This window comes from Ixodes scapularis, unplaced genomic scaffold (assembly GCF_016920785.2).
Source record: "Ixodes scapularis isolate PalLabHiFi unplaced genomic scaffold, ASM1692078v2 PGA_scaffold10__122_contigs__length_95168666, whole genome shotgun sequence".
In the NCBI taxonomy this organism is placed as follows: domain Eukaryota; kingdom Metazoa; phylum Arthropoda; class Arachnida; order Ixodida; family Ixodidae; genus Ixodes; species Ixodes scapularis.
The window spans coordinates 41,075,984-41,148,072 of NW_024609836.1; the positions used below are offsets into that span (position 1 = coordinate 41,075,984).

The 72,089-nt window shown below is 47.0% G+C and overlaps 2 protein-coding genes across 2 annotated transcripts; one reads left to right on the forward strand and one right to left on the reverse strand.

Annotated features, from left to right (window-relative positions):
- Positions 1–5,550: 5,550 nt before the first annotated feature.
- On the reverse strand, positions 5,551–8,515 carry LOC115325846. The gene is made up of 2 exons (XM_042288538.1): positions 8,427–8,515; positions 5,551–6,009 (listed from the first exon to the last, which is right to left on the reverse strand). Exons 1-2 carry the CDS (start codon positions 8,433–8,435, stop codon positions 5,551–5,553), a joined length of 468 nt encoding a protein of 155 aa, XP_042144472.1. The 5' UTR covers positions 8,436–8,515.
- Positions 8,516–30,199: 21,684 nt separating this feature from the next.
- On the forward strand, positions 30,200–32,800 carry LOC120842473. Its single transcript, XM_040213605.1, has one exon. The coding sequence runs from the start codon at positions 30,200–30,202 to the stop codon at positions 32,798–32,800; it is 2,601 nt and encodes an 866-aa protein (XP_040069539.1).
- Positions 32,801–72,089: the final 39,289 nt, after the last annotated feature.

The window sequence follows — 72,089 nt, forward strand, 5'->3', positions numbered from 1 at the left end:
GGTATGCAGACATTCGATGGTAAAAGGTTCTGTGAAGAAGCAGCTAGTCTATCTGCAGCCTCGTTGCCTGCGATGCCCACATGGCTCGGGATCCAGCAAAACTCAATGTCCTTCCCACCAGCAAGTCCCTGTTGAGCTCTGGCCCGTACAAGTTGAGTCAACTTATTCGTAGTTGGTGTGATAGAACATACTGCAGTAAGAACACTTTGAGAGTCTACAAAAAGAATGGCTTTCATCACTTTGTTCCTGATTATATAGTCAAGTGCTGCCAGAACACCATATAGTTCGGCAGTAAAAATGCTGGCGACATTGTGAAGTCGAGTAACATGGGTAAACGAATTTGAATAAACAGCTGAGCCGACATACATTAAGGACTTGGCACCGTCAGTATAAAACTGGCAGTAATGTCTGTATTTTTCTTGCAGAGCTAAGAATTCCTGTTGTAGAATGAGTGGAAAAACATTATGTTTATTAAATTTTGTAAAATACCAATTGCAAGCTATTTGTTTCATATCCCACGGGGCAGTATGATATGCACATTCTAGGAAATGGACACCCTCACGTGGCAGGTTAAGGGAGATACGGAGACTCTCAAAACGAAGGCTCAAGGGTCGAATAACAGTTGGTTTATGCTCGAAAGTACGATAAAACTTAGACTCTCGAATACTATTGTGGGCTGGATGGCTGGGTTCTGATAACACCTTGTAGGCATAAACCAAACTTAGATACTGCCGCCTTTTTTCCAATGACATTTCATTGGAGTCAGCATACAAGCTTAAAATAGGAGATGTTCTGAAAGCACCCGTCGCAAGGCGCAACCCAAGGTGATGCACAGGGTCAAGCATTTTTAAGGCAGACGGCCGAGCAGACGCGAACACAACAGACCCATAATCAAGGCGCGATCGTACAAGAGAGAAGTACAAACGAAGTAGACACCTCCTATCAGAACCCCAAGACTTGTGTGAGAGGACTTTAAGAATGTTCAATGTCTGCATACATTTCTGCTTTAGCCGTTTGAGATGGGAGACAAAACTAAGCTTACTGTCAAATATCAATCCCAGAAACTTATGCTCAGTTCTAACTTCGATGGTATTTCCATTTAACATGAGAGAGGGCTCTAACCAGAGACCCCGCCGTAAAGAAAATGGAACACAAATAGTTTTTTCTGGAGAAAACTTAAAACCATTCTCGTTAGCCCATTTAGTCATTTTATTTATGGCTAGTTGTAGCTGCCTTTCACAACTAGACATATTACATGATGCTACAGAAATTTGAATGTCATCTACGTATAATGAATATGATACTGAGGAAGGTATGACACGACAAAGAGAGTTAATTTTTATGGCGAAGAGGGTGACACTCAGTACTCCACCCTGAGGAACACCATTCTCCTGGAGAAAGCTGTTGGATACTGTCGTGCCTAACCGTACACGGAAGAAACGTCCACTAAGATAGTTTTTTATACAATGAAGTAATCTGCCGCGTACTCCATACATGAACAAGTCACGTAGGATGCCATGCCTCCAAGTGGTATCGTAAGCCTTTTCCAAATCAAAAAAGACAGATACGCAATGCTGCCTATTCACAAACGCCTCTCGTACAACAGTCTCCAGCCGGACTAAATGGTCTATGGTGGAACGTCCTGATCGACACCCACATTGATTTACATTCAAAATATTGTGTTGCTCCAGGAAATAAACAAGACGCTTATTAATCATCCTTTCAAACGTTTTACCCAAGCAAGTAGTCAGTGCAATCGGTCTGTAACTTGTAGGAAGTGAAGGATCTTTTCCAGGCTTTAGTAACGGAATTATTTCTGCCTGCTTCCAATCGGCGGGGAAGTGTGCATTGTTCCATAGTTCATTGAAATATGTCAGGAGGGCTGAGAGTGACTCCTCCGATAAATGGCGGATCATCTCATAATGTATTCGATCAGGACCGGGGGATGAATGCTTCCGGATTTTGAGAGCCATTTGAAGCTCAACCATTGTAAACGGCTGATTATACGGTGCAGAGGCTCCTCCTGCCAAGCTGACTTTCGTTTTTTCCGCATCTGTTTTAAACTTCAGAAACGCTGGAGAATAATGAGATGAGTTTGAAACGGCTGCAAAATGAGCACCCAACACATTTGCCTGGTCATGTAAAGAGCTTACAGAGGGAAAAAGAGGTACTGTAAAGCATCAGTATTTGCCTTCAACCTTGTGCAGTCGGTCCCACACTTCCTTTGCTGGGACATAACAGCTTATAGAGGACAGATAGCCTCTCCAGGACTTCCTCTTGGCCTGTTTCCTGGTCCAACGAGCTTGGGCCCTATTTCGCTGAAACTCTATCAAATTCATGAATGTTGGATATCTGCGAAATATACCCCATGCCTTGTCCTGTTTTTTCTTAGTATTGGAACAATCATCATTCCACCATGGTTTACACTTTTTGGGGATGCTAGAGGAGGTTTGAGGGATCGAGCGAAAAGCGGCATTAGTGATCTGTTGTGTAATGTATGTGGTGGCTTCATCGTGTGTTAAGGACAAGAACATGGAAGGCTTAAGCTCTGCATTTAGGTTGAATAGACTCCAGTCTGCCTTGTCAAGTTTCCGAGGGGTACGTTTCATAAGGCTTGGAACTGAAACAAGACTCTCCAGAATGATTGGAAAGTGGTCACTTCCAAAAGGATTATCCAAGACTTTCCATGTAAATGAAGAAAACACTGAAGGGGATGAGATGGAAAGATCGATAGATGTAAATGAATTGTGAGCTGCACTGAAAAAGGTTGGTTTTCTCTTATTCATGAGGCACAGCCCAGATGTTAATAAAAACCGCTCAAGGACTCCACCACGTGAGTCTTGGCGGGCGCTACCCCACAAGGGGTGGTGAGCATTAAAATCTCCCAAAAGCAAAAAAGGGTGAGGAAGCTGTGCAACAAGTCTTTGGAGATCATGAAGATGCAGTGGAATGTTTGGTGGAATATAAATAGATACAACAGTGATGAGGCGATCCAAAAGAAGGCGCACAGCCACTGCCTCAAGGGGTGTGCAAAGAGGAACCTGCGAGCATGCGACTCCACTTTGAACAGCCACAGCTACTCCACCTGATGCATTTGATGAAGGGCGATCTTTTCTAAAAAGCTGATGGCGACGTAACACTGAATTATGATGATCATTAAGATGTGTCTCTTGTAAGGAGAGAGCTATAGGACGCAATTCGTCCATGAAAAAATTGACATCATCAATATTTCGTAAAAGACCGCGGCAGTTCCACTGCATAAAAGTAAATTTAGACATTATTCTAAAACACAGTTAAAAGAAAGTAAAAGTAGTAAAGGACAAGTAAAAGTAAAACCTTGACTTTGCCGCGCAGGGCAAAAAAGAATGTCCTACGTCACTTTGGAGGGGTTACTGGTTTTTTGCTCTTATGCTTAGATTTAGCTGTCTGCCAGTCCATGTCGTCTTGATCAGACGCTGGCGCAGACACCTCACTGCTGTCATCCATTGCCTCCGCCTCTTGGGACGGGGCTTTGGGTAAAGCTTTGAGTTGGCTCGGAGCGCGGGGCTGCAGGCCCCGGCCACGACCTGATCCAGCAGAAGAGGCAGCAGGTGTGTCGGGCAGTGCACTGCCCGACTCCACCCGTTCCTGTCCCTTTTTCGATGTAGGAGCGACAGAAGAGACATGCCGCTCCTTGGAAGAGGATGCTCTCTCCGACGAGTGCGGACGAGAGCGTCGACTTCCTTCCCTGGAAGGGGACCGCGGAGTGCGGACGGGCACGACAGCTGCAGCTGCCGGCCTATCCTGAGAAGGGGGGGTAGCTTGTGCACACTCTCCGCCAGAACGGAGAGGCTGCTGCCCTGAAGGTGCAGGGCAGTTAGCACTCTTGCTGGAATGGTCGGGAGACCGACCTGCTGAAAGTGCATGCCCAGGGAGCTGAATCTTCAGCTTGGGCGTGGGGGACTGCAGTGGCTTCCCATTGTCTGGAAAAGACGTCTGGGTTGCCACTGCAACTTTCAGTGGTGCAGGCCCCCGCTGCACCACCTCCGCGAAGCCGCCTTTTTGCAAAAACGCAAAGCGACGGCGTGCCTCTGGATACGAGAGGTTTTCTTTTACTTTCAAGGTAAGAATGGCTTTTTCATCTTTCCAAGTTTTACAAGAGCGGGAATACGCAGGATGGGGATTGTTGCAATTGACACAGTTGGCGTCGTTAGAGCATGTATCTGCTTGATGGTTAGCCTGACCGCACTTCGCACAAGTGGCTTTTCCTCGGCAGTTCTGGGATCCATGACCAAATCTCTGGCAGTTAAAACACCTGCGAGGATTTGGCACGTAGGGCCGGACTCTACAGTGAAGGTACCCAGCCTTCACAGCCTCTGGCAATGTAGTGGATTCAAAGGTAAGAACTATGTGCCTTGTTTTCCGTTCTTGGCCGTCGCGGCGCAAGGAGATACGCCTTGCCGCTACAACGCCTTGGTCGGAAAGTCCCTCAACTATTTCACTGTCTGAGGAGTCAAGGAGGTCATCCTCAGAAATGACCCCCTGGATGGTGTTTAGGGTGCGGTAAGGTGTAACTGTGATTTTCTGGTCAGATATGGAACTTAAAGCAACAAGGGCAGCACTCTGCTGCCTTGATTCGATTTCAACAAGCAGGTCGCCAGAGGGCAATTTCTTGGCCTTGAATTTCTTTCCGACAGTAGATTCAAGTATCTTGGCTACAAGGAAGGGAGAAAACTTTGATAGTGGTTTTTCAGTTTCAGAGTGCAGAACCAAGAACTTTGGGAACCTAGCAGGAGTAGATGGTGTGTTGACTGTGGTTGGAACTTCGGTGCGGCCCCTTTTCGGGGGCCGATCGAGGAAGGTTTTTGCACGAGAACCCATGACATGGGGAGGAACATTCAGTGCCCGGGTGCACCGCCCACCACGGAGCCCAACAAGGGGGTAGGTAATGTGCCATAGCAAGAAAGGCTTGGCTGACACAATTACACTACCAGTGCTGCCCGGGCACTATACCCTAGTGTGGTTGCAGGGAAAGGACCTGTTTCCACTCAAGGTTGGCCCTTGCCGCCTAAGAAGGTGAAAAAGGAAGGAAGAGAGTGTAGAAGAAAAAAGAAAGAGGTGGGAGGAAAAGTGAAAGAAGGAAGAAGAGGGTAGAAGAGGCGACTGACTGAATCATCCTGGTCGGGCCAAGCCAGGACACCCGTCTACGAGAAGCAGAGGTCGAAGCGGTGTATTGCCTCACCCGGGGGGCCCCGAAGGGTCCAAACATACCCCGGGCTCAGCTCAACCACCAGGGTCCCCTTTTCCCCGGACACGGGTTAAGCCACGCACAGCCAGGCGTGGGTGGGTAAACCCACATAGCTCGGGGTTCGCGGTGGCGCCACTCACCAAGCACCTACCAAGGCAGGTGCCCCCTGCGTGCGGGTATGGTGGCCCACGTGGCTGGGGTCCGTGGTGACGCTACTCACCAAGCACCTAGCACCTAAGGTGCAGGTGCCCCCTGCGGGGCTCGGGGTACGTGGAGACGCCACTCTCCAAACACCTGCTTTCACAGGTGCCCCCTGCGGGGTACTAATAAGATAAAACAGAGTTTGAGTGTTCCATATAAGTTTGCTGAGCACTGTACCAAGGGAATTTTAAAAGTTGTTTCCATCCCGTACAGAGGGTTTCAAGTATTGCCTCAATTTGGGTGCACGGAGCCCGAAGAGCATGCCAGTCTTGACTACCGTACAGGCGTGTATGGCAGTTAGAAAGAATTGCCCCCCAATACATTTTCCACACATCTTGCAAGTACAGCTTGTGATTCATCTTGAAGTCTAGAAATGCGAACTCGGATACCATTTTGCCGAACCCCCACTCAACAGCTTGTCGCACAGTGCTCATGCCACCGTTGAAGAACACTTGCTGTTGAGTGAGGGTGGCATCTGCGTACAACCTCACGAGAAGCCGCAGTATTGGGTATGCAGGGTCGCCATAGATACCGCACAAGCTTTTCCAACTTCTCGTAGAGGCCAGTCTCGCATAAAATGCCTGCAAAAACCAGAGAAACAAGCACTTTACTTTTGATCGGTTTTAAAAACAAAAGTTGCATGGTATTGATTTGTCAGTGTGCTCATTTGGCACACTCCATTTTGCAATGCAGTGTGAATACTGCATTACAATTTTTTGTACTCTGTAGAACAGCACACTCTTTCAGATCCCAGAAGTAAATATTGTTGCAGCAAACCTCGAAGAAACAATGGGCTGCAGAAATCAGAAGAGATAGTTTAATCGGAACATGTTACTGCAGCTTAAAGGGGCAGTCAAGTGGTTTTTGAGTTCGTGTTTTGATAATGACAGCTGAATTTAGACGCCTTAAGTATCCCTAAAAACCAAAAAGTATAGTCATACGGTGATTATTTCTTTAATAAAAATGTAATTGAAGGCCGCCAAACCTCGGATCCATCTGAAAACGAAACCACTCTCATTGGTCGTCGCACGCTTATCAAAAGGATCTCGGGCCAATGGCGTTGGACGACGTTCCGTCGCGCAGTGATCCCGAGGTAGCCGCATCGGCCGAACCTCTTTGTCATTCGAGCTTCGATCATGGCGGAGTTCTCTACGCTCGAGGACCTGACGCCGTTAGAGGTTGAAGTTCTTCGGCGGACAGCCGACCTGGGGATGATTTCCTATGACGCCACTCCGACGTGCGATGTGGACGATAGCAGCGCTTCGGAGTCATGTTCGGGTTCCGAGGACGACGAAACGCAGACCTTTTCGGGCGTTCTTCGATTTGCGGTTGGGGCAAGTCGTAACCAAACCAACGTTTGACATCGCAGCGTTACCTCTGGTGCGTGATGTCAAACGATGTCGCCACGTTGACTTTCGCCTCGGGAGAACGGGGGGAAGGCTGGTTCAGACATGTGCAACGAGCGCGTACCTACGACTGCGTCCGTTGCAACCGGAGCGACTGGAACGACCGCACTGCGCCGCGCGTACACACACCTGTAACCACTACAACAAGCGCAGCGGGTCGTCAGCACGGCGACCGCTTCTGTACGCCGCCGTCAGCTGTGTCAGCGGCCCCTCTAAAAAAGGGGACGCACTGCTACTCAATGCCGTAACAGAATATAGACATACAGTTTTCTAGTCTAAAGCTTTATTATTTTTTCTTGATAGGCTTGCAGGGTACAGCGAATGAAAAAAATAAAATAAAAAGATGCAGCGCCGTTTTGGACGATCACGACTCTAATACACGACATTGCAATAGTACAAATATCGCCACATGCCTTTTCTACGATTATAAAAGACAATGTAATCTTAGCAGCGATATAGCAACGTAGAAATATGATTTCGTGATCAGATAGACGTTGCGAGCGTTCAGGATTGCTAATACTAATCACTTTTCTCCGGTGATGAAAACGCGTGAAAATTCGTATCCTTTATACGGTATACGCGCCAGTAATACCTTGAACTTGAGCACACGCATGAAATGCGCCAAATCAGAAATCCAAGCGATGTTCGAGGACACAAATGTTTAGAAAGCACCACTGGTCGAAGTAAACAAACACGACGGCACGGGCGTTTCTGCCATCTTGAGAGTGCCGCCACGACATCGCCGCACGAGTAGGTGGATGTTCCCTTCTAGTACGTGCTGGGTTATCATAGCAAAACACGACGAAAATTCACAGTCAAGGATAGCGCTTTTACGCGGAACGATGAGCTTTCACGAGGCCGTCCATTCCGACGATCACCACCGACGCCACGTTTGCGGATAGAAGGAGCCTGCCCGCCCGTGACCGGCACGACCGGCCTGCAACGCGCGGAGATGCGTGCGCTTCCGCGCATCCCGAGGGAACGGGAAATTCACCCCCCGTGGAGGAAGGAAAATAGAAAACGTAGTCCCTTGTTTGTGAAACGATAATTGCGCTATCGCGTATTCTAAACTAGAAATATTTAACGTCTTGTGAAATTATCATGCACAACATATTTAAATGAACTGAAAATTGTTTTTTTAGCGAAACTTTAAAAAGACCGCCAAAATTTTCAAACATACGATAATTTCATTGGTCCTCGCAAGTACAGAAAAGAGTCTGCACGTCTTTTATTCCTGCGTGATTAATAGGCGTTTCTGCCTTCTAAAACTGAAGATACTCATTCACTGACACTTCCTTAACGCCATCGCACCAAAAAGTAGCTTCTCCAAAAACCGCTTGAGTGTCCCTTTAACAAAAAGTGAAAAACAAAACAGCATCTCAAGGCTTGTTATTTCAAGCACAGCGACTGGACTAAGTCATTTGAGAGACTTGCATTAATAACTGTATTGAACACATGATTTCCTCTGTGATTTGACGCTATATCTCTGTTGCAAGACTGATTATACAGTGTTGCTAGAGTTGAAATGCTGATTAATGGTAAGAGTCAATATCAAACATGGAAGCATGCAGGTCCAGAACAGCTGCACCCACCAGCATCATGCCTGTGTCCCGGATAGGGACAGTCAAGTTGGCAGATGATGCAGTTTGCACACATTATGGACTGGTACTTCAATGCGTCCAGCCTCCTGTGCCCCGAAAAGTAGATCCGCTGGTTGGTGGAAGGGCAGCACATGGGCCTGGCTGTCCCGTTCACGAAACGCCAGCAGTTGGGCAGGGGGCACCTCGGGCATGAACGGCCTGCAATAATGGTGCAGTCTTAACGAGACCTTCATGGTGGCTCAAACATGATCTGCTTTGATCAAGTGTCTTGCTTTTATATTTCATATACAGGTATACTTAAGTATTAAAAACGTTATCAAGAAAACCACGCACATTTTCACTATTCACAGCTTCCAAGGTAGGCAGTTCCATTCGTCAATACATTTAACAAAGAAGTTTCTAAAAGAACCCGCGTTGAAGGGTGTACGGCTTAATAAATTTGTTGTTTCGTTCTATCGTCGGTTACAGGTCAAAAACGAAGTGGAAGTTCCTCCCACCTCGTTCCACATTAGCAGAGAGAATGGTGGAGAAGAGGTCGGCTCCTCTTTGGCAATTGCTCTGCTAAAGTGGAAAGGGGTGGGAGGAGCTTCCATTTCGTTCTTGACCTGTCACCGACTACAGTTGTGTTGCCGAAGTGTGCATATGGAGCATATTTATTAACATCAATAGAATAACGACCATATAGTAAGATCTTTTCAATTTACTTTCTCCCATGCACAGGAAGTTTTTTTGTTTTTTTTGTATAAAAGTGTTTCATGAAATAAAATCAATAACTAAATACAGATCTCTCTTTAAGCTGTAAATTTTTCTAAATTAGTTCTGTTCAACAGTTCTGGGTAACATATTTGACCTCCTTAACTGGAAATAACAACAGTAGGCAAGAATTTGCTTGGGGGCGGAGGGGGGGGGGGGCTGAGATGTTTATATGACTTGTTGTTTAAAGAGGGGAGGGGAATCAAAATGCATGTGCATAGTACATGGTTGACCAGATATGGGGGGGGGGGCGGCTTAAAGCTCCTTCTGGCTAGGTTAGCAAACACCAGTAATGACAAGCATATTTATGTGATGCTGCGAGCTTTGATTATTGCGGGGCGTTTTACGAAACGCTGGCCAAATCACTCCAGCAAAGGGTATTTATCGCTCAGAGAAAATGTTATCATATTGGTCGCTATCAAAGTGTTTTTTTAGGAATATGAATAAAGATTAATAAACTGTGTCGTAATTATGTTCTTAATTACTTTTGGGTAACTATCTTTAATCAGAAAACATTGGTACCTTTAGGTATAAAAACATTAAGCCAGTGCACCTTACAAAAATATAAGGCACGCACGGCATCTCAGCATCCCCACACCCCCCCCCCCCCCCAAAAAAAGAGAAATTTGGACGCATTCTTAGGTTTCGGTTTTCTATCTGAACGCATCTTTGCGCCGGTGGTCCTGTTCCTCGTGGGAAAATTACTCAACTACCGCGCGTAATTTGGCCACGTGCAGTACGCTTTCTTCTACGAGCGAGGCGAGGCGATTGGGCAACGAGATGTTTAGGTGGCGCCACCTCATGGGTGCCCTCCTGTGACGGAGCTGCTAGGATGCGAGCAGACGACGCGCAATGTCAAAGCACGGAGTGGCTAGTTAGTTTGCATCTATGCCGAATAAAAACTGTATTTTTATTAAAAGAACAGGTACAACGTTTTTGTGAGTGATCTTTCTTATGAATAACAGCACCACGAAGTTGCTTTTTATATTTAAAAATAAACTTCTAAATAGTAAAAAACAAGAGAGAATTTTCACATTACAGCTTTTACGCCGTGCGTCAGTGGTATTCACAGCCTCTCTGGTATTTCTTTTTTTTTTTTTCGGATCTAAGGAGGCTGCTGCAAAAAAAGGTTTTGCATTCACCAGAGTTAATGACGTGCTGTCTTAGCTGTGCACGCGGGCACAGTTGTGTTGCAGCCCCGCACATTTGTTTTAGCTACATTGAACTTGCCAATACCGACGCTTCTATTCAAGTGTAAATCGACAGTTTCTGACGAGAAAATGCTCGTCAGCCACTGACGCTCAGCTCCTCCCGCATCGAATACGTGGCAAATAAGTTTGTCACATCGCGACTTCTGCTTCAAAGAAAAGCATACATTTTCATAAATTCTGGAATTGTCGAACATGGTGTGGCAAATTAAGATGATTTATTAATTTTCTCTATACAATTGTTACTAAGAATTGTTTACAAATTTAAAATTACTCATTGAGAAGCGCACCTCGCATTATGCGCATTTGGGCCCGCAAAATTAAACATACAAACAATAGTAACTTAAAGGTGTTCTTTCTCTTTTTTAACGCTGATATGTCACCGACTTACCAAATTTAAGACTTCGATCGCGATGGGGTCTCACATGTTTCGCATCGACCGGGTTAATAACCAGGGATTTAATTGAAACGACTCCGGAAGCCAGTCACCGCTTCTTCCTGCAATTATTTCGAGGAAATATTTGTTTACTGGTATACTAAATTTGAAATGAAATCAACTTGGAACTAACAAGAGACCATCGCTAACAGAAAACACTGAAGCCAACAGGATACACGGAATCGCTTTCAATGAAGTGTTTATTTCCGTGAGAGGATGCAAGAGGTTCTCGAAGTTCGCTTTCCAATTTCAATTTGATCAGATATTACTTTCTCAGTTTTATTTTGTCCGAAATATAATAAAATGTAGACCCTATTCGCCATGGTAGATCTTGTAATGGGGTAAAGCGCTGGATATTATATTTTCATCATCCAGCTTTTCTTACTGTGGTAGAGAACAGCACACCACCATCCCAGTGCTTCAACACCTCAGCGCCAAAAGTGTTTGTTAGCAGGACCATGCGTTTCACGATTTCAAGCTCTGGTAAAATGTCCTACTACAAATCACTTCAGCAAATGAACACAACCCGTGAAACAGGCTTCGCCGCGCGTTACCCATAAAGCGATCTGATGAGCTGAGGGATCCAAAATCTGCGTGGGTTGTCCCAGTTTACCCTTCTGGTGACGTCGCAAACGATGATAATGATAGCTAGAGAAGCGCCCCCTGTAGCTCGCGCACGCCGCCAATAGTCGCGCACTTTGACCACAGGGAAGAGGACTGCTGGCGCGAAGACGCGTTTTGATAGGACACCGAAAGTTAAAAACATACCCAATTTTTTTTTTTTTGGACTGCCGTAAAATGCTGCGTGCGTTTTTCTCAAGTTTAGTGGTTTAAAAATGCCGCTCTGTTAACGAGAGGACTTACTCTTGCGAAGCATACCAAGTCGCCCAAGCTCAGCCAGCTGTGGGTGGTCAGGTCGTCCAGCAAGTGCCCAAAGGTGCCATCTCTGTGCGTGGGCACCTCACCGACAATGCTCGACATTGCCGACGAATGACGGCCGAAGATAGGCTTCAAATCCCACCAGCAGCTTGGGTAGGCAAGTCGGCGTAGGCACATAAGGAGGGCCTCCTCCTCGCTAACAACCCCCTGGCTGCTGCACACCACCTCTGGCATCAGTAGGGCATCATTGAGGAGTCTAAAATCGTCCTTCTTAAGGCGGAACATTCGCCGAAAAGTCAGGTCGTTTATTTTGGCGAGATTCAGGAGCCCCCCACTAGACCTGTATGTGTACGGTTCTGGCTCCCGGAATTGGAGGAAAATGCCCTCCAAATCGCTCCACGACATGTTAAAGGAAGAAGCTGTTCAACCAGCACACGAAAAAGAATTAGTTGTTTATACAGCAGGAGAACATGCCCGAACATGGCGACATTGTCACCCCCTCTAGATAAGCAATTTAGCCAGTGCAGTACGACTGCTAGCCCATGGGGTCTTTCATGTGCACCACGCAGTAGTGATACACGACCGCACGCCGGTACGGTCCTTGTCCAGAACTAATCGGGAATGGGTGGCGATTGAACTAGACTTGTGCATATCTAAAATACTCTACTCAAGATACTGTATTTTAAATACAGTATCTTGAGTAGAGTATGAGTAGAGAATACAGTATCTTGGTATCTTGCAAATACTTTTGCTCGAGAGTATTTGATACTCTATCTTAATTACATTTCTGAGTATCTTGTACTCATTATTTTAAATAAATTTTTGACATTCCGCCATTTTCCGAGTTTTTCGGTGTGAAGTGGCGTGGGCATCGCACGAGAAAACGTGAACATTCTTTCGAGCAACCAAGTCCTGTTGCTAGCTTTTATCAGCTACGGTGACTTTAAAACATGGCTTTTTTCCGATTGTGACTCAAATTTCAGCCCAAAGTTCGTACAATATAGGTTTTCCCCTCACGTTCCCAAATGCGCCTTTTGTTTCCTAGAGTTTCCCCCTAAAAATCCTCAAACAAAAAGGGTGGTTTTATGGAAGTTAGGATTGCCACACTGAGGCGCAACGCAGACCGGGAAACAACCTACGACAACAGTGCAGACTTGAGTGTCAAGAAAAAAAACATGTAGACAGAAAAAAACTGTTGTGGTTGTTGTACTATCGGGGAAAAATGAAATGCGAACAGAGAAACGCGTGGCTCGCGGTACAGGCTGCGCCGCCTGGAAGTGAGCCTAGGGGTGAGGGTGCGTGTCTTACTCCGATGTGTTCACGCCCCTCGCTCGGCGCTCCCCAAGCTTCGGCAGTGCATCTCTTAGTACGCTGAAAGCTATCACCGCTATCTTTGCTGGCTCAGCGGTGCAAAGATAGCGGTGACAGCTTTCAGTGGGGAAGGGGGTGAAAACATTGGAGTAGACCATGCCGACCATGCACCCTCGCCCCTAGGCTCACTTCCAGGCGGCGCAGCCTGTACCGCGAGCCACGCGCTCCTCTGTTCGCATTTCATTTTTCCTCGATAGTACATTTGACCCTCCTATGGCGAAACGTCTAGGCTTTCTTTTGTTTATTTTCTTTCTGTCTTCAGTCCATCAGTTATTGCTCTCACGACCACTGTATGTAAGCGAACATTGATAAGCAGAGAGCAGGAGAGAGAGATTTTGGGGGTTTATGGCGCAATAGCTACGAGGCCATCTGCGCCAAACTAATTGAAGGTTTGCACTATAAAACAGGTTTTACAAAACGGCTAACCAAAAAGCTATAATCGGTATAAAAGGCCAATACTACCAAGAAATTCTATTACTCGTTCAAAAGAGACCAGAGGATTCTCTCCCAGGAGAGCAGGATGAAATGGGATATGATGTTGAAAAATTTCAGGGAAATGAATGCGGCGCTTGGGCTGAAGGCCGGGACACTGCCACAAGATATGCAAAACAGTGAGCCTGTCACCACACTGATCACACACAGGTGGATCTTCTCCCGAAAGCAGATACCTATGAGTTATAAATGAGTGTCCAATTCTCAGGCGGCACGTTTCATGAAGTCGGCTCTTGCATGAAGAACTTTCCCAGACTCCCAATGCAGGTTTGGTAACATGAAGCTTGTTATCGCACTCCATGTCCCATTCCAATTGCCAAGAATGAAGAATTGAGGACTTCACTAAGGGTTTAATATCCTGATAGGGTAGGCAGGAGAGCGATTGTGGAAGGTTCCCGGCAGACCCTGCAATTTTGTCGGCTTCTTCATTGCCATGAATGCCAGTGTGACTGGGTACCCAACAAAATTTTATATTTTGACCCCCATGCAAAGCAGAGTTAAGTTTATATCGAATTTGTTGTACAAGCATATTTTTAGTATCTTTAAGAGAGCAAACTGCAAGAATCACACTTTGAGAGTCAACAAACAGGACTGCCCTCAGTATTTTACTATTGATAATATACTCAATCGCCATTGATACCGGGTAGAGCTCCGCAGTAAAAATGCTGGCGATACAATCAAGTCGTTGAACCCTGGAGCTTTCAGAATATATGGCGCAACCGACGAAAGATGAAGTCTTGGCACCATCTGTATAAACATGAAGATAACCATCATACTTATTTTGCAGTTCTCCAAACTCTTGCTTAATTACAGCATGGGAAATGCCGTGCTTGTTGAACTTTGCGAGAGACTAGTCGGATTCAACTCGCTGTGTTTTCCAAGGTGGAATACCGTTCACTTTCCGAACGAGGCTGACCTGGTCCAGAGAAAGATGCAGCGAGGAGCAAAGATGTTCAATGCGGAAGCTCAACGGTGTTACAATGCTTGATTTATTTTCAAAAAGGCGAAAGAACCTTGACCTTGTGAGTGAAGAGTAAGTCGGATGCTGAGGATCGGCCAGAATCTTGTAAGCATATGTTAGACTAAGATATGTATGTCGTTTGTTCAGGGACAGCTCATTGGATTCTGCATACAAACTAAAGACGGGGGATGTCCGGAAAGCTCCTGTTGCCAGTCGCAAGCCGAGATGATGAACCGAGTCCAACATCTTAAGGGCAGAGGGCCGAGCCGATCCATACACTACTGCACCATAGTCAAGACAAGATCGTACAAGGGCATAGTATAGCTGCAGGATAAGTTTTCTAAAAGACCCCCAAGACTTGTGAGATAGAACTTTCAGAAGGTTTGTTGACTGAAGGCATTTTTGCTTCAGCGCTTTAAGGTGGGAAATAAAATTAAGCTTTCTATCAAATATTACACCAAGAAATTCGTGCTCCTGTCTAACAGGTATAGGAGTTCCATTCAATTCCAGGGAAGGATCCAAAGACAGCCCGCGTCGCAGAGAAAAAGGGACACAGACTGTTTTTGAAGCAGAGAACTTGAACCCATTTTCGTCGGCCCACTTGGACAATTTGTTTATGGCTAACTGCAACTGGCGCTCACAACTAGAAAGGTTACAGGACGATGATGAAATCTGTATATTATCAGCATAAAGAGAATACGAAATAGATGGTGGCAACAGTCGTGCGAGTGAATTCATTGTCAGCAAAAACAAAGTCACACTTAAAACACCCCCTTGAGGGACTCCATTTCCTTGAACAAAGGAGTCAGATAGGGCTGAGCCGAGACAAACTTGGAAAGTCCTGTCTGTCAGATATTCCTTTATGCTTCGCAGAATACGGCCCCGGATATTACAGGCATACAGGTTTCGGAGAATAACATACCTCCACGCTGTGTCATATGCCCTTTCTAAGTCGAAAAAAACCGCAACACAGTGCTGCCTGTTTACAAATGCCTCACGTATCACAGTCTCCAGGCGAACTAAGTGGTCAAGGGTAGATCGATCTTGGCGAAATCCACATTGATTGTTATCAAAGACCCTCTGGCTTTCTAACATGTAGACCAGTCGCCTGTTTATAAGCCTTTCATATGTTTTCCCAAGGCAGCTTGTGAGTGCAATTGGGCGATAGCTTGATGGTTGTGAGGGGTCTTTGTTAGGCTTTAGGAGGGGGATGATATGTGCGTGTTTCCAAGCCTGAGGGAAACATGCCTTTTCCCACAAAAGATTAAAAAACAGGAGAAGGTTTTCAAAGGATTCTAGAGAAAGGCGGCACAGCATTTCATAATGAATTCCATTGGGACCAGGGGCAGAGAGCTTTCTCACATTAAGAGCCATCTCAAGCTCGCATCGCGTAAATGGTTGGTTATACGATGCCGAGTTTCCTCCTGACATGACAAGCTTTTGTCGTTCCGCACGAACTTTCAACTGTCCGAAGGAAACACTCTAGTTGGCCGAACTAGATGAATTATAAAAATGTTCCCCGAGTATGTTACCAATATCTTTTAGAGACGAAGAAGGAGCATTAAACGTTAGAATGGCAAAGCACCTGTAATCCCCATTTACTTTCCTGTATCTGTCCCAGGCCTCCTTGGCTGGGACAAAGCTGGTTAAAGAAGAGAGATACTTCATCCACGACTTCCGCTTTGCCTGCTTCCTAGTCCAACGAGCCTTGGCTTTTCGTCGCTTGAACTCAACAAGGTTGCTTGAAGTGGGGTATCTGCGAAATCTGCCTCACGCCCTATTTGGTCCGCCCGGGTTGTGGCACACTCCTTATTCCACCAAGGTTTACGTTTTTTGGGTATATTACCAGATGTTTGGGGAATGGACTGTAGAGCAGCCTTTAGTATCTGCTCAGTAACGTAAAGTGTAGCGTTCTCAGGGGACATAGACGAAAGAAGCAAAGGATCTAAAGTGGAGTGAAGATTAAAAAGCGTCCAGTCAGCCTTGTCTAACTTCCACCTAGGCACCCTCTTTAAAAGATTAGGCAATGGAATGGTGCTTTCTAAAATAACTGGATAGTGATCACTTCCAAAGGGGTTATGAAGAACCTTCGAAGAGAAGCAAGGAAGTAATGAAGGTGAAGCAATAGAAAGATCGATGGATGTAAATGAGTTGTGTGCCGCACTAAAAAACGTTGGCTCTCTCCCATTAAGAAGGCATAACCCCAAAGACAATAAAAGACGTTCAATCACACCACCACGGGAGTCTTGACGGGTACTACCCCACATAGGATGATGAGCGTTAAAATCACCCAAAATTAAAAATGGTTGTGGGAGCTGTCCTATAAGTCCCTGAAGCTCTTGAAGGTTTAAAGGAGCATTAGGTGGCAAGTATAAGGAAACAATTGTTACAAGGCGGTCTAGAAGGAGACGTACTGCAACAGCCTCCAGAGGTGTGCGGAGTGGAACTTCAGAGCAAGCGACTGCACTCTGCACAACTACTGCAACACCACCAGAAGGAGTGGAAGCGGGACGGTCTTTCCTGAAAACCTGATGGCGCCTTAAAATGTTAAAAGAATTAGAGTGAAGATGGGTTTCTTGCAAGGCAAGAGCGATGGGTCGAAGCTCATCCATGAAATGATTGACATCATCAATATTTCTTAAAATACCGTGACAGTTCCATTGCATAAAATGCAACTTTGTCATCTATTAAAAAGTGTGTAAACATAAGGAGATAAAACCTAGTAAAATAAATAAAACTATGGAGAGCCAACTCGAGCTAAGTGGAAGATGTGATCACAATAAAAGAGCTATCGGGGCTATCACTTGGGCGCTACTACAGCTTGCTTCTTTTGAGATTTACGAGGTGTTTCCCATTCCATACCATCCTGGTCGGACCCAGGAGTAGACTGACTGTCAGCATGAGTTGGTATCTCCATGTCCTGGGAAGTGTCCGATGGATGGAGTATGACGGAGCTGGTCCGCGCGGGGGAAAACCCCGGCCACGACCGGATGGAGGAGTGGCGGACGAACTGGGCGAGGGGTCACCCAAGTTCGTCTTGACACCTCCTTTCACAGGAGCTGCATGGGTACCATGCTGCTCCTTCAGTAGGGGGGACCCTCTCCACCGAGCAGGAGCGAGAAGCTCGCTCCTCCCTAGGAGGGGACCTAGGAGAGGGGGAAGGCGCAGCTGCTGCCGGCCTGTCCTTGGATGGAGGGGCAGCACGCGTGCCACCACCAGGGGCTGGGGGAAGCTGCTGCTGCCCCTGTCGAGGAGCTGGGGCCCTGAGGCCGGCCGCCAAGATCTCGGGAAAGACCTGGATGGCCCTTGACTCCGAGTGTGGTGCAGGGCCCCTGCACACCACGTCGGCAAAACTCCCTTTTGACACAAAGGAGAATCGTTTTTTCGCTCCCGAACACGAAATGTTCTCCTTCACTTTAATGGTAAGGACGTCTTTTTCTTGCTTCCACGAGGGACATGTACGATAGTAAGCGGGGTGTGGTCCACCGCAATTAACACAGTGGGCCACAGCCTCCTCTCAAATGTCAGAAACATGGCCCTGACTGCCACACTTTGCACATGTCTCCTTCCCTCGGCAGCTGCGTGCTCCGTGACCAAAACGTTGGCAACGGAAGCACCGCTGGGGGTTGGGGACGTAAGGGCGAATGCGGCAGTTCAGGTATCCTGCCTTGACGGTCTCTGGGAGTGTGTGCTTTTCAAAAGTAAGAATAACATGTTTAGAAGGAACCTGTTCACCATTTTTCCGAAACATTATGCGTTTAACAGCGACAACGCCGGAACTTTTGAGTCCCTCGAGAAGTTCTTCTTCGCTTGTGTCCAGAAAGTCGTCTTCAGAGAGGACTCCACGAATGGTGTTAAGTGTGCGGTGAGGACTCACCAACACCTTTACGTCAACAATGGTGGTCAGGTTGAGGAGTGCTTCGCTTTGCTTTTTTGTGTTTACCTCCACAAGGTGGTCTCCAGAGTACAGTTTTTTTGCCTTGTAGGAAAACCCTACAAGGTGCTGTAGAACTTTGGCTACAATGAAGGGTGACATCTTTGCAACTGTCTTGTGTTCATCAAGAGAGTGAACAAAAAACTTTGTGAAGGATTCTACCTCGGGATCTTTGTCAATGGTTTTGTGTTCAAGGCAATGCCTTTTAAGGGCATGCCCTGAACGGGGTTTAGAGGGGTGGGGCGCCATAGAAGGGCAAAGAATGTTCGGAACCCGCGGTGCACAGCCCACCACCGAGCCCAACAAGGGGTTAGGTAACGCACCATAACAAGATGAGCTTGGCTGGAGACGTTACACTAACAGTGCTGCCGGGAAACTATACCCAAGTGTGGGTCAAGACAGGTCTATTGCAACCCAAGGTTAGCCCTTGCCGCCAAAGAGGGGTGAAAAAGGAGTAAGAGAAATGAGAGAGAAGTAAAAGAAACAGGAAAGGTAAAGGTGAAAGATTGGAGGGGATAGTAGAAGAAAAGGCAACTAGACTGAATCATCCTGGCCGGGCCTTACCAGGACTCCCGTCTACGAGAAGCGGGGGCCGAAGTGGTGTATTGCCTCACCCGGGGGCCCCGAAGGGTCCAAACCTACCCCGGGCTCGGCTCAACTACCAGGATGCGCTTTTCCTCGGACACGGGAAAGCCACGCACAGCCAGACGTGGGTGGGTTTTAGCCACTTTTTACTCAGGGTCTGTGGTGTCGCCAATGTGGCTGGGGTCCGTGGTGACGCTACTCACCAAGCACCTAGCACCTAAGGTGCAGGCACCCCCTGCGGGGCTCGGGGTCCGTGGAGACGCCACTCTCCAAACATCTGCTTTCACAGGTGCTCCCTGCGGGGTCAAATATACTTCTGCTATACTTATTTTTCAATTTGCAAAGCATCGGTTGCTGCGGGGTGCCACACAACACTTGCAAACTCGGCGAGAAAAAATTAGACTGCAAAATAAGCGAATACACAGTGAACTTGAAAATTCCTTGATCAAACGAGAAATCAAGCCCAGTCATTGAGTGACTGAATATTAAACAATAGCTTTAAATCATTGGCGAAAAGCAACAACCCAAAACCTTTTACGCACATTTCGATGTCACTAATAAAAATAAGGAACAATGGTGGGTCAAGGTTAGACCGCTGAAGGGGTGTAGGCCCGTTTGTCATGTGCGCATTCGTTATAGGCCAACTGGTAATAGGCCCGTTCGTCACAGCGGAACATTTGTCATAGGGGAATTTGTCTCTAGGAACGTTGTCACTGTGCGAACCGGATATTTGAATTTGCCCAACATATATTCGCCTGGCTGTGCATGCAATGAAGATTAGTATGGTATATTTAATTTTACTAAAGAGAGGGAACATCCAAAAAAGTCAGCGTTGTACTTAGAAAACAGCAGATTTATTGAGCGAAATAAAAAAAAATTAAAAAGCGATATTCCGAACTGCCACCCTCAGGGTTTCAGACGATTGCGACCATTGTAGCGGCTCACAATGATTTGAAGACGCCGGTTGCTGTCGTCGTGCTTCTTGGACACCCTCGAAGATGTCGTTCCGCCCTCTGCTTGAGCCAGCTTCATCTCTGTTAAGGATAAAAAGAAAAAAGAACACACCCACTCGTGGAAAAAGCTTTTTGAGTGGGCAACGCACTTACAATTTTTGAGCCACAAATGCAAAAATGTACTACAGAAAACGTCCAAGATCTCAGAGGATTATGTCAGTTCTTACGTGCAGTCCCCGGGAGCCACGCTTCGATGCTGTTGTTCGTCCTTGTTGGCCTTCCTGCTAGTGTTGATTTTCTGACTGACCAAACCAGAGGAGGGGAGCTGGCCGACGACAAGCCGTTTCGACGGGGTCTCCCGATATACACGTCCTCGAAGTAGTCCGCCACGAGTGAGGCATCGGTGGGGAAAACCTCGAGAAGTTCCTTGAAGGCCTCGGGAATGTCGGCGATTGGCAAGAAGGCCAACAAGAAGGCCAATGCTGGATGCATTCCCATTTGAAAATCAACAAGAAATAAAGTAACCAATTGAATTAATGAATTTGGAGTTTTCTGGCGCAGCAGCAACATAGGCCATAGTGCGCCAAACACAAGGTAAGGAAATATCACAAGGCTAAATGTTTATTATTGCAGCGGATCAAAATATAAAATATCACTTGAGAAAACTGTAGTTTAAAGTCGATGTAAAATATTAAACTTTTCTAAAAAGTTAAAAACTTGTCTGTACGGAGTAACAGGCTCGTCTCCAAGCAAAAGTGCCAAGTGGAAAGGGATTTGTTTTCTGAAAAAGATAGAAAAGAAAGAGCGGCGTTCGTTATTAAATTGTGGACATACTAAAAGGATGTGAAGTACACTTAAAGTTTCTGAGCAGTAGTCACACATCGGTGGGTCGTCGTTTCTTAGAAGGTAGCTGTGAGTCAGGTGTGTGTGGCCTATCCTCAGTCGACATAAGATGACCTCATAGAACCTTTCTCGATGTCTGGCGCTGCGCCATTCACTCAAAACAGGTTTAACTTTATATAGCTTATTGTGAGGGTCAGAGTCCCACTCTGCTTGCCAAGAATCTTTGATTTTATTTCGTAGTGTGGTTCTATAATCTGTGGCTGGGAGGGTGTGAATTTCAATGGACCTGTTTACACATGCACCTGCGGCTCGGTCGGCTTCCTCATTGCCGTGTATTCCTATATGGCTAGGAACCCAGCAAAAGTGAATAGTGATGTTTTGCTTTATAGCATTCATTAATTTAACACGAAGCAGACAAACCAGGGGATGCTTCCAGAATCTTGCAGAGTTAAGGGCAAGAAGGGAACTGAGCGAGTCTGTAAATATCACAGATAATCTGTATTTTTGTTTGATTATTTCATCTACAATCACTAAGAATCCATGAAGCTCAGCTGTAAACACAGATGCATTGGCATTAATTCAAATAACACGTTGGTAGGACTGCCCAACCGCAGCGCAGCCAGCATAGCCAGCACCTTTCGTCCCATCAGTAAAAAAACTTTTGTCCGTCTCGTAACGACTAGCAATCTCAAAAAATTCTTGTTTTATAACACTAGCGGCGGACACTTTCTTGTTGTATTTTGTCAAAGAGAGGTCGCATGTTATAGTTAGGTCATTCCAAGGAGCAAGTCTTTGTTCAGTTTCCATGACAGAACAAGATATGTCAAAACTATACGTCGCTGCAGCATCCTTCACACGAAGTGCAAAGGGACGTGTTACGGAGGGCTTGTTTTGAAAGGCCTGCTCATATTTTATGCTTTCAATCAAAGAAAAATTTGGGTGCTGTGGAAGAGTACGGACTCTTAAAAAGTACTGCGTGCTTAGATAAAACCTACGTTTATCAAGCGACCACTCATTTGACTCGGCATACAAGCTGGGCACGGGGGACGTTCGAAAGGCTCCGGTTGCCAGTCTGATTCCCTGGTGATGAATTGGGTCTAACATTTTAAGTGTAGAGGGTTTGGCAGAACCATAAACAATACTTCCATAATCCAAAACTGAGCGAACACAGGCCCTGTAGATTCGCAAAAGGCAGACACGGTCGGAACCCAAAGAACGGTGTGCAAGGACCTTAAGAAGATTCGACTTTCGCTGACATTTTAATCTTAGTTCCTTTATATGCGAGCCAAAAGTTAATTTACTATCGAATATTAGGCCTAAAAACTTATGCTCCGATTTAACCGGAATGGGTGTACCTTTAATGTACAATGATGGCTCCGGAGACATTCCTCGTTTTCGAGAAAAACAAACAGCCAGTCTTCTCGGCAGAAAACCGGAAGCCATTCTGGTCAGCCCACTTACTCATCCTGTTTACCGTAAGTTGGACTTGCCGCTCACAGATGGCTAAGTTACATGAAGAAAAACAAATCTGGACATTGTCGACGTAGAGAGAATGAGTGATTGTGGGCGGAATTACTTGAGATAGAGAATTTATCTTTATAATGAACAAAGTGACGCTTAAGACACAGCCCTGCGGCACGCCATTCTCCTGGGGGGAAAGGGTCGGAGATCGTAGCTCCCAGGCGTACCTGAAAGCTACGATCCTGCAGAAAGTCAGCAATGCAGTTAACATTCTCCCTTTTATGTTCATCGAGATAAGGTCCTGGAGTATGCCGTACCGCCAGGCGGTGTCGTAAGCTTTTTCAAGGTCGAAAAATACAGACAGACAAAATTGCTTATTTATGAAAGCCTCGCGGACTGTCGTCTCAAGACGTACCGGGTGGTCAGCAGTAGACCTGGAAGTGCGGAAACCACACTGGAAATTGCTCAGTAGTTTCTTGTTTTCTAGTATGTAGACTAGCCTGTTGTTAACTAGCCGCTCAAATGTTTTCCCCAAACAGCTAGTAAGGGCAATTGGCCTGTAGCTCGTGGCTTTACTTCTGTCCTTTCCTTGCTTTAAGATGGGGATGACAATAGCCTGTTTCCACGTGCTAGGAAACTTTCCTTTTGCCCAGATGATATTAAAAAACTGAAGGAGAATGACTAGAAATGTTTCAAGTAGATGAGAGAGCATGCTGGGGTGAATTGCATCAAGCCCAGGGGATGTAGGCTTTGCAGCAGCAAGGGCTCGACGAAGCTCAACAAGGGAAAAAGGACAATTATATTCTTCAGTGCAATCTTCTGACCTACGAATTGGAAGTCTCACGCTTCGACTTAAACTGCAGAAACTCTGCGGTGTAATTTTCAGAACTAGAGACTTGTGCAAAGTGCCTACCCAATGCGTTGGCTTGTTCATATAATGATGAAAATGCTTCTCCCTTCTCGTCTAACAGCAAGGGGATTGAGAAAGGATGGTAGTCACCATCCATTCTGCCTACTCTGTCCCAGACAATCTTCGCTGGCGTGAAACTATTAATAGAAGATGCATACGAGCAAAAGGATCTCTTTTTTGCCCGTTTCCTAATATAGCGGGCTTTTGCACGTAATTGCTTAAATGCCAAGAGGTTTCTGGAAGTAGGATACCTCCTAAATCTTGCCCAAGAACAGTTTTGGCGGTTTCGGGATTCTTTGCACTCGTTATCCCACCATGGTTTTGGACGTCTTGGCAGCTTGCCGGATGTCTGTGGGATGGACAGACGGGCTGCCTCAACAATTGCTGTTGTTATTAGAGCATTTTTTTCGTCCACGGAGGCTGCTTGCGAAAGATCCAGAGAGGAAGGGATATATGACTGAAAAGGGTCCCAATCTGCTGAACAGATCTTCCAACGGGGGGAACGACAAGGCAGCCTGGGCAGGACTTCCGAGGGAGTAAGATACACCGGAAAATGATCGCTTCCATAAGGGTTATCCAATGCATACCAAATAAAATCTGTAAAAAGTGCAGCTGAACAAATAGTGAGGTCAATGCAAGAAAAGGAGTGATTAGCAGAACTAAAATATGTTGGCTCTCCTGTATTTAGTACACATACCTCTCCGAGAGATAAAAACCGCGCCATAACAGAACCTCGAGTGTCAGTTCGGACACTGCCCCAGAGGGGGTTGTGTGCATTAAAATCACCCATTAAAATAAAAGGTTCAGGTAGCTGATCGACTAAAGCTTCAAGTTGGGCGAGCTCCAGGGCAAATGAGGGGGGGATGTAAATGGAGCAAATTGTAATAAGGCGTTGCTGTAGCAACCTCACCGCAACAGCCTCCAGAGGCGTGTCTAGGGGGACCACACAGCCAGGTGCGTCATTGTCTACAACAATAGCAACTCCACCGGAAGCGCCAGAGGTAGTCACGCGGTCCTTCCTGTAGACTTGATATGATCTAAGAAAGTTGCTGTTGGAAGGTTTGAGGTAAGTTTCTTGCAGGCAAAATGCAGAGGGTTCATGCCTCTGCAGCAAGAGCTTCACATCATCTAAATTACAGAAAAGACCTCTGCAGTTCCACTGCATAATGCAAGCCATATTTTAAAAAGGGCGAAATCTAAAAAGCTAAAAACGTAAAAATGAAGGAAAGCTTAAGTACGTACAGACAAGGGATATATTTTCAGGTCTTAAAATCAATCTTCATACGAGGAGTGTTTTTCTTTTTAGTGGCACCCTTCTGCTCACTGGTGGATCCACCAGTGCCAGGAAGGGAACACTCCGACCCCGACATGGACGTGTCCTCGTCGGGCTTGAGCCCACTCTGATCCATTTGCTCGTCAGTGGTTGTCACCAATGGCTGACCCTTGGATGCCGCTGGCTTGGTTGGCAGGCCAGGGCTCCTCTGGGTACCAGAAGGGCGGAGTGCCATACCCCGTCCTTTGGGAGGCAGGGCAGTGGGAGGAGCAAGGGTCGCCAAGCCCTGCTCCTTACTGGGTGTGGGCACGCCCACATCTTTCCTAGAGCTCGGGGGCGGTGTTTGCCGCACCACTCCCGAGGTGGAGGGGGACCCCGACGGGACACGCAGGTCACCCGAAGATGTCTGCGTCCCCGTGGACACCATTGGCCGTGCAGGTCCCCTGTGCACAGCCTCTGCATATGAGCCACGTGAGGCAAACAAGACACGCTTCTTTGCCTCGTGGTATGGAATGTTCTCTTGGACCTTCAACGTAAGTATTTCTTTTTCTTGCTTCCAGAGAAAACAAGACCGAGAGTATGCAGCGTGCTTCCCTTCGCAATTAGTGCACTTTGGATCGTTCTCACAGTGATCTGCGAGATGCTCTTTGCTAGAGCACCTCGCACACGTGTCAGATCTGCGGCAGCTCCGCGAGCCGTGGCCGAAACGCTGGCACTTGAAGCAGCGCAGCGGGTTCGGTACGTATGGCCGAACGCGGCAATGCAGGTAACCTGCCTTGACAGCTGGTGGAAGGGTGGTCATTGCAAAGGTCAGTACAATGTGTTTTGTCTTGTGTTCCACGCCGTCACGTCGAAGTGTGATGCGCCGTGCGGCGATCACACCCTGGCTGGAGAGGCCCTCAACAATTTCCGTTTCTGGAGTTTCTAACAGGTCTTCTTCAGAAATTACGCCTTGTACTGTATTCAGTGTGCGGTGGGGGTTACGGTGACTTTGTAATCGGAGACTGAGTTCAATGCTAGTAGAGCGTCACTCTGGATCTTAGTGTGAACCTCTACGAGGTCACCTGATATCATCTTCTTAGCCTGAAGTCTTTCCCACTACGCCCTCTAGAGTTTTCGCGACAAGAAAAGGGGACAGTTTACTTAGTGGTTTCTCAGTCTCTGAGTGCAGCACCAAAAACTTTGGATACTGCGGAGTAGCTACTAATGGAACTTCAAGTGTACGTGCTTCGGTGCGGACTCTTTTCGGAGCCCGATCGAGGAAGGTTTTGTTTTGCAGACCCATAAAGATGGGAAAGAAAGTTCAGTGCCCGGGTGCACCGCCCACCACGGAGCCCAACAAGGGGGTAGGTAATGTGCCATAGCAAGAAAGGCTTGGCTGACACAATTACACTACCAGTGCTGCCCGGGCACTATACCCTAGTGTGGTTGCAGGGACAGGTCCTGTTTCCACTCAAGGTTGGCCCTTGCCGCCTAAGAAGGTGAAAAAGGAAGGAAGAGAATGTAGAAGAAAAGAGAAGGAGGTGGGAGGAAAAGTGAAAGAAGGAAGAAGAGGGTAGAAGAGGCGACTGACTGAATCATCCTGGTCGGGCTAAGCCAGGACACCCGTCTACGAGAAGCAGGGGTCGAAGCGGTGTATTGCCTCGCCCGGGGGGCCCCGAAGGGTCCAAACATTCCCCGGGCTCAGCTCAACCACCAGGGTCCCCTTTTCCCCGGACACGGGTACGCCACGCACAGCCAGACGTGGGTGGGCGAACCCACATGGCTCGGGGTTCGTAGTGAAGCCACTCACCAAGCACCTACCAAAGTAGGTGCCCCCTGCGTGCGGGTATGATGGCCCACGTGGCTGGGGTCCGTGGTGACGCTACTCACCAAGCACCTAGCACCTAGGGTGCAGGCGCCCCCTGCGGGGCTCGGGGTCCGTGGAGACGCCACTCTCCAAACACCTGCTTTCACAGGTGCCCCCTGCGGGAAAGTAACCAATTGGCTTACCTGAAGACAACAATAAGACATAAATAGAATGCCGCATACCAGAACAGCAAACTCGTCATCTGAATTGTAGCGACTCTAATGACCACTGGAACACACCTTCCTATCACCGACTGGGATAAGTGAAAAAAGCATCCCTGTATCGTTGATAGCCGCTATCTTGAAGTCCGAGTAAGCCACCTGAAGGCAGTTGGCCCCCGATGGGACTCAGAACGACATCGAAAAACCTTAAAACGAGCGAACATATTTTGAAGTGTTTGAACACATATCCAATAATAGAACCACCGAGCGTTTGTTTTTATGCGTTCATCAGAGCTCTTGAATGCTCACCTTTTGTAGGTAGCTTCAGATTTGTTGGGCAGCAAGCCATAAACCATTGACTTTACCACGCCGTTGACTGCGGCATTCTCCGTGTACAGTTAGTAGAACTGTGCCGGGGTCACTTTAAAGGTCCCGTCCGCGAACCACGTAGTCGCCTGAGCAAGACAGCTCAAGTTGCGCTCGGTAGTAAAGATCAGGATTCTTTCGCCGTCGCCCTCTCCGCTATCGTGGAGGAGAAAGGAGTCCCCTTTGGCTGTGGTCTGCATGCAGGTAAAAGTCATTATTATCATAACATGTCGCGCACTGTGATTTTGCGCTGCAATACACTTTACCTTAAACTCTGGGCATTCGATCGTATGTCGGCTCTGCAAGATGATACGCTCGAAATTCGCCCGCTGCCTTTGCTTGCGGATGATGCGCCGAAATTTTGGCGGTGCGGGAATTTGCAAAGCAGTGTCATCACTGACACAGGCAACCGCAACCAGAAGTATTTGGTGGGGTGCTAGACGGCCTTCTACTGGAATAAAGGACATTAGTGACCTTGTTTTGGGAATATAAGAGCAAAAACAGATTTTGGTACATACCAGCTTTTTCCTTCATCTGATGACGAACCCAAGCACGTTTATCTTGGTGTTGTCAAATGCATGCGTATGGTCTCCTGAATAAGAGATTACACGAGTCTTGGCGTGATCGGTGACTATTTTAGTTTTACAAACTCCTCTTCGCCGGCAGGCCCAATACAACATAGTTTCGTAAACCTTAATGCAAGTGTAGGAATGTCCTTCGTGAAGAAGCATATCGCTACCTCTCTTAGTAGTAACTACCTCCATTTAGAAATCGAGAGTGATATTTTTATAATCGGAGGGCAACCAGCATAATAAACCCTAAAACAGGGCACAAAAAAAAAAAAAGAATCGCGTTCGGTGCGCTTTTTTCTATTGTGAACTTTATTTTCTCGAAGGTCTTTTGTAAGAAAGGTGACCCCAATAAGACAACATGCAGGCTAAAGGCTGCATGCTGCCTTAACTTGGGGTCATTGGGACATGCTTTTGTTTCCCGTAGTCAACGTCACTGGCTTTGTATGGATTTAATTAAGTGGCCCCCTTTCGTAACTTTCCTAAGAAAACAAGATAGAAAAAAAAACGTTTAACAATCTTGAAGTCATTGTGTGACGAACTACCAGCGTGACGAATCACCCTATGACCAATGTTCCGCTGTGACGAACGGGCCTGTTACCAGTTGCCCTATGACGAATCGACATGTGACGAATGGGCCGTATCCCCCCTGAAGGACACCAGATGAAGGAACAAATGCATCAGAAAAATATTCAAAATTTGCACACTGCTTTTATTGTTGGTAAGGTAACATGTTTGGGGAGAACAAATACTGTTAAGGAGTTTTTTGAGGACATGCTCACAAGCAACACCAAAAAGGTTTCTCAGCTTCAAGAAAAAATGAAAACAAAATAAATGTCTTTTTGTTGTAGTGCTACATTCTTTTGGAGATAGCACTTTTGACAACAAGATGAAGTATCATATTAACACCGTTGAAAATGTTGCGCTAAGTTGTCCATTCCAAATTTGTTTACTTAGCAACTACAAAACCTTTCAATTTCTATATTTCTACGGGACGCTAATTGCAATTTCTATGTTTCTTCAGGACGCTGCTCAAGGGGTGTACGACCGGATCAGAAGGAATTTCGTTGATATACGAGCTGCATAGGTTTTTAGGGGCTTTGCCCATAAATGACTGCAGCCTGGTTGAGGAATGCATCGACTTTTCCGACGTAGCAGAGGTATGTAAAAGATTTGAAGCTGCAATCATTTGCACACTTTCGTGACCTTGCTTAACACAAGTTATCACCATAGGCAAACATCATAGAGGTTACGACCGAGGAGGATGCTGTCGCTGCGGATCCCGAGGAAGACAATCAAAACCAGGACCTTGACCTGCCCGGCCAAAGGCATTTTCTACGATCCGTCTGGACTTTGAAAGGCAGTTGTAGTCCCCTTGGGGCACTGATAACTGTGTGCCATGCGGGAATGGCTTCATGAGGTTTGGTGTCAATGGAAATGCCTGGTCACAGAGCAAGATGGGTGGTACGGCAGTCCTATTGACCACCAAAGGTGTCTCTGCCCGAAGACTGCTGAGTAGCGCTGGCAGCCTTGAATTGCGGTACGCGTGGGAGTTGTGGCACTTTCCAGGTGAACCGACGTTAACGTACCGAAATGTGTACCGATGGTCCACAATGGCCAGAAGTAGTAGTAGTAGATTGGGGTTTTGTGGCGCAAAAGCAACTAAGGCTATGATGCGCCAAGAAATGATACTATTGCAGAAGAGGGTTGTGAAGAAAAAAGAGCTTTAGTAGCTGGTAATTTCAAAAATGTATAAAATAGGACTAGGACCTTATATTATATATAATGCTACAATTTGTGTAAAATATCAATATTTTTTAAAAACTTAAAAACCTGGGTGGGTGTGATGATATGGGCTGAACAAACGACGAGGAAGACAACGCAGATGAACGCTGTCAACACATGAATAACCAAAGATGAAGAAGACTGCAAGACCGTATCAAGGAATGAGAATAAGAAAAAAGAAGAGGAGGACAACACGAGGAGAGTGAACGTGACACACGCTCGAGGCGCTCGAAAAAGGCGGCTGGGCATCGGCACCCGGCTCAACACCAGCGGTCCCGGCAGTCTAGGAAGATTCCGACGGGCGCCAACAGGCCGGTGGGGACTTTGAACCTGCACACCGTGGACCGCCGCCGTTAGCCAAGCTGCAGCCAGCAACCCTACGCCTGGGCCGACCCAGCCTGCCACGCTCCTGAACCAAAACGTTACGACAACGAGGCGTCTTCTCGGCAATAACATCGTGTGGGCCGTAAGTGAAGTCGGCGGACTGAACTTTGTACATATTTTGATGACTTTCGTAACTTGTGTTTTCCTACTCTATCTGACTTTTATTTTTAATTCCTTACTCTGTAAATAACATCTTTCTTCTTACAACCACCGCTCCGGAATTCTGAGTTCCTTCCTTATCCTTTCCCATCACAATCTGGCGTCCGCGACAGGACCTCTCTTCCTAACATCTTATAGAGAGCAGAATTCCAGGACGGTGCTGTAAGAGAAATGAGTATGGATCCGGAAAAGATAGTAGCTCTGGGTAAAGAACTGGGATATACTGGGGGAGAGCTTCGCGACTGGGTTGAGCAAGAACGCAACCGGCAACGCGAAGAACGCCACCTGTTACGAGACGAAGCACGGGAGTCAGCTAAAGAGGCACAGGACGCGGCTGATCGCGAGATCCGTAGATTACAACAGGAGCGGGAAGTGTTAGAACTGCGACTCCGACTGCGAGACAGTACCAGTTCAGATCGCAATGAAAACGAGATGGGTACCGGTGGGGCAGAAAATCAGGAAGCGCAAGCCAATTGTCGCAGCCCTCATAAACTCATTCCACCATTCAATGATAAACGAGACGACTTGGATGCTTTCCTCCAGCGTTTTGAAAGAGTCGCAAGCAGCCAAAACTGGCCTCCTGCCAAATGGGCATTGTCATTAAGCTTGTGCCTCACCGGCGAGGCCCTGACTGTAGTTGGCAGGATGACTCCTGAGGAGTCCTTAGACTACGCAAAAGTCAAGCTAAGCCTGCTACAGCGGTTTCGCTATACGACCGAAGGGTACCGCGAGAAATTCAGGGATGGCAAACCCGAAGATGCGGAGACAGGGAGACAGTTCGCGGCTCGACTATTGGGATACTTTGACCGTTGGATCGAGACAGGAGAAACCCCTAAGACGTATGAAGGGTTAAGGGACCTGATAGTCTCAGAGCAGTTCCTGAAGAGATGCAACACAAAGCTATCTATATTCCTAAAAGAAAGAAACTGCAGGTCCCTGGAGAATCTGGCGACAACCGCAGACCACTTTCTTGAAGCACAGGGACAGACTAGCCTCTTTAAATTGAGAGATGATTCGGACCACAAGAGTGGAGGCTGTGGGAAAGAAGGCAATAAAACACAGCATTCTATAAGGGTAGCCAGTCGATGCTACCTCTGCAACAAACCTGGTCATAGAGCAGCCGATTGCTGGACGAGTTCCAAGGCTCCGCGTCCTTCTGCGTGTTGGAGGTGTGGAAAGGCTGGGCACAAAGCAGAAGCTTGTAACTGGAAGTCAGACCGAGAAAAAGACAAGGCTTCCCAGGCTTCCTGTGTGTTAACGACCGCTGACGAAACCGAATCAGAAAAGGCTTATGTCTTGTTAAAAAACGGGGACAAAATCCCAGTAGTAAATATGGCAGTTGGAAAACCTCCACGTTTCTTAGTAGACGATATGCTAGTGGTGAGAGGAGAAGTGGGAGGTCGAACGGTAACGGTCCTCAGAGACAGCGGCTGCAACACAGTTGTTGTAAAAAGAAGCCTGGTTCCAGATAACAAGCTAACTGGCTTTTCCAGTCCAGTTTTTCTTCTGGACAGGACGATTAAATATTTACCAGAGGCGGAGATTGAAGTAAAAACACCATACTTCACAGGCAGCTTGGTGGCGAAGTGTATGGATAACCCGTTATATGACTTGGTACTCGGAAATATTAAAGGAGTGAGGAGGATCGATGATCCCGATGAAGAATGGGATTGTGACAGAGGACAAATAGTGTCTGAAGCGAGAGAAGCGGAAATCGAAACTGATCAGACGGCAGTAGGAGGGGAAACTGCTAAAGAACTCGCGATGAGCGAGAAACGTGAAGAGAAAGACTGTAAGGTCTTGGAGAAAGTAAGTGATTGCGCAGGGGCGCTAGGAAAGGCGCCAGGCAAGAAAAACATTTCCGAGTTACCAGTCATGTCGGTGGAGCCAACAGAAGTTGATAAAAGAAAGCTGAGAATGGCTCAGGAGAACGACAAAACGCTAAATAAGTGCTTTGCTTCCATCGGGAGAAAGTTCGTTTCAGAAAAGGCACACGAATCGGAATTCGTGTTACATGACGGAATCCTCTACAGGAGATATCGAACACCGTCCCGTAAGGAATGGGAGCAGTTAGTAGTACCAAAAGACTTTCGAATGATCGTGCTCAAATTGGCACATGAAGGAATTATGGCCGGCCATCAGGGAACAAAGAAAACCACTGATCGTGTACAAGAAGAATTCTACTGGCCGGGAGTAACGTCAGAAATAAAACGATTTGTAAAATCGTGTGACATTTGCCAGAGGACTGTTCCCAAGCACTTGGTGGCCAGGGCGCCCCTTGGGACCATGCCAATCATAGGGACACCCTTCCAACGAGTCGGCATAGACATCATCGGACCAATCAAGCCGAGTTCAGAAAATGGCAACAGATATATATTGACGATGATTGATTTTGCCACCAGATATCCAGATGCTGTCGCCTTGAAAAGCATGGAGACAACAGAGGTTGCAGAGGGCCTTCTTCAAATGTTTTCACGAGTAGGCCTACCCCAAGAAGTCCTAAGTGATCGGGGGTCCTGCTTTACGTCAGGCTTGATGAAGGAGATCAGTCGCCTGTTATCGCTGAGACAGTTGACTACCACGCCCTACCATCCTATGGGTAATGGACTTGTCGAGCGGCTGAATGGGACATTAAAACAAATGATTCGGAGGATGTGCCAAGAAAAGCCACGATGCTGGGATCGGTACCTGACCCCGTTGCTTTTCGCATATCGGGAAGTCCCACAGAGTAGTTTGGGGTTCTCCCCGTTTGATCTGCTTTACGGGAGATATGTTCGGGGTCCCATGGCAGTTTTAAAAGAACTGTGGACTAACGAGAACATCGACCCTGAGACGAAAACAACCTACGGGTACATGGTCGATCTTCGGAAGAGGCTGGAAGACACGTGCAAAGTTGCCCACGAAGAACTAAGAAAAGCCCAGAAGACGCAAAAGGGATATTACGACAAGAAGAGTCGTGTACGCGAACTGCAAGAGGGAGATCCAGTGCTGATCTTGTTACCAACTGACAAAAATAAACTGATTCTGCAATAGAAGGGACCATTCCGAGTGGTGGAGAGAAGGAATGAACTGGATTACGTAATAGACCTCGGAGGAAAGACGACATTATTCCACGTCAATATGCTCAAAAAGTATGAGGAGAGAGAAGTTCTGGGCGCTCCTGAACAAGTCTTGGCTGGCCTCGCAGTAGAAGAGGAAGGTGAAGAACAGGAGGTCCCCCATGTCGGCCTTCGGCGTCAGCAAGACCACAATGATGTGCGGAAATCAGAAGAACTCTCAGAAGAACAGGTCACAGAGGTGGAAGAATTGCTAGAGTCGTTCCAAGAAGTATTCTCGGATCTTCCGGGTCGAACCAATCTCGTAAAATGCCAGCTGAAACTAACAACAGATGTGCCAGTTCAAGTTCGACAGTACCCACTCGCCTTTGCGCTACAGGAAGCAGTAGAAAAAGAGATAGGTGACATGCTGAATCTCGGCATAATTGAGAAATGCGACTCGCCCTACAACTCACCCGTGGTGGTAGTAAAGAAGAAGGACAAGACGACCCGATTATGCGTCGATTTTCGACAACTAAATCAGGTGCTCGTACCTGATTGCAAACCGATACCCCGAGTCGACATGATGTTTGCTCAAGTCAGCACAAAGAAGTACTTTTCCAAATTTGATTTTTCGAAAGGTTACTGGCAAGTGCCAATGGTACACGGATCGGAGGACGCGACTGCGTTTTCAACGATGTCAGGGTTATATCGTTTCAAGTTCATGCCCTTCGGCATAAAAACAGCCCCAGCTGTATTCACTCGTTTAATGAGGGAAGTCCTGGATGGAGTACCAAACACACATCATTATTTTGATGATGTACTAATCGCAACTTCCAACTGGGAGGAACACGCGAAAACCCTGAGACAATTTTTAACGAGGGTAAAACAAGCTGGACTTACCATCAAGCCAAAGAAGACAGAGATCGGCTTCTCCCGGATAACATTTCTCGGACATCGAGTAGGACAAGGAACGTTTGAGCCGTTAACCGAGACTTTGGAGAAAATTCAAGGCGCTAAGAGACCGCAAACAAAGACGGAAGTCAGATCGTTTCTAGGATTAACGGGATATTACCGGGAATTTATTCCCCATTACGCTGAGACGTCGCTCCCTCTAACGGAACTGACAAAGAAAAAAGCACCCATCAAAGTCATCTGGGAAGACAAACACGCCAAAGCTTTTGAGGAGCTAAAGAAATCCCTCTCCAACAAACCGATTTTGAAGTCTCCGGATCTTTCGAGGGCTTTCATCCTGAGAACAGACGCTTCGGGAAGATGCTTGGGTGCTGTGCTAATGCAAGAGCACGATCGGATTATGCACCCTGTTGCGTATGCTAGCCGGCAGTTGTTGCCGCGAGAAGTTGCATATTCAGCAATCGAGCGAGAGTGTCTCGCCCTTGTATGGGCGGTGCAGAAATTTCACCTATTTCTGTTTGGAAAACACTTCACGGTTCAAACCGACCATCAACCCTTACAATACATTCACTCTGCCAAACAACTCAACAGTCGCGTGCTGCGATGGAGTCTGCTGCTGGCTGAATATGATTTTCATGTCATGTACATTCGGGGCAGTCAGAACTTTGGGGCTGACTATTTGAGCCGACTATAATACGCTTCCGTAAAGGATGAGATTACTCAAATAGTTGTGAGTGCATCTATTTAGGTGAAACAATTGTTTTTTTTTCCTTTTCCAAAGTGTGTAACATTTTGGTCTTTACATTGTGTTGTTCGATCTTATTTAAACAATTGTCTTTAAAAGGGGGGTGAATGTGATGATATGGGCTGAACAAACGACGAGGAAGACAACGCAGATGAACGCTGTCAACACATGAATAACCAAAGATGAAGAAGACTGCAAGACCGTATCAGGGAATGAGAATAAGAAAAAAGAAGAGGAGGACAACACGAGGAGAGTGAACGTGACACACGCTCGAGGCGCTCGAAAAAGGCGGCTGGGCATCGGCACCCGGCTCAACACCAGCGGTCCCGGCAGTCTAGGAAGATTCCGACGGGCGCCAACAGGCCGGTGGGGACTTTGAACCTGCACACCGTGGACCGCCGCCGTTAGCCAAGCTGCAGCCAGCAACCCTATGCCTGGGCCGACCCAGCCTGCCACGCTCCTGAACCAAAACGTTACGACAACGAGGCGTCTTCTCGGCAATAACATCGTGTGGGCCGTAAGTGAAGTCGGCGGACTGAACTTTGTACATATTTTGATGACTCTCGTAACTTGTGTTTTCCTACTCTATCTGACTTTTATTTTTAATTCCTTACTCTGTAAATAACATCTTTCTTCTTACAACCACCGCTCCGGAATTCTGAGTTCCTTCCTTATCCTTTCCCATCACAGTGGGTGGGAGTAGTGGCTCATTTCCAAGCAGCACACATAGGTGTAGAGGAATATGCTCTTTGTAGAGCTGGGAGAAGTAATGGCGGCGTTTATCATCATGCGCAGGGCATTCGAGAAGGATATGCAAGACACTCAAAGGTTGTTGGCAATGCTCACATTCCGGAGGGTCCTCCCCACGCAAAAGGTGTCCATGCGTCAGCCGCGTGTGCCCAATGCGTAGGCGACAGAGGACTACCTCATAGAACCTGTCTCTGTGCCTAGCACTCTCCCATTCACCAAGAAAAGGCTTAACCATGTGCAGCTCGTTGGACACCTGTAGGCTCCATTCTGTTTGCCATTGAGCTTTAAGATGACATTTGACTAGGGCACAGTAATCTCTAAATGGGATATCACTAATGTCCACAGTACGAGTGCCACAAGTGCCCGCAGCACAATCTACCTCTACATTCCCTGGGATTCCGACATGGCTCGGGACCCAGCAGAATAGAACATCACATCCCTTCCTGGTAGCTGCTACTATTTTGCTTTGTAATAAAACAATGAGTGCATTCTTGGGGTTTCAAGTGAAATCAGAGCCCGTAACGCACTCAACGAATCTGTATATACAACTGACCGGGAGTTACGTGTTTGGATGATGTGATCTATTGCAAGCAGAAGGCCGCACAGTTCAGCAGTGAAAACTGTCGCGAACGAATTTAGCCTACGAGCACTTCTTACTGATGGGCCGATCATGGCACAGCCAACAAATGATTCCGTTTTTGTGCCGTCTGTGTAATAGTGTGATTGAGAATCATGCTACTTCTGGAGTTCGTAAAATTCTTGTCGCATGACCTCGGATGGGGTATCCTTTTTATTAAACTTTGTTAGTGACAAATCGCAACGTATGCAGCTGAAATCCCATGGTGCCACCGTTTTTGGACCTGCGGCAACTGAAAGCTTACTGTCTATCCCAACTGACTCTGCCACATTCCTATTTCTCATCGCGAATGGAGGGATAATGCTAGGCTTGTTTTCGAATGTCCTTTGATATTTCGTGCCCTCCACTGCCTCCCGGGCTGGATGCTGAGCGACTGATCGTATTCTTAATGAATACATAAATCCTAAGAAGAATCGGCGTCTGTCAAGGGACATCTCATTTCCCTCAGCGTAGAGACTGAGCACAGGCGACGTTCTGAAGGCACCTATTGCCAAGCGAAGTCCCTGATGATGGATGGGATCAAGTGCCTTAAGAGCTGATGGCCTAGCAGATCCGTACACAAAGCTGCCATAGTCCAGGCGTGAGCGGATTACCGAGCGATAGATTCGCAAAAGACATAGACAGTCAGAGCCCCATGTTTTGTGGGACAAGACTTTAAGGAGGTTCAGTGATTTCTGGCATTTTAACTTCAGACTTTTTATATGAGGCACAAACGAAAGCTTACGGTCGAAAGTGAGGCCCAGAAACTTGTGATCTACTTTCACCGGGATAGGGGTCTGTCGCATATATAGAAGAGGAACCGCAGGGACTCCCCGTATACGGGAGTAACAGACAGTAACCGTCTTTTCCGGAGAGAAACTAAAGCCGTTTTCATCCGCCCACTTTAGGAGATTGTTGATGGCAACTTGAAGCCTCCGTTCACCAATAGAAAGATTGCACGATGAAACAGAGATTTGAAGGTCATCAACATAGAGTGAGTATTGCACAGAGGAAGGTAGGGAACAAGCTATTGAGTTCATCTTTACCAAAAAGAGAGTGACGCTGAGGACTCCCCCTTGAGGGACCCCAGTCTCCTGGACGAATTCTTTAGAGAAAGATGCTCCTAGCTTCACCAAAAAGGTTCGATTAGAAAGGTAGCTATTGATGGTAGCAAGCATCCTACCTCGTATCCCAACTTCATGCAAATCACGGAGGATTCCATGGCGCCATGCTGTGTCATATGCCTTCTCCATATCAAAAAACACTGACACGCACAACTGTCTGTTCACGTAAGCTTCACGAATTACGGTCTCAAGACGAACCAAATGGTCAACTGTAGAACGATAGGAACGAAACCCACATTGATTCCTATCCAATATGTTCTTTTTTTCTAAATAGTGCATAAGTCTTTTGTTCACAATACGCTCAAAAGTCTTGCTCAAACAACTAGTAAGGGCGATAGGGCGATAGCTTGATGCAGAGGAAGGATCCTTACCAGGTTTTAAAATAGGAACAACCGTGGCTACTTTCCATGCCGAAGGAAATTTGCCCTCGTGCCATATGCGATTAAAAAGGCACAGAATAAGCAATAATGTAGAAGGATGAAGGTGTGTTAACATCTGGTAGTGTATGCCATCAGGTCCTGCAGCCGAAGGCTTAGTTAAGGCAAGACACTGGTTCTAAAATCGACTTTTTTGTTTATTAATGGATTATAATGAAAATTAGTGTGTATATGTGTTTTGGCTTCCTCTTTTCAAATATACAATTAGTTCTGCAATATCTCAACTACTTTTTGGGTTACGAAGAAAATAATGAAGCCTAATTAGGTCATTTCTTACGACTCATTAAGGAACTTTCTAATACAAATGTTTTTGCATAAGTGATATGGATTTGTAGCTAAAGACCTGTCATGCAAGATGATGCTATTTATATTTTTGTAAAGATAGATCATTGTATATAACTAGTCTAATTAGGTCAAGTACACTATTTACAAAGCTTAACGAGGTCACATTATCACTAATAATAAAATTTTGGGCCCAAACTGTCATACAAAAATAGCATCACCCTGCAGTTCACTTCTTTCTGAATTCAACGGTATAAAGTTTATAGAAATCCTCGAAGAATAATCTCATGAAAACAACCGTAAGGCTAGGCATGTAGACGAAAAATGCGAAGCTGAGAAAATTGCAGTTGAAGTTTTGACACTCACTGCATAAAATTAAGTAAGGGATCCCATGCAATAATGTTCAGCAATATGAAGCATAGTTCTATCTGAACAAATTTGAGATGAAAAATTCTGCGATCCGTTCACAAGAACCTTTAGAAATAATATAAAACTGAGAAATAATGTCTGCAATGTAAAATAAAGTTATAAAAGAATGAGTAGACTCTATAAGGGACAACGGCAGGAGGCACCAAGGGTTGCACGTTCCGAAAGCAGATTTTGTTTGGCCCTGAAAAGGGCCTTTGTTCGTGTAGCACTTGAAAGGGGAGCCCCCTCACAGCTGTCCAGGACTGTAGTCCCCAGCTGTTCCAGTTTGGTGTTGCCTGGAGAACCTCTGCTTTGCATTGCTGCTGCTCTGGTGGGCAGTGTTGGCCTTACGCAGATTGTCCTTCTCCAAGCTTTGAGAGCTTTCATGTCCACTACAATGAACTGTGTCCCAGCGTCACGCGTCTGGCCTCCTGTGGTGACGCCGAGAAGGTCGAATTTGCGCTGGGTCGCAGACTTTTCCGATAGCGCACGCTTGCATTCGTCCGATCGTGCGACTCGTTGCGCCTGCTCGGCCGTCGAGTAGTATGCGGTGTCGACACGAACCGCGCTCGCAAAGCTCGACAAACTGCCGCTGCTGCATGGAGTCGCGATGTCTCCGGCTGATGTTTCCGGAAGATCCAAGGCATCCGGCGGTGCCGATCGCGGTGGCGCACTTGTAGCAGACAGCTTCGGCTTCTTGTTCCACGGTCGCTTCCTCTTCCTTCCGAACGCTTGCCGCGTGCTCGATTTCAACCGAGCGTCGTCCGGCATCTCGAGAACTCGAAGCGAAACAAAACAAAACACGCGCGACTTTGTAGGAAAACGAACCAACAATATTCAACACAAGCGCGCAAACGGGAACTAAAACGTGCGCTCGACCACGGAGGAAACAAAGCAGACAGGCCTAAGGAGACGGGCCCAGGAGCAGACGACGCACCTCTCGCCAGCGCGGGAACGGAAAGGAGGAAAGGAGAAAAAGAGCGGAGGGGTGCGTTTAGGCCAATAGCAGGGGCGCTAGGCGCCGCGCGTGCTCTGACGTACGGGCACTTTGCTAGCCGGCCAATGAGCGATCGCAATTGGGGCTTTCGAAACCCGCGGAATGCGGACGTTTCCCGATGTTGTCGCGATAACGAATGGCATGGGGACATGGGGAAAATAAGCGGCTTTCCAACAAGACCAAGATGGCCGCGATCCGACGAGCGATCGCGAAACGCGCGGGGCGCGAAGTTCCACTTGTTTTCATTGAACTCGCTGTGTTAGGGCTCTGCGGGGACATCGTAAATATCATTTTTTTCATGCTTAGACATTAAATTCGACATTGAAACTTTGCAGGCAGGTACCTTAGACTACAATTAATCCAAATATGTGAATTTTGAAAAACGTGAAATTTCGCGTTTTTTCACCATTTTAAGACCCGCGTCTCCCCTTAAGTGAAGGACCATTTCGAGTTCACGCATCGTAAGAGGTAGATTGTAGTCTTCATGGGCGGCACCTGCAGTCTTCACAGCATGTGATTCTGTACGTGCTTTGTATGCGAGAAATGTAGATGAATAATGTTCGGAGCTCGATACAAGAGCAAAATGCTCACCGAGAAGATCCGCTTGCTCCTTTAGACTTTCCGGACAGATGCCATTGTAGGAGAGGAGTGGGACTGAGAAGGCATGATATCTCCCTTCAATGCGATGAACTTTGTCCCAGACTTCTTTGACTGTTGCACTACTATTAATGGAAGAGGCATACTCCTGGAAGTTTTTACGCTTTGATTGTTGTCGGATGTACCTTGCCCGAGCTTTCATTCGCTTAAAGCAGCGGAGGTTGCTTTGCGTGGGGTAACGTCGAAAGATACCCCAGGCTCTGTTTTGTTTTTTCCGTGACTCAGTACACTCTTCATTCCACCACAGCTTGGGCCGCCGCGGGAGATGCGTAGAAGTCCTAGGAATAGCAAGCTCTGCAGCTTGAAGAATAAAATTACTCAGCAACTCTGTAACTTGGTCGACAGAAAGTTCATCAAGTGACGTGCATGCAAGTTGTGTCGTTTCAGTGAAAAGAGACCAATTCGCTTTCTCAAACTTCCAACGGACAGTTCGCGTTGGCATGCATTTTGGAGGAACGGTGTTCTTTAAGAAAATAGGAAAGTGGAAAGTGATCGCTTCCATATGGGTTAGTGCCTGCTGCCCACGTAAAAGAAGTAAAAATGGATGCACTACCGATGGAAAGATCAATACATGAGGACGATAATGATGATGGGCTAAAATAGGTCGGTTCTCCAGTGTTAAAAAGGCAAAGTGCATGCGACATTAAAATTGACTCAATCATTCGACCACGGGCGTCAACGTGGTCGCTACCCCATAGAGAGTTGTGGGCATTAAAATCTCCAAGTAAAAGAAAGGGCTCCGGGAGTTGGAGTAAAAGATCATTAAAATCGTTTGTCGAAAAAGTAAAAGAAGGAGGAATGTATAAGGAACAAACAGTCACTACTTTGTGAAGGAGGAGACGCACCGCTGCTGCCTCTAGCGCAGTATTAAGAGCGATTTCGGAACAGGGAAGGTGCTTTGGGACAACCACTGCAACTCCTCCTGCAGAAATACACGCATCCTCTCGGTCTTTTCTAAAAATATGGTAGCGTCTAAGAAAGTTAGTATGCTTTGAACTGAGATGTGTTTCTTGTAAACATAAAGCCTGTGGGCGGTGTTGCTCCAGGAGGAACTCAATATCATCGAAGTTCCTCAGTAGACCTCGGCAATTCCATTGGATGATCGCCGTCATTCTTTATAGAAATTTAACCATCAGAGGAGTGATAGAAAAAAGGGGTGATGTATGTGATGTTTCATTTAGGAGGGAAAACTGGTGTTTTCCCTTTATGTTTTGGTTTCTGGGTCTGCCACTCCATATCCTCTGGTTCTGGCTCTGGGGCAGAAAGGTCGCCTGCCTCTACAGTTTTTTCTGCTTCTAGGGACTTCTTGGCAGGCTTACCGGAGGCCTTGGAGTTGTCTACGGATCGTAAGGGCAACCCACGGCCCCTGCATTGACCTGATGGGGCAGCGGTCGACGTGCTAGGTCGGCTCGCAGTCCCGCCGGTATCGTCGGTTGCACGTGGCACGTGCTGCCTCCTAGACGGGGAAGTTCTCCCCGGGGAGGAGGAGCGAGACACTCGCTCCGTTGCCTGAGGGGAGGGACCAGGAGGCAGGGACGAAGGCGTGACCTCCGTTGCTGCTGCGGCACCTATGTCCTTGGTGCGACTAGTTGGATCTGCTGCTTTCGCAGCTGAGATAGAATGCCCAGGAAGCGCAAGCTTCAGCCTGGGCGTAGAGGACTGCAGCGGCTTCCCGTGGTCTGAAAAAGACACCTGGGTCGCCACCGATACCTTAGACGGTGCAGGTCCTCTGCTGGACACTGCCTCGGCAAAAGAGCCTCTCTGGAAAGCAGAGAGGCGGCGCTTTGCATCCTGGTAGGAAATGTTTTCTTTCACCTTGAGAGCAAGTATTTCTTTTTCCTTTTTAAAGTAGTTACATGATCGAGAGTAGGCAGGATGGTCGGCGTTACAGTTTGCACATTTATAGTCAAGGTTGCAGTCATCAGCGGTATGGTCAGTTCCGCTGCACCTGGCACAGGTCTCACGACCACGGCACGCTCGTGAACCATGACCGTACCGCTGGCAGCGAAAGCAGCGCAGCGGGTTCGGGACATATGGCCGCACTTTGCAGTTGATGTAACCCGCCTTTACAGTAGGGGGCAGCGAGTTTTTCTCGAATGTTAGTATCACGTGTTTGGTGGGTCGTTCCTCACCATCCTTACGAATTTTAATTTGTTTTGCGGCCACGACACCTAGAGTGCTTAGACCCTCCACGATTTCCTCTTCAGAACTGGTTAATAGATCATCCTCTGATATCACACCGCGAATGGTGTTCAACGTACGGTGTGCAGATGCAGTGACTTTGAGGTCATGGATCATTTTCAGATTAAGCAAAGCAGTTGCCTGATATCTTTCATGAATCTCGACAAGAAGGTCACCAGAAAAAAGCTTCTTTGCTTCATATTTTGCCCCGAGCGTGTTTTGGAGAGTTTTGGCGACAAGGAATGGAGATAGTTTTGACAGCGGCTTAGAAGTGTCGTCGGAGTGTAAGACGAAAAATCTTGTAAAGTGGTCTTCTGAGTTGTCTTGTTTTAGAAATGTTGAAAGTGCTTCGGTCCGGCCTCTTTTCGGGGGCCGATCAGGTTGTTTCAGCTTGGAACCCATAAGAGGGGAATGGTGTTCGGAAACTGTGGTGCACCGCCCACCACCGAGCCCAACAAGGGAATAGGTAACGCTTCATAACAAGATGGGCTTGGCTGAAGACGTTACTCTATTAGTGCTGCCCAGTCTCTATAACCAAGTGTGGTTTTGGACAAGAGGTCTTTCGCCACCCAAGGTTAGCCCTTGCCGCCAAAGGAGTTGAAAAAGGAAAGAAGAGGAATGAGAAGAGTGAAAAGGAGGAGCAGACAAGGGTGAAAGTAGAGAGGGGATAGTAGAAGTGGCGACTAGACTGAATCATCCTGGCCGGGCCTTACCAGGACTCCCGTCTATGAGAAGCGGGGGCCGAAGTGGTGTATTGCCTCGCCCGGGGGGCCCCGAAGGGTCCAAACCTACCCCGGGCTTGGTTCAACCACCAGGATGCCCTTTTCCCCAGACACGGGAAAGCCACGCACAGTCAGACGTGGGCGGGCGAACCCGCATGGCTCGGGGTCCGTGGAGACGCCACTCTCCAAACACCTGCTTTCACAGGTGCCCCCTGCGGGGCAATGGCCAGAAGGATGATGCATTATTTTAAAGGAAAAACAAGAAATAATCAATATAAGGATACACAATGCTAGCACTCAATGAAGACACGAAGAATGGAGTGCAGTAGTGAGTTTGCATTTAGACTCCACCTTCGGTCAGCTGCGTGGAGTTACTCGCAGTGAATAGGTAGCAAGACAATTGTGGTGATTGGCCGGGGTGGGTCGCTTGTCGGGGGTTTCCACTTGTGGTGGGATGCACCGACACGGCATTGGTTGCTTAAGCTACACCACAAGGTGGGAGTTGCACACGACAAGGTTTGTTGGATACTTAGATGTTTCTGTGAGCCAGGTCAGTCAGGGATGCTACAAGGAGCTGCCAGCAATAGCATAAGTGCATGGAGACACTCATATATAGTAGCGGGTGGTGAGTTGCTTGAAATGGTTAGCTTGCAGTGAAATTGACTGTTCTGCGTGAAACTTTATGTAACCCTTTCCTGCTTGGATGGTGGAAAACCATCTGCAGTATTTCGTAAATAAAAAAAAAATGGCTGCATGAATAATCTTGCATTGTGGGGTCATTGAGTTGTATGCGGCGAGTGGTTCGTGGTAAACCATGCATAGTGGGTTAAGCTTGGAGTTGCATGGTGGATTGTGGCACATGTTTAGTTGCTTGGTACGAAAGTGCATGCGGAGAACATCTTTCTTTGTTATGCGTGATCACTTGCTTCACGGGAAGTGAAGGGAGTGGATGCAAGAGAACATGGGGTTCAACAGCGATGATTGCGATGTACTGGTGCCTGGAACGCATAATCAACTGGTGCGTTTACCTGGTCTTCATTTTTGTTCCCTCGATTTCCTGCTCGTGGCATCATCATTGGTAATGCTGCGACCCGTGTGGTGGCACAGAGCCCTGTATCACTGAATAGTGCCATCTTAAATCATTAGTTTTATATCTCAAGCACTTGTTGTATGGGGTATTCAAATAAACGCAAATTTTTACTTTGGTTCAATTTATGGGAGGTTTGTTTTACATGTCATGTAGGGTAGAAAAGTGGGGAGATGGGCTAGTTGGTAAGCAGGTTGCTCGCTGACTTTAACCATACCATGTATGTCATATATAATAAAAAAGGATAATAAAAAATGATGATATATAATTTGTTGTGATTATTTATTGATTTCGAATCCTCTTCTGCTCTTTATTTCAAGCTGCCCTTATATGCACCATGAAGATACCGAAGAAGTCTTCAATTGAAGGACAACTATAAGAACAAGCATGGAGGGGCATCTTGATGGCCAGTGCAAGGACAACTATAATGTAAATTTTCTCCAAAGTTAAAGCAAGGCATGCTTGGTTGGTTGATTGGTTGATTTGGTGTTTATGGCGCAAAAGCTACTCAGGCCATAGAGCGCCAAAAACGAGACTATTGCTGGAAAAGGTTTAGAGAGTCTAGTAGCCAGAGATTAGATAAAAGATTGATTGATTATTAGGTGTTTAATGGCGCAAAAAGCAACATGGGCCATGCTGCGCCAAAGAGATAATTAAAAGACTCTATAGTAGAAGGAAGGAATTACTATGCAATGCACTATGCAGAGGATCTATAACTGGTGCAGGTAGCCAGTTTTTTTAAGAAAATCTAAAATGTGATCAAAAGGAACTAAAGGTTCATCTCCCAGTAAGAAGACTGGATGAAATGGAAGATATCCAGAAAGTAAAGGAAAACTCGTCCGGCGTTCCTGATCAAAAAATTTGCAGTGCCATAGAATATGCAGTATAGTTAGCGATTCACCACAATGCTCACAGACTGGGGTGTCCTCACCACAAAGAAGATGTCGATGGGTGATACGTGAATGTCCAATTCTCAAGCGACACATTAAGACTTCATGGCGACGGTCTCTATGGTGCGAACTCTCCCATAACTCCAAACGTGGTTTGATAACATGTAGCTTATTATTTATTTCTTTGTCCCAGTCTTGCTGCCAGGCATAATAAACTGCTTTTTTGAGAACCGGTTTAAAATCTTCTTGAGGCAGCTGAACAGGTGTTTCCAGAGCATCCTTAACGGAGGCTGCTAGCCTATCCGCCTTTTCATTACCTGAAATTCCCACATGGCTTGGTACCCAGCACAGCTTGATATTGTATCCCATTTGGAAAGCCAGGTTTAACTCTGCCTGTACTTGTTGCACGAGCAGATTCTTAGAATCATTGAGGGAACAGAGAGAAAGGATAGCACTCTGGGAGTCCACAAACAAAATAGCTTTTTTGATGTTGTTGCCTAATATATATTCAATAACCATGAGCACACCATAAAGTTCTGCAGTAAAAATGCTGGCAACAGAGTGAAGCCGTCGAGCTTTTACAAAGTGTTCTGAATATACAGCTGAACCGACAAAGTGTGGAGTTTTTGCACCATCAGTGAAGAATTGTGCATAGTCCTTATACTTAGCTTGCAAGGCCATAAACTCTTGCTGAAGAACTAGTGGTGCAACAAATCGCTTATTGTATTTCGCTAGCGACCAGTCACAGGTATAGTGAACCGCCTTCCAAGGAGCAATGCTTCGAACTCTCGTCATCAAGCTACGCTCAGGGAGCGCAAGTTGCAGGGATGTAGACATGCATTAAATGCGGAGGCATAAAGGCCGTACTATACTTGGCTTGTTCTCAAAAAGACGTGAAAAAGGAGATACCTGCAAGCAACGATAGGATGGGTGTTCAGGATCAGATTTGACTTTATAACTATAGCATAGGCTGAGGAACTGTCTTCGCTTTTCTAGTGGCATTTGGTGCGTCTCTGCATACAAACTCGGAACAGGCGACGTTCGGAAGGCCCCCGTGGCAAGTCGAAGCCCAAGGTGATGCACAGGATCCAGCATTTTTAAAAATGACGGTCGTGCCGAGCCATATACAACTGCACCATAATCGAGACGGGAACGAACCAGCGAGTTGTAGAGTCGCAGGAGGCATCTCCTGTCAGAACCCCAGGAGACGTGTGCAAGTACCTTGAGAACATTGGCAGATTTAAGACACTTTCGCTTCAGTTCCTTTAGATGGGGCTGAAAAGTGAGCTTCTTATCAAAAATAACACCCAAAAACTTGTGTTCATGACTAACGGTTATGTCAGTGCCATTCATCTGCAAGGTGGGATCTAGCGACAACCCCCGACGTAATGAAAAAGGCACGCACACTGTTTTTTCTGGTGCAAACCGAAAACCATTTTCATCAGCCCACTTACTCATCCTATTTATTGCTATCTGCAATTGGCGCTCACAAATTGACAAGTTGCATGAGGAGAAAGCAATCTGGACATCGTCTACGTACAATGAATAAAAAACTGATGATGGTATAACTGCAGCGAGGCTGTTGATCTTAATTGCGAACAAGGTAACACTCAAGACATCTCCCTGTGGGACGCCGTTTTCCTGTGTAAAAACATCCGAGAGCGTGGATCCCAGGCGGACCTGAAAACAACGGTCTGTCAAGAAGTCCTTTATGCAACGCAGCATGCGACCTCGAACACCGCACCTATACAGGTCCTGAAGTATTCCGTACCGCCATGCCGTATCATAAGCTTTCTGTAAATCAAAAAAGACAGAAAGGCAATGCTGCCGGTTCACAAAAGCCTCACGAACAAAAGTCTCTAACCGGACAAGGTGATCCAAGGTTGAGCGACCTCTTCTAAAACCACACTGGTTTTTATCGAAAATTTTCTTTTGTTCTAGAATGTATACTAGCCTTCTGTTTATAAGCCGTTCATAAGTTTTTCCTAGACAACTAGTCAAAGCGATAGGCCGATAACTTGCTGGTAGGGAAGGGTCTTTGCCAGGCTTCAAGATGGGAATGATGTGTGCTTGCTTCCAGCACTGTGGAAAACAAGAAGCTGCCCATAAATGATTAAAGAAAGACAACAAATTCATCAAGGATTCAGCCGACAAGTGCCTCAGCAGTTCATAATGAATCATATCTGGGCCAGGTGCTGACTGCTTCCTTACTGCAAGGGCTATTTCAAGTTCATACATTGTGAACGGCCGGTTGTAACCAGTATCACTTCCAGAGAAATCAATTGGCTGTTTTTCTGCCAAAGACCTGAACTTTTTAAATTTAGTACTGTAATTTGAAGAACTGGAGACCTCTCGAAAATGATCAGCAAGAATGTCAGCCTGATCTTTTAGTGATGGGGATGATGAAGGAAAAAGGGGAATACTGAAGGAGTGGTAAGTACCCCGAATTTTCCGAACACGATCCCATACCTCTTTTGCAGGAACAAAACTGTTCAGAGAGGATACATATTTTACCCATGAGGTCCTCTTGGCTTGTTTTCGTGTCCAACGAGCTTTTGCTTTGCACTGTTTGAATTTAATCTTGTTCTGAACAGTCGGGTACCGCCGAAACCTTCCCCAAGCCTTATTCTGAGCTTTTATGGTAATCGTACAGTCCTTGTTCCACCAAGGCCTGCATTTCTTGGGAATATTTCCAGAAGTTCGGGGAACTGACAGAGAAGCAGCATTTATAATTTTTTCAGTAAGGTAAAGAGTCGCTTCCTCAGGAGACATAGCTAAAAAAACAGCGGGATCGACGGCTGCCTCCAGAGAAAATAAAGACCAGTCGGCTTTATCTAATTTCCACTTGGGAGCACAAGCTCGAAGAGAAGGAAGGGATACTGAACTTTCTAAAATTACAGGAAAATGGTCACTACAAAAGGATTTTCTAAAACCTTCCAAGAAAAACAAGGAAGTAAAGCAGGTGATGATATGGAAAGATCAATGGAAGTAAAAGTATTATGAGGTGCACTAAAAAAAAGTCGGTTGTCTCTTGTTTAAAAGGCAAAGGCCAGATGACAGTAAAAAACGTTCTATGACACCACCACGGGAGTCTTGACGACCACTGCCCCACATGGGGTGGTGTGCATTAAAATCTCCTAAGATTAAAAAAGGTTGCGGGAGTTGGCCCACAAGTCCTTGCAGGTCATGTACATGCACTGGAAGGTTTGGTGGAAGGTAAAGCGAGACAATTGTAATTAGGCGGTCAAGCAGAACACGAACTGCTACTGCCTCTAAGTGGGTCGCAAGAGGGACAGGAGCACAGGCAATACCACTCTGCACAACCACAGCTACTCCACCAGAAGAGCTGTTGCAAGAAACACGGTCCTTTCTAAAAACCTGATGTCGCCGTAATACCTGTGTATGTGTTTCATTAAGATGAGTCTCCTGTAAACAGATGGCAACAGGCTGGAGCTCATCGAGAAAAAAGTTGACATCATCAATATTTCGTAAAAGACCGCGGCAGTTCCACTGCATTATACCTATATTTTTAACCATTTAAAACAAAATAAGTATAACATACAAATTCTACTAAAAAGCTATATTCCTTACAGTTTAAAATCTATTTTTACACGCGGTGCACTTTGTTTTTTGGGGGGGTTATTCTGCCTCCGATTAGAGTCACCGGAGGCAGAGGGGGTTGACTCTGATCTTGAGAGGAGAGCCTCCTCATCAGATCTCGACCCACCCTCATCCATGGGCTCGTCTGCAGTTGCTGGCAGCTGGCCCTTGGAGGTCGACTGCTTTGGCACTTCCCCAGGCTTCCTCTGGGGAGCAGAGGTGTGGGGAGGTAGGCCCCGACCCCGAGAGGTCGAAGCAGCTGGTTGAGCAGGAGACGTCATCTCCTGTTCTGGGGTGGATGCTGGCAAGGCAGCATTCACCTTGCGGTTCGGAGGCGGTGCCACCGGCGCCGCTCCCGGGGGTTTCGAGGGGGACCGTGATGGGAGATGCAGGTCGTCCGGAGACGTCTGCGTTCCCATCGAAACCATTGGCCGAGCTGGTCCCCTCCGCACGGCCTCGGCATAAGTGCCTTTTGAAACAAAGGCAAAACGCTTCTTTGCCTCAGTATACGTGATGTTTTCAGTGACTTTTAATGTAACAACTTCTTTCTCGTCTTTCCACACAGGGCAAGAGCGGGAGTATGCCGGGTGGTTGCCACCACAGTTTGCGCAATGGGGCTCATTATTGCACGCATCTGTGACGTGCTCCTTGCTGGAGCACTTTGCACAGGTGTCCCTTCCCCGACAGTTCCGTGACCCATGGCCGAACCTCTGGCACTTAAAGCACCGTTGAGGGTTCGGCACATAAGGTCGACACGGCACTGAAGGTAACCTGCTTTTACAGTCTGTGGCAGAGTGGTTGAATCGAAAGTCAAAATGATGTGTTTTGTCTTCCGTTCCACACCATCACGGCGGATAGTGATTCATCGTGCATCTGTAACTCCTTGACTAGAGAGGCCCTCAATTATCTCTGGCTCAGGTGAGTCAAGCAAGTCATCCTCAGAAATGACTCCTTGAACACTGTTCAGTTTGCGGTGAGGACTGACGCTTACCTTGTAGTCGGAGACAAGGTTGAGTTTGAGAAGGGCATCACTCTGCTGCTTTGTGTTGACCTCGACAAGGAGATCATCAGAAGCCATCTTTTTTGCACTGTAATTGGAGCCAATAACACCTTCAAGAACTTTGGAGACCAGAAAGGGAGAAAGTTTGCCAAGTGGCTTGTCACCTTCCGAGTGCATTACAAGGAATTTCGGGAATTTCTGCAGTACGAAAGATTCTTTCATCATGTTCAGTGCTTCGGTGCGGCCCCTTTTGGGGGGCCGATCAAAAGGTTTAAGTTTGGAACCCATATGAAGGGGGAGGGTTTTTGGAAACTGTGGTGCACCGCCCACCACCGAGCCCAACAAGGGAATAGGTAACGCTCCATAACAAGAATGGCTTGGCTGAAGACGTTACTCTATTAGTGCTGCCCAGTTTCTATAACCAAGTGTGGTTCTAGACAAGGTGTCTGTCGCCACCCAGGGTTAGCCCTTGCCGCCAAAAGAGTTGAAAAAGGAAAGAAGAGAAATGAGAAGAGTGAAAAGAAGGAGAAGACAAGGGTGAATGGAAGGGAGGGGATAGTAGAAGTGGCAACTAGACTGAATCATCCTGGCCGGGCCTTACCAGGACTCCCGTCTATGAGAAGCGGGGGCCGAAGTGGTGTATTGCCTCGCCCGGGGGGCCCCGAAGGGTCCAAACCTACCCCGGGCTTGGCTCAACCACCAGGATGCCCTTTTCCCCAGACACGGGAAAGCCACGCACAGCCATACGTGGGCGGGCGAACCCGCATGGCTCGGGGTCCGTGGAGACGCCACTCTCCAAACACCTGCTTTCACAGGTGCCCCCTGCGGGGATTAGATAAAAGATGGTAATGTGGTACCAAAAGGTAAAAAGGTGATGGGCATGATTTGTAGGTTAAGAAAGCTACAATCGGTGTAGAAGGCCGATACTATCTAAAAATTTGAAAACATTAGTATGTGTCACAAGTGAATCATCACTTAAGAGCAGAGCTGGGTGTAGTGGGACTTGTTCTTCATACAGTTGCGAAAAATACAAAAGCCTTTCTTCGTGATAAGCAGGACATTCAACTAGAATATGAAGAATGCTTAAGGCATTGTCACACTGCTCACAAGTGGGGGCATCTTCCCCACGAAGGTGGTAGCCATGAGTCAGACGAGTGTGACCAATCCTGAGCCGGCAAAGTACAACCTCAAAAAAGCGTTCCTGGTGGCGTGCACTCTGCCATTCGCTCAAAAGAGGTTTGATCATGTGCAACTTGTTGCCGATTTCTTGGTCCCATTCAGCCTGCCATTTGCACTTAATGTGACGCCTGAGAAGGCCTTTGTAGTCTGCATAAGGAATGTTCTGGAGGTCAACGGTTCGCTTTACGCAAGTACTTGCTGCACGATCTGCGGCCTCATTTCCTGGAATGCCCACATGGCTGGGAATCCAGCAAAAAATAATTTCGTATCCTTGTCTTGAGGCAGCAACAACCTTATTTCGCAGTTCAAGGAGCAAGAAGTGCTTGAGGGGTGTTAATGAAGACTGCATGCAATGCACTGAGGGAGTCAGTGTATACGATGGAGCGAGAGAGTTTTTTTATCAAGTATGAAGCCTATAGTAAGAAGCAGACCATAGAGCTCTGCAGTAAAAATAGAAGCAGAGGAGTTGATTCGCCTAACAAGTTGAACTGTTGGGCCAATCATGGAACCCCCAGCAGCAGATTCCGTCTTTGTACCATCTGTGTAGAAGCTTACATATTCGGAATACTGACTTTGCAGTGCTAAGAATTCCAGAAGAAACGCACCATTAGGAGTATCAGCTTTCTTGTATTGCGTAAGTGAAAGGTCACACTTAATGACAGGGTGCTCCCAAGGTGCTCCCGCAACAGCAGACTGCACTACCGGGGGCCTCCAATCGAGTCCCATGTTCTCACTGGCACTTTTCAATCTCAAAGAGAAGGGAGGCACAATTGTGGCTTTGTTTTGAAACACCCTTTCAGAGCACATGTCTTCCACGGCCATTCGCGCAGGGTGATCAGAGATGGACCTGACTCTCAGAGAATACATAAAGCCCAGTGAAAATCTTCTCTTCTCAAGAGACAGCTCGTTGGCCTCTGCATACAGACTTGGCACAGGAGACGTGCGAAAGGCACCCGTCGCCAATCGCAACCCAAGATGATGAATAGGGTCCAGCATTTTTAGAATGGAAGGTCTAGCTGAACCGTAAACAATACTGCCATAGTCCAGTCGTGATCGCACTATCGAGCGATATATCCTTAAAAGGCACGTCCGGTCAGAACCCCAGGATCGGTGGGACAGGACTTTAAGAATATTAAGTGATTTGTGAGCTTTTAATTTTAGATTCTTAATATGGGCACCAAAGGTTAGTTTGCTGTCAAATGTAAGACCCAGAAACTTGTGCTCAGGCTTCACAGAAACTGTGGAATTGTTTAGTGTAAGAACAGGTTCTGGAAGTAGTCCGCGTTTCCGAGAAAAGGACACACAAACTGTTTTATCTGAGGAAAACTTAAACCCATTTTGATTGGCCCAGGTTGATAGCTTATTGATAGTTAGCTGAATTCGTCACTCACACAGTGACAGATTGCAAGACGACACAGAGATCTGAAGGTCGTCTACGTAGACTGAATATTGCAGATGGGGGGATAGCCAATGCAAGGGAGTTAATTTTGACAATAAACAAAGTGACACTAAGAATGCCTCCCTGAGGAACGCCATTTTCCTGGACAAACACTTTAGATAAAGCTGTTCCTATCTGAACACGAAAGGTGCGCCTGCTGAGGTAGCTCTCAATGGTACGAAGCATTCGACCACGGATACCCATATCATACAAGTCCCTCAGCGTACTAAAACGCCAGGCTGTATCGTAGGCTTTTTCGAGGTCAAAAAATACAGATAGGCAATGTTGTTTATGAACGAAGGCCTCACACACGACTGTCTCCAGCCTTACTAAATGGTCAAGAGTGGACCGAGACGAACGATAGCCGCATTGGGTCACATCTAGATGTCTATTTAATTCAAGGAAATACATCAATCTTCTATTAATTATTCGTTCAAGAGTCTTTCCGAAGCAGCTCGTCAAAGCGATAGGCCTATAACTAGCCGCACAGGATGGATCCTTACCGGGCTTGAGTATGGGTATGATTGTTGCCATTCTCCGGTCCAATGGAAAGTAGCCCCCAAACCAAATACAATTAAAAAGGTATAAAACAATATCAAGTGTGGAAGGATGGAGATGTTGAAGCATATAATCATGAATACCATCTGGACCAGGAGCCGATGACTTAGAGTTTTGGAGCACTATGTTCAGTTCGTGTAAGGTAAAGGGGGCATTATAAACTTCGCGTTCACCACCGAATGTTTTCAGCACCATACTTTCAGCTTTCCTTTTATGTTGCAGAAAAGCAGGCGAGTAATGCTGCGAGCTGGAAATGAATTCAAAATGCTCGCCAAGAATGTTGCCCTGCTCTTCAAGATTGCTTGGGCATTTTCCATTTCTGGAAAGAAGTGGAATAGTAAAAGCATGATATGAGCCAAGTACTGCTATTGATGGAGGACGCATATTTTTGCCAGCTCTCGCGTTTCACTTTGCGACGAATGTACCTAGCACGAGCTTTTATTTTTCGGAAAGGTATTAGGTTATCCCGAGTTGGATAACGTCTTAGAACACTCCAAGCTTTGTTTTGCTGTTTGCGACTCTCTTTACAGTCTTCATTCCACCATGGCTTCGGTCGTCTAGGGAGCTGTCCAGACGAACGAGGGATTGACAGTGACGCTGCAGTGAGAATATGGGATGTTAAAAAATGGCTGAGCTCATCAATCCAAAGCTGATCGAGGCGAGAACAGGCCAGGAGTGACGACTGCCTAAAGAGGCTCCAGTCTGCCTTTTCAAACTTCCAGCGTGGATTTGTGGGAATCTCGTTAATCCATTCATGCGCGTCACTAATTAGATGACAAGGCATTTGGCTATTTTTTTTTATTTTTTTTTAACTTTTACTCCCTCATCGTCGGGCGACAGAAGGGCACTGTGGCCTGAACCCATTGGGGAGCGAACCGGCCGCTCCAGCCCCCAGTTCGAGAGAATTAACCACCCGACTAGGGACTCAACCGGAACCCAACCCATGATGACAAAAGGGGTTAGGGGGACCGAGTTACGCCCTCTCCAGGTAAGCGCGGGAACCCCCCACACCTGACAAAACAAAGGGCAAAAAGGTATAATACCTCTCGAGATGGTTGGGAAGAGGAACCTCAACGCCCATTAAAAATGGGGTTAGTAAAGAGGGGCACCGTCACTGCGCCGAACGCGCCATCGCCCGTGGGAACACCACAGTGGTCATCCGCTGATGAGTTCGGAAGCACACCAGACCACCCTGTAAGGTCTTTATAGTTATAATTTTGAGGTCCTGACGGGTCAGACCAAGGTCCGTCAGGACCGCAGCGCTTTCGGCTGCCCACACACCCCTGTAGGACAGGGTCACACTGGAAACCAGGGGATCCGTTTCACGGCTCCCCCGGACCTGGTCAATGACCTCCGGCAGAGAGTACTTGGCTACTTTCTGGTGGTGAGCCTCGCTTAGGCCGATGCGGAGGCCGACGACCTGGACGTCCAGAACGACCACCTGCTCCTTGCTCGACAGCACCAGGTCGGGGAACCTCCTACCCTGCGACGTACGAATGGTAGGCTCAACCCGGACATCCCACTTCAGCTTTCGCAGACGGGACGCCAGGAACTGTACGATGTTATTGTGCCGTTTGATCCTTTTGAAGTCCGAGCGGTGACACCGCTGCAGGATATGGCCAAGGCTCTCCGGTGCATTGCACCCAGCCAGGCACATCTGGCTCCCCTCCTGGCCCCTCTTCGTGCGTGTGTGGTTTGGCATGGCGTTGACCCGTAGCTTCACCATGTCTATAAACTCCCGGCCTGGCAGTAGGTGTGTACCCTCGGCCACCCAACGTTGGGCGGCCGGGACCTTATTGCACTCCTTGAGTGCTGCCCCATCGTAGCTGTGGTGGAGTTTCCCCGCCCAGAACCTTGCACGTGCGTCACTGGACTGCAGTGTAGCGCCTTCGTATACGCTGAGACGATCTGCGTGCCGCAGTGCCTCCCTTATAAGGCGGCAGCGCAGGGTCTCGGCGCAGGTCGGGTGGTCACTTTGTGCCAAGTGTCAAACCTGGCCATCTGCAGCCCTGGCACGGCGGTTCGTAGGAGGGAACCCCTAACCCACCGGCCGGGACGTCCGCATGGAAGTAGCCTAGCGGCGTGTCGTGGGGCAACGCCAGCCATCGCCGCACAGAGGCACGAACCTGCCGATCTAGTTTCGTGAGTAATTTGGCTGTCCATGGCCCAAGGACAAGTCTATGGTAGAACGGGGAGCCAGGTATGTCCTGAGTATCACCAGCCGCTGCTGGGGTTTCAGAGCTGCCTTGGACACCCTACCCAGCAGCAGCGCCAGCTCCCGCTCCAAAGGCATTGGCGCCCTGCCTGCGGCCGAAAACGAAATGCCGAGGTATCGCCACACCGTCGCTGTGTCGATAACGGGTAGTTGGGCCTGGTTCACCCGGAAGGTCGTGATGGTATCGACCTTCACCTTTTTCTCCCTCCCTGATGGCTGTAGGGCAAGGGTAAAGGACTTGGACGCGTTGATTTCCAGTCCTCGCGGCTCTAAAAAGGCCGCGAGGCTATCCAGTCTGTCCTGCAGGCCCTGAGGCGTTGACGCCATGACGACGAGATTGTCGGCAAACGCCATCGCATCGACCCGGAACGCGCCACTAACGAACCCAATGTCTGGGTCCAGTGAGCTCAGCCACTCATCAAGAACCAAGTTAAAAAGAATGGGAGAAAGTGGGTCCCCCTACCTCTCCCCAGTGGTGGGCCTTACCAGTAGGGTTTCTGCACTGTACCCAAGCACCGTCTCCGAGGCACCATACAAAAATTGCAGGTACCCCAGAAACGGCCGGGACAGCCCTACACGAGAAGCACCCCTGAGGATTGCCTCCGTCGACATGCGATCAAACGCCTTGGTAAGGTCCACACTGGCGAGGAACAGGGGCTTTATCGAGGTCTTTGCCTCGTCTAAAGCCGTTGCCAAAATGGCAATATTCTCGGCACACCCATCTGCCGGGATAAAAGCTCTCTGCCGGTGGTCCAGATCCACCCTGGCTAGGAGTCGTGCTGTCAAAATTTTGTTAAAAAGACGCAGTAAAACCGGCGCCACTGTAATGGGCCTGAAGTCCCTGGCATCCAGTGCCCCCTCCTTTTTGGGGATAAACACAGTCCTCGCCCCCCGCAAGCACACCGGAACCCTGCCCTCTAATACAATAAGGTTCAATACAACTCGGAGAATCTGCATAGGAATCCTACGCAGATCCCGAGATGTGAGCCCATCAGGGCCCGGTGCCGAGCCACGCGGGGGGAAGGACTGCTTTATGTCCTGCGCACTGACCAGGAAAAACGGCTCCACCGTAGCCCCAGTGGTGGTCACCTGGTCTGGAATGGGTGGCAGGACTGGTCCCGCCATGATGGTCTCCCACTCCTTCAAAAACGCCTTGGGGTCCTTGACCCCGGACTCCGTTTTACCATCCAGGACATCCCGGGCAGCTTCCGACTGTTTCATCCTGAACTTCTGCTGAAGCAAGGCGTACTCCTTCTTTTGTTTCCTTCTACTCAGCGGACGGCGTGGTCGACTAGGCCCTTGAGGCCTGCCCTGCGCAGCCGGCCGCGCGTCCCTGAAGAAGTGCTCCCGGATGTAGTTATTTAACTCTGATGCAACATCCACCCCATCCAGTGCCAGCCTCGCTAGGATCCAGAGGTCGACTGCCCCATGGGTCTTAGGAGCCTGCCTTCCAGTGAAGTTTGACGGCAAGTTCCTTTGTTTACTCCACTACGAGAGCAACCTTGCCAGCTCAGCCGTAGGTGCTCCGGTAGTTTGATTTTTTTAAATAGGCGATCAAACGTGTGACAAACACCGATTCAAACTCCAAACACCCGACATAAGGATCGCAGCACACCATAAAACACACGCCTCCGAACACAGCGTACATTCTTTTGTGCGTTTCTCCAATCAACCTGCGTGTATTGCCTGGTGTCAAGCAATGGCCGCCGGAGGAGACACCAACAGGCTCCCAACCCGCGATCCAGCCTACTACAATAAACCTTTTCCAAAACTGCTCTCGGCAACTCTGACACGCTGCTTTGACGATGTTTGAAAGTAGGGCTGGCCAGTATGGTCGGGCGAGCCGGCGCCATTACGTAATGTAGCCTGGCAAGGCCGCTGCGACCGCAAGCATTAGCACTGCTGGCCGTCCCGATTCCTTGTCATGGGCTAAAAGTTTAGCCTCCATTCCCAGTTCGTTTACAGTCGAGAAGATAGACAGCTACTACACCGCACCCAAAACGAGCAAGCGGAACAAGCGGCGAAGTTACAAATTCGCAACGGAAAGTTACGTGGAGGCGTCATCGCTGGAAACGATGTCTCTTCGTCATCGGTAAGTTTGATAATTTCACATTAGCATATATGACGTGTTAAACAATCTGGGTTATTCTCAAAGCCTGTATATTGTGTGTGCAGACAAGCTACATTAATCGTGGTGCGCGGCCACTGCTATCAAAGACAAAAAAAAGTCCGGTGGGCCGTACAGCGTCATGGCGACGTTTTCGGAGGATGGCAACGTCTGGGCGTCAAGCTGCGAGTGTGCCGCAAAGGGGGGCTTTGCAACCATGCGTTGGCCCTGCTGAGGCTCATCGTAATGATCAAGAGGCAGGGTTACGAAGAGCTACCCCCCAAAGTGGCTTGTACCGAGCTCCCCCGAGGAGCTACCCCCCAAAGTGGCTTGTACCGAGCTCCCCCGAGGAGCTACCCCCCAAAGTGGCTTGTACCGAGCTCCCCAAGCAGTGGCGGCATCCTCGTGGGTTTCAAATCCCAGCTACCAACGTCACCGAGGTCGACTGAGCGCTGTGCAGGAAGAGGGGTCTTCGAAGCCGAGGGGCTCAAAGCTCTATGACGCAAGGAAACGGTTAAGGGGCCTGTCAGAAATGCAGGATGCCATCCATCATCTGGGCAGTGACCTCTGTGCCCTGGGAGATTCGCCCTTTGCAAAGCACCTGAAGACTGTCCAGATCCTGGGTAGAGTCCACATTTGGTATAGCACCTGAGGAGACTCCTCTCTCGTACCAACAACCCACGAATCCCCATGGGTTTGCGACTTATACGAGCCCCAATATCGCTCTTTGTAGCAGAGATGCGTCAACAAACAGTTCACCTAGTTGGCCAGTACTCTTCATATTGGCAAGCATCTACGAGCCTGCAACACAGAGCCCGAGTGATGCTGAGACCTTGCTCCTCCAAGTATTATTACTATTCAGGATCCTTATTCTGCATATGTCAACCTATTGGGTCTTTCACCAACGGCTCGCGAGTGATGCACTATGGGTATGCCGCCACCTTCGTGTCCATGCCAGTTGTGTCGCCGCTGTCGTACCGGCAGCACTAAGCAGCGGTTGCTGGTGTTTCAGACAGCCGCGTGGTTTCCGGCAAGTGTGGTATCATGTGTCAGCCACGCCTGCATGCAGTGCAAGTGCTAGAAAGAATAGCAAAGTCATGGACTCCCTGTTTTCAAAGATGCCGAGAGCGTGTGTACCCACGAATGTGACAGGACTCGGTCTCTCTCCACGGGGAGACAAAGCGCATGGCTTTTGGTGGCCAACTGGAGAGACCTCTGCACCGATTAAAGGCACTTTGTCTTAGCTAAGCGTGGACACATTTTGTCGTTACCTGACATCTGCCAGCGAACCAGACCTACGCGTGGCCGAAGTTCAGTGACACCTCCCAAGGGATGCGAGTGTTTCTACCTCAGTAGCAGCGGCAAAATGGCACTGACAGAAATTTACATTCGTGGGCAGTCTTCCACCTTCATCAATCTGAGAAGGCTCTAGATGTCGGCTTCCGCGGAAATGTCAACAAACGTTGCATGCTTTGGTCTCTGCAGTCAACCGATCATGGCTACTTGGATTGGGCACGTGAAGCACGTGTGAGTACCCAAGATGCTGATCAGGCTCCCAGTAGGGGTTACAGTAATATAAGAGGCTTACTGTGGGGCCTGCACGACGCAACGAATTGCTCGAAAGGGGGCCGGTGCAGACGACATGCAATGGTTGTTGCATGTCCTCTGCTCTGTGGAAACTGTCAAACTCGTAAACGGCGGCCAGCTTTCTGGGATGGGAAAGATTCTATGGCAGTGTGTAACCACGAAAGAAATCTGTCAATGGCACCTTGCCACTGCTAGAATGACAGAAAAATGTGCGTTCGCGTCTTTTAGGAAGTGTCACTGAACTTCTTCAGTTGCGAGTGAGAGCCCGCTGACGCGACGAGCGAATTTGAAGCAATATCGGGCAATGGCAAAATGCACCCGCACTTAGCTAAAACGAAGTGACGCGAGCATACCCTGTACCTGTCAAGATAGGTGTCGAGGTCCTGCAGTGTACAATCAAAAGCCATGCAAGTTGTCTCCCCGCAAAAAGCGACTGTATCCTGTTGGATTCGTGGGTGTGCGCTTTAGGGATCTTTATTTTCAACAACACAAAGACCCCGACGTTGCTATTTTTTTGTGTTTTTTTAGGCAGAAATGACGAGACCCTACCTGGACACGTTTGCCTCTATGCAAATGCCCAATTGCCTCCAGCCAAATAGCATTCAGCTCCTCATCTTTTGGGGCAACATGGCTGCTGGAACACTTGCTGTCTCAATCACTCATCTGGAACCACTTTACAAAGTAACAGGACCGCTTTACAGGAACTGATATCTCCCAAAAAAACACCATTTGCACCAACAGGCAAAAAGAAAAGCACTTTAAGAAAGCAAAGAGGAAAAACGAAAGTAACAAACTGCACTATAAAAGTCAAAACCCTGTGTTACTTCCTATCACTAACACCTGTGACAGCTGTTAAACACACACTACTTCACTTCAAGAAGTCTCACTCAAGCACGTGGGTCAACACAACACACTGGTCACTTCGGTGAAACGACTATCGAGGTAGGCAAGACAGGCCGGAGCAGAGACTTTGGCGGCGATGAAAAGAATGTGCCTGTCTTGTAAATTTTTGTAAAGAATAATAACTCAAATCACATGGTTATTCTTTAAACGTAAAAATATGCCACTCAAAAGAAAATTACAACATATCACAAAGGTTTCACAACCAAGATCTAAGCTGTCAATCAATCTTTAGCGAATGAGAAGGGCTATCGGACGTCGCTTCGTGACGTATTCACTCCGTGCGACGCGACTGGCGCGCCGCCGCGCGGCCGGTTCCGAAGGTAGGCAGTGAGCATCCCAGAGGAAACGAAACCGAAACCTTGCCGGCGTACGTTGGTACGCGTTGAACTCGGAGTGGTGCTGTTGCGCTGGGTTCACAGCATGAAGTGCTGCCTGTGCTGCGTCATTAAGTGCTTCAATAGTTATGCGTCGTATCTCGTGCGGACAAAGTTTCACAGTTTTTCACCTCGCCGATGTTTTGTGGGACAGCGACAACGATGGAGCCGTGCCGCACGACGCGAGAAATTTGGTGTCCCGATCATGTCTGCCACTGTGTCGGCACGCCTGACATATTCTACACTGCCGCTTTGCGCTCTGCGTTTGTTTTCGTACCAGTAACACCCACATGTGTCAGCGCCGATGGGACGAACTGAAATGCCATCCCACACTCGCGGGTATGCAGTGCCAATTTCGTTGGAGGAATGCCCTCCAAAGAAGTTTCGTCCCCATCGTACCTGTCGATGATATTTCCGGACAAATACGGCACGCAATCTGTACTTCATGAAGAAAGATTTGAACGGTAAAGAAAGTGACAAATATAAATCTAAAGAAAACTACCATGAAACTCAGAATCACTGGAGAATCGGCGTTTGAGTATGGAAGTTTATGTGGTGTGCTTTCTTTCTTGATCAGCCTCCTTTTGGATGTGGAAACACTGACACCCCGAGTTCTGTAGAGAACAATATTTTTTCTCGGCTTTAGAGCCACCTATCGCAAAGTGGTTCGAACTGGAAGTACCGTCCACTGGTCCCTTCCTACCTGTAAAGTGTGCACCTCCCACCATGAGTGGTATTTTCTGACAGCCTTTGACGGTCAAAGCCAGTTCCCATTTAGTTACGCCGCCCAAACTAAATTTCCACCTGGTTTCGCTATGCCAACTATTTTTGTTATAATAAGTGTTCTGCCAAGTGACTGTCATGTCAAAGTACCTGTGGGCCGAAAATCAGCACCTTGCACAACAGGTTATTACACAACAGCTGACCGCAAAAGCCCTTGGCGGCCAAACCGTGTGTTGGCCGACAACTCTGTTTTCTCGGCTTTGGAACCACCTTTCGTAAAGTTGTTTCAATTGGAAGTACAGTCCACTATACTTCGTTTCAGCTTCGGTCCGAGCGCGGCCGATGTTATGAATCAAAGGGCCAATCAAACAGCGAGAGAGGCACAGCGTCATGGTGTGCTCTCTGCAGTTGATGGGACCAGCCGGTATTCGCCGTCTCTCTGTGCGTGCTCCTCCGCCGGCTAGTCCTATCAAGCGCAGAGAGCACGCCATGATGTTGCGCTCTTTACGCTGTTTGATTGGCCCTTTTGCTCGTAACATCGGCCGCGCTCGGACCGAAGCTGAAACGAAGTATAGTCCCTTCCTACCTCTAAAGTCTCCACCTCCCCCGACCAGTGGTACTCTCTTGACAGCCTTTTCATGGTCAAAACCGGTTCCCATTGAGTTACGCCACCCAAACCAAATTTTCACCTGGTGCCACCTTTTTTTTTGTATAATAAGTGCTGTGTCATGTTACTGTCAAGTCCAAGCACCTGTGTGCCCAAATCTGCACTTTGCACAGCCCGCTATAACACAACATTATTAGAAACAACTTTCACACCTGCTGTCTTAATGAAACTTGGCACACTTCGTGCAGAAACTTAGTGGACATCTCACTCGCCTCCAATATCATCGTTCCAGCAGTCCTACGTTTACAGCGACGAACGAAATAAATTTCCCACTCAAAGCAATTATGGTGGCGGCCGTCTTGCTTTTCGTAAAATTGCTCCAACTCCTTTTTTGGCCGCAACTAGAGAAATTCCCCCAAATAACGACTAAAACTCAATATATAAGAAGAGGAGAACAGCTAAATGCCCTTCTTAGGTCTGCCCCAGCATTCATGCAACGTCACCCTCAACGTATCGGCTCAAAAAGCAAAAGTTTCGTCCGTGCGCGCTTCCGCCGCCACAGCTTGGCATGCGAAAAGGCGCCGCAGGCTGCTGAACGCGCCTCGCGGTCGAACGCCAGCTCCTCCGCTAGCGGCGCTGCGCGCGTTTTTCAAAGCGCCCCCTATAGTTCCCGCACGGAGTGTATAGCAGCCAGTCTGACATATAACAGCCAGTCTGTGACATATAGCAGCCACTCCGTGACGTATAATAACCTAGTTTGTGGCGCACAATTTGTGGCGCACAGTCGCAAAATAAAAGCCTGGCACAATAAATACTGCTGTAAATTTTTTTTCTTTTCGCGGCAAAATTGTTTTGAGACACGCCTGTTTGAATTAGGCTGTTTAAAAAAACACTTTTTTTTCTTTGCAGTTACCCTTTAAGGGGGAATACGGCCTCGAAATTCCGATTTTTTTCGAAAAAATACGTTTCTAAAAAAAGTTTATTTTCGGTTCATTAACTTTCGAAGCATAGTGTCAAGAAGTTTCATTTAGAAATATGCAGGATTTATTTCACAAAAAAATATTTTCAGCCCGGTCGCGAGCACGCGCGATGCCCCGCTGAGCGAGGCCACGGCAAAATGCGGCGTTTTCAAACTAAGCCTACTCCGCGCTCGTTCGACGCAGGCGAATCATTTTACCCTCGTTGGAAGCGCCATTTCTTCTAGTTTTTGCCGTGAAAAGCTTTCTGCGTTAGAGGGTTTTTGTGGTCTGGGAGAGCCCAAACATCGAAGCAGAAAAAACAGAAAAAAGACGCTCCTAATATGCTACGCTTGATCTCATTGGTTGAAAACCGAAACAGGCCTCGCGATTGGCCGCGGTGGTGACGTCACAGTTCGTTTTTTCGGTTTGTTCGCTTTCGTCAGCTAGCTCCGCTCCTGATCGTATCGCTACTCCGCCGCTCCGGCCGCTCTTTCGTTTTACCTTTGTTTGCGTTGGTTTTTCTACCGAGGAATGCCTGCCACGAAAGCGAGCACTCGCAGTAGCTTTGGCCGAGGTTCACGATCTCGAAAACGAAGAGGCTTGACAAGAGGACGCCCCCGAAAAAGTGCCGACCCGCTGACACTGCCGTCACCATCCCTGTCGTCGCGAGCTTCGAGTTTGTCTGGCTCAACTAGCCCTCACGCGTCGGAGTCTATAGCTTCAACGTCAAATGCTGAGGATGTTCCGGTCTCTGTGGAGTGCCTGCTGACAACGTTCGAGAGAAAGCTCGAACTGCTCAAGTGCGAAGAGGACGACGCGGAGATGGCGGACGCTCCCACTGAAGAGCCTCTGGATGGTTATCGCCTAATTAATGTGTCGGCCGTGCAAGGACTAATCGACGCTCTACTGTGTCCCAAGTGCCATGGAGGGGAGCTCAGCTTGCAAGAAAGAGGAACTGGTGCCGATCTTCTGTTTGTTGTTCGATGCTCGTCCTGCGGAGACATCGTCGCGGCACCGCACTCGCCACCGATTGGCAAGTCGCGACAGAACGAACTCGTGATGCGACTTGGAGTCGTCGGGAGAGACTGCGGAATTAGCTTTACGAAGCTCTCGAATCTCTTTGGGGGACTAAATGCTCCGCCCCCAATGCACGTGAAGTCCTATCAGAAGGTTGCGGGAAAAGTGCACGATGCCGCGATGCTGGCGGCGACCCAAGTAATGGAGGAGGCTGCGCGAGCTGTCAGAAAAGCGCAGGCAACGGAGGGCACGAGCGCCGAGAGCGATCTTCTGGATGTGTGCATCAGCTACGACGGAACGTGGCACAAACGTGGACACACGTCACAGTTCGGAGTCGGTGTCGCAATTGAGCTAGAGACCGGCTTTGTGATCGACTTCGCAGTGCAAAGCAAGTACTGTCATGGGTGCCAGCTGGGCCCCAAGGAAGGTACCGAAGGCTTCGAGGAGTGGGCTGACACGCATCGGAAGACCTGCCAAAAGAACTATGAGGGTTCATCAAATGCAATGGAGGTACAAGCTGCAGCAACCATCTTCAGTCGGTCTGTCGAGAGGCATAACATGCAATATGTCACCGTCCTGTGCGACGGCGACAGCAAGGCGTTTACGCACGTAGCTGGTCTCGAACTGTACGACAAAGAAATACACAAAGAAGACTGTGTGAACCATGTGGCCAAGCGAATGTATGCAGGAATGGAAAAGCTCAAGAAGACTAAAAAAGGGCTCGGCGGAAAAGGAAAACTCACTAATGTGGTGATGAAGAAGCTGACAAGCTACTATGCGTGCGCTATAAAGGACAACGCTCCCGACGTCCCCAAGATGCAGAAAGCTGTCTTCGCCAGCCTCCTGCATAGCTATTCCACAGACCAGGAGCCCCGTCACAATGCCTGTCCACAGAGCGAGGATTCATGGTGTCACTATAACCGCCACAAGGCTCTGGAAGCAGCAGGCAAGCCTTCAGCACCACGACCCCACCGACCAGCCTTCCCGAAGGATGTCGCCAAGGAGATTGTTCCGATCTACAACAGGCTGACGCAGCGGGAATTGCTCATTCGATGCTCCCGCATGAAAACGCAGAATGCAAACGAGAGCTTCAATGCCCTCATCTGGAAGCGCTGTCCCAAAACAGAATTTGCCTCGCTGCAAACTGTGGAGACGGCTGTTGCTTTAGCCGTGCTTGAGTTTAATCTTGGTCCTAGAGGTTTTGAAAGGGTACTCAAGGAGATGAACATTGCTCCTGGAAGCCACCAGGCGAAGCATGCCTCCAAGGCAACTCTGGGCAAGATTTCCAAGGCGAAGGTCAGGGCACTCGACACGTCGAAGATGGCCCACAAGCGACGCAAGCTGGAAGCTATTGTCCGGGAACAGCGCAGCCTGGATGGCGAGGGTGCCACCTATGCTCCAGGAGGATTCTAAGCTCCTGGGACCCATCGAAAATAAAGAAACCTCAAGTTGAAACTTCAAATGCATTTTTCTCAGTTTCACTTTTTGGCACGAATTGTCACCTTAGGAAATGTATCATTTGACACTTTCAATATGGAAAGACTTTCTTTAGAGTCCTCCTTGGCTGGAATTTTGTGGGGAACAAGATAAGGTACTTTTTATTTTAAAAAACTCACTCCTTCATTATAAAAACAAAGTATTTCTGAAACACAAAAAATTTTAAAATTATTGTTTCTGTTGTTAGGTGTGTTTTTTCCCTTAGAATTGCAGCTTTTATAATTGATTTTTACCTTAACTTGCAGCATGTGCATTGTACTTCACATTAAAGCAAGAATTTCTTAAATTCCAGTTATATTTTTTCAACGATACATTTCCTAACGAGGTCCCTTTAAATCTGGAATTTGAGGAAATTAGTATGTCAGAAAATTGGTCTATAATGCTGAAACTTGGCAGGTTATCCTTTCTCACAGTGTTCAATTTACCCTGCAAATTTCAATTGATTTGAATAAAGGGTTAAAAAGTTGACCCTCCCAGGCCATATCCCCCCTTAATTGCTCACCGACTGTAGAGCCCACTGACAAGCACACTTAAGGAAACTAACCTCTAGCATGAGAAATATAATTAAACCTACGAGTATTGTCCATGCTCAACGCAAGAGCTAAATTAAACTGTACCTCATTAGAGTTGAAAATAGAAATCTTCTAAAACTGAAGCAATTCTATTATAAACACCCGCCAATGTGTCGGGCACTGCATTGTAGTTTTAGTATTGAGAAAGAAAAAATGAACTTCTACAGTTTGGTGCAGCAATCACTTTACTGCCCATGCAACAAACAGGAAGATGAGGTGTTTATAAGAAATGTTAAAGCAGGTGCATTCGTGGCAAAAACAAAAAGCTTTCCAGGATCAAACTATCAACAGATCTTAGAAGTATGCATCACAATCCTTTCATAAACTTGTTAAATTCTACAACCACCTTGCACAATCAGGCGATTGATCTAAGACATAATTTAGAACCAGAGCACGAGCCGTCGTATGCTGCTTGCAGTGTGGTTGTGTGTGCCCAAAGCAAGCCTTGCCTATGAATTTGACTCGACAGAGATGTCCTTGAGGCCACCTTTTTCTTCTCCACATTTCGACTTAGTTTCATCCCCTCAAAATTTAGAAATGCTTTACATTGTTAGAGATTAATCTTTAATTGGCCCATATGTCAGTGCTTTCTGCAAAAAGCAGCCGTTCTCAGTTGCATAACTTATTAGTTGATTTTGGAAGAGAACAGAAACAAATATCTATTGTCATCTGAAAAGAGAAAGTACCATGTTGCCTCAAAGCGTCCCACCATTAAGAAGTATGCTACACAACAGCCTCATGGGCAACTTACCATACTGTAATGCAACAAGTATTTCATTATACTCTTTGTGGCCAAAAGTTGGACCATATGGTACATTTAAGTGAGCACGAAATTGTCATCAGGTCGACAAAATTTGCAAATGGACCTACTAAGGATACATGTTATTTCCTATGTCCTTTTCCTAAAACGGCTATTATAATGGGTAAAACAATGTTTTCTTTTTTTCATGTGACTTTTTCCTGCAGGAAAGACTTCCAAGTCGGACGTTGTAGCAACCCTTGAGAAGCGAGACACTAATGAATATGTACTCAAGAAGCGGCAGCTGAACTTAGATGAAAGGAGGCTGGCGCTAGAAGAAAAGCACCTGACCCTAGACCAGTGCAAGTTTGATGAGACAGCCCAAGCCAGGGCACAGGAGAGGCACCTCCAAGTGGAGGAGAAACGCCCGCTCATGGAGGTGCTGCTCAAGCAGGTGAAGAAAGACTGAACCGAAAGAATAAAACAGCTATGAAACATTTGATTTAATACCAAATAAAATATGCTCCTATATTTGTTACTTAGCTTAAACATAATAATATATTACACATTTGAAAACCACTACACTTTTTGGAAAATAGGTTGAATTTTATAATCACCTAGAGCTCAAACATTACATATCCTTTGTAACCATTTTCCAAGCATCAGATTTAAATTTAAAACTTGTGCCCTACATAATCAAACTCTGCTATGCTACAAATACCAATTACAGTCTTTCACCTGTAAAAACCGCTACACATTTGGATTTGCTTGTCTACAAACTACAACAGAAAAAAACTGAGAACTGGCAAATGACATTCAAGTCAAAATAATTATGCTTGACGAAAGCTGCATGTGCTGCTGCAAACATGCAAAATTAGATTATCACTCTGAGGTATTCCCAGCAAAGGATATTATTATTTGGCCCAAGGAACAAAGGACTCACATGAAACACATCAATGGAAAAAAATAATGACAGTATGATGAAAAAAACCGTAACAAAGACACTAGTTAAAATTAGACATTACTGCCTGGTTATAAATAATAGTTCCACTTTCCAAGTTCGGAAATTTATATTGAAGTTGCTTGTCCCACAAGACTGGGACATATTATTCGTGTATGAAGATATGTTACAAAGAAATTGTAGGTAAAATCTAGGTGGCTGAATTTGAAAAAAAGTAAAATTTGCCCACAAGGTGTTACATGTTCAAATTGCAATTAATTTTCCTGCGACATAAAAAGCCCTGCTCTGTGAGATAACACTATGGTCCCAGAAGTCTCAGATTCAAAGTACACACTAAAAAATAAAATATGGCGACACCAAAAAAGATTATCGATTCCTAGATGCAAAAATTAACACTGGTATCTTAGTCATATCTGAGCAGTAAGCTTCTGTTAACATATTGCCTCACATGGGCAGAGGTAGAAAACATTTGACAAGCCCAGACTGCAGTTAAACCACCGCTACAGTACTCCTCAAGTGTTCGGGGTGCCAGATGGAAAAAGCTTGCCACTTGGCCACCGTAAGTGCAAGTAAGGCAATTTGCCAGTATAGTGGCTACCTTGTACATCTGAACCACCTGTTGCCTCAGGATTTTTTTTTAATTCCACAAACACAAGCTCTGCCACGACCTTGCCGAATCCATACTCCACCGCTTCTCACACAGTGCTCAATTGACTGTTCAAAGAGCTGCTGCATTGCCGTGGCTCTAAATAACCGATATGGCTTCAGCATGAGAGCCTTGATTGGATATGCAGGGTCTCCATCAGCATGTATGAGCGCCCCTGAACGAGCCTCTGTAATTTTTCATACAGGCAGCTCTGCTGCAAATGCAATGCAGTAGTTCAAGTTGCTTAACATTGAGTATGTACAGTTCAATGAAGAACTAAATAACAAAAATGCTTAAGGGCTGATTTACACATCTGCACTGGTTGGACTGCAGCAACCTAAATGACAACAAAAACAAAGTTAAAAAGACAACTGTGTTGCATATTCCACACAAATTGGCACCTTCCATGTTCATTGCCATGCATTATATAAGGAACAATTGTGCAGCTGGTCAAAAAAAGAAATTGAGTTTTACGTGCCAAACTAACGTCTGGCATCTGGCACGCCCCAGCGGAGGACTGAGGATTAATTTCGACCACCTGGGGATCTTTTGACGTGCAACCAAAAGCTAAGTTACACGGCGCCTTCTCCGCAATAAGCCTGTCAGATTGCGGGCACCTCAGCCGGAATTCGAACCCGCTACATGGGGATCCGCAGGCCGGCGCTCTCTCTTTGGAGCCACTGAGGCGCCTATGGTTGTTGGATGTGCGGCTGGGTTTGTCATGCTGTTGTCGACGTTTCTGTGAACACCAGCAAAGAAAATATCTAAACCAGGCTTAAAAGAGTATGTTTCGTTTTGAGGAGTCTCTTAACAGCATAACCTTCACTGATTGACAGAATTTGAATAGCAGGGAAGCCCTTATGTTGACCAGCCTAAAACGCGAGTTGCCAGCCTTTCATAACACTTTGGTATCATGTGAGCCTTGAGCGTGAACTCGTAGCCGAAGTATGGTGGAAAGCAACGAGCACATGCTGCAGGACTAGTGTCAACAAGGAACAGCCTTCGGTTCTATTCCTGTGTGACCAAAGACCTATTCAAAAATCGCCTTCTATACGCAGCCATCTTCGTCTGCTGGGCTGTAGAATGCCTTCCAAGCTTGCACTCTTGCTCTGCTGTGCGGTATATCAAACGCTGCACATGCCTCCACAACTCAGTGACTCAGCATTTCTTGCCCGATGATAAGCGATGACAAGGTCTATAGCCGCTGCAATTCTGTGTGTCAGTGCCCTCTATCTTGCACCGGGTAACTACAGAGAGGAAAAGGTCTATATCCTTGTCTCAGATGGAGAGGAGTGGTATAGAGAGGTCCATGAAGTTGTGGCCATGCACACGAAGGTTAGAGGCAATGGGCCATTCTGATTTTTGCATACACAACGCCCAGTTAGAGGTCAGCAGAGGGTAAGGAATAGTCATGAATGACAGAGATCGTGCAGTGTTTCCCAAAAAGTGCATCATAATAGTTAGATAATGAAGTGAACATTGAATGGAGAAGTGAACAGTGAATGAAGAACGGCATGGCATCTGATTGAACTTCGGTAATGTCGTCTGCAAACTTGTGCAACTGGGAAATAAACAAAACTTATATTATGAAGAAAGTTTTCATGTTTTCTCTAGAGCTCGTCTTTCTTAAATTTTTTGGATGACTAGATGTCTTGTAAGGATTATAAAGACACATATTATTATCTAGCATATGATCACAGCAAATCTGAAATCAAAAACGAGTCAGGCGACATCAAGCATAACCATGAAACGACAAAGGAATTCAGCCATTACCACTAACTGAGGTAGTGGGGGAGAGAAAATATCAAAGTATGGGGAAGTTCAGTCCGACAATCACGATCCAAACAAAAAGACAGGCATGGGATGAAATTTTCAAAGCAATGAACTCTTCGCGCACTCCAGACCAGTTGCAGCAGTGCTGGAGGAACCTTTTAAAAAAGACCAGATAATTGTACAGTCTGTGCAAGAAGCATGACCAGCATAGAGGTAAGTCCATTGTGCTCTGATGTTAAAAAGATACTGCATTGCTTTAGTGATAATATATGAACAATCAAACCTAGAAACATGAATGTGGACATTTGCATATTTGCAGACCGAATTCCTAAAGTACCCAAACACGTACACCAGTACGCTTCAACATTCACAATTTAAACATAGGTTGTCAAAGAGTGAGATACATGGCAGCGGTCACCTGATTGTGGTCTTCTACTTTGTTTGCTATTGTTGTGAGCAAGCAGCATTAAACATTGTCTGTTGAGCAAATTGATTTCACCACCTATGTGGTGCATGCATAGCACTTTCATAAGTTTAGTCCACTGGAGGTTGGTGGGAGCGCACGAGATGGCTCATACCATCACGTGATTGGCACACACAGCTCCCACAATGCCATCACATCAGTGTAGCAAAGCTGATCGGTGAAATTGGTTTATTTAGAACTTCCAATGTAAATCCCTTAAATTCATTACATTGATGATTATAGTTGGACGGCAAAGAGCTATAACATCAAGATTGTTCAAGTTTTATATGCAGTTCCCTTTATAGGTTTAGAACTTGACCTATGAAGAATATGTCAATATCAATGACAGTTATGTTGTGAAGGCTTACGACAAGTTGAATTTAATTCTAGAAGAGCAGCCGCTGCAGCAACCCTCGATATCAGCAGCCACTCCTCCCGTAGCCCCGGCCTGTTGCCATGTCTGTGGCACCAGGTTTTCTTTCTTTGTGTAAAGGCAAGACATACCAGTACTATAAAAATACACATCGCTGGTTGCTGCTATGTGCACTTTAAAAGCAGAATTTACTTTTGAAGTCATTTTGCATGCCTCATGAAAGAGTGTAATCCCACTATCAGAACCAGCAAGGTAGATGCACTGAGCTCCTAAGAGTGCCTTAATGGCTACTTAGGGTATCCATTCTATAAACACAGACTTCTAATTTTTTAAACAGAATATGAAATGGAATCTACCTACAAATCTAATCAATGTGTTAATTTGTTTTGTTTCAGTTCATCGATCTTCCACACTACGCTCCCAACATTGAGCTAAATGCTCCCAGAATCAACACTGGACCTCAGGAGCTCCTGCCAAAAGTTGAGAAAGGACAAGTGTCCAATGCGTTGCACCAGAAGAGAATTAGGGGTTCAATGGCACAGTGGCACCTAAGGCCATAGTGTGCCAAACACAGGGCAAGTTCCAGAGGTTATTCGCTGGTTGAACTCTGATCTGTGCAGGTATGCACTGAGAGTCCCTTGAACAAATTAGTGTACACTAATTTGTTCATTTACCTAGCTGACTTCTAATTTGCAAAACCATCTCACCTTTAAGCTGCCCAGGAAAACAGGATCCCTACAGTGAAGCAACAAGGCACCTTGTGTTCAAGTATCCTAAGTTGGCCGACAAACCGACCCTAGCAGCACACTTCCCCGGCTCATACTTAGGCCAGTTTGGCACAAGTTTAGGCCAGGCCTGAGACAAGTTGGCTCTAGCTCGCGCTAGTCTTGCCCAAACCTGGGCCGAGGAAGCGTGCTACTTGTGGGGCCTTGGCTTTGTAAATGCACTTTTTGGTTATGGAGGGCAATTGCAAGTACAGTAGTGTTTTAGTTATGGGCATGCTTTCAGGGCTCTTGGAAGGAGGCCCTCAAAAACCGAACCAAGAACCAATGAAGGAGAATGCTCGATGTGAAGGAGGTCGCCGACGAACGGGCAAAGCGAGCCAAGGCCTGCCTCTCCGGTGGCAGCCGAACGCCACGAGGCTTGTTCTCGTCCCAGCGTCACAACTGAAAGCAAGATTACTTTGTCTCCTCTCTTTCTTGAAGAGCAGCTAAAGGCTTGGTAAAACATGAAAACATCACATTTGTTGCCTCGCATTCATAATCTTGGTTAATCGCTTTCAAAAGCTAATTCGTTAAAGTACAGTTTCTTCAAGAAAAAAAGTAATGACTTTACAGGTACAGTTACCGCAAGAGAAAGGTAATTGTCCTCGATCCCAAGTTTATTGGATGAAGTGGAAGTACATTATTACAGTAAACATTTTTACGTTACGCAATACCCAAGCAGTAGTTGTTGATAATGCATCACGACCCAAGCAGACCCATAAGTTGTGAAAAACTATACATTCACAAGTTGGTGCAAGTCAAACGTAATAGTCGCAATGGCTGAATATATATGCCAGCATGTATGCAGTTGATTACTCATAACTTGCTACTACCCAAGACTGCATTTATAAATCTTTCACAGCATTGTCTATAATGTGAATTTTTTTTTTTTTTTCGGGGGTTATGTTCGAAATTGGGATTGTTTTCATGGGGGTTGATTTCTTCCCAATACTGTATTTTTTACTGTCAGCAAGACATTGACGTGTATCAGGGCAAAATGCTGCAAGAACAAATGTTTTTTTCCTATTCTGGAGTATACATAATGCATCACACAATTCTATTGCAAAAAAGCATATATGGAATCATTCTGTGTAAAGAATACTAGCCAAAACTATTCATTGACCTTTTATGTTATATTGTTTCATAGGCGGCAGGCAATAAATACCTCCAATTTCACGCTACAAAACCCACCTATTCTCGGGGCGGGAGATTTATGGGGACCTTTTCTGTTGTGGACTACTTCCTCTGAATCAATGAAAACACTACAATGTGTGTCATTTCCAAATGTTGTTATTATAACTCGGTTTAAACACATGTCTGATTCACACATAGTACTTGGAAATCACCCCACTGGTCAGCCATGCGGGAAGTCATTGCTTGCAATTAGCTGACGAGTTCCTTTTGTTGACCGCTTCAATCAC

What these genes read in the sequence shown, in the direction of transcription:
- LOC120842473 (XM_040213605.1), top strand. Translation starts at nt 30,200, where the DNA reads ATGGGTACCGGTGGGGCAGAAAATCAGGAAGCGCAAGCCAATTGTCGC.